The following is a 71,598-nucleotide window of genomic DNA, read 5'->3' as shown; positions in this document are numbered from 1 at the left end:
GCAGCCGCTCCTCCCTGGACCACCTGTCGGTGGCTAGAGCATCTCTTGGCTGCACCCTGACCCACTGGTACATTTCTTCCTCTCCCGGCTCTTTCTCGCCCTGCAGCCCTCCATCCATGAATCACTGCGGACCCCACCGCCTCACTGTCTTTGTCAATGGGCTTCCCCACGTCACACACCAGCTCTCCACTCATCCACTGGGCGTGATTAACGGCCTCCCCTCTGACATCAACTCTTTCTAAATTGCCTAAAGGATACGTTCTTCTCGGGAAATCATGTATAGTGGACCACTGGTTACAGTTCCATCTCCGGATCCCTTTTAGGGGCCCAATCCAGCTACCCTTGACCCCCTCTCTTCTCATTATCTTTTTCTAAATGTGAGAAGTCCCTGAGGTAAGATTTTAAGAAGGTGTAAATCACATCTTTATGTCATGCAGTGTCACATTCAGACAGATGTTAAGTATTTTTATCTTAATGACAAATAAAAAGTCAAGTTCATTGGGGCTCTCCTACCACATGGCCCACTGTAGCCAAGACTCTCTTGCCGCAATCTGCCATTGGTCATTGAAGCCCAGAGGTGTGCGTTTTGGGAGTTCCCGTTGTGACTCAGTGGGTTGGGGACCCCATGCTATCTCCGTGAGATGGCAGTTTCCATCCCCAGCCTTGCTCCGTGGGTTAGGGATCCGGTGTTGCCTAAGCTGCAGCGTAGGTCGCAGAGGCAGCTCAGATTTGGTGTTGCCATGGCAGCGGTGTGGACCTCAGCTGCAGCTCCAATTCAACTTCTGGCTCAGGAATTTCCAGATGCCACAGGTGTGGCTGTAAAATGAAAAAAAAATATATAGTCGAGCATTTTCCAAGGAGCGGATCCAAATTGCGCATTTTGCAGATGGCTCTTGCACCTATCCACATTGAAACGATAGATGAGTTTAAAGCCTGTTACATTCATTAATTGTTAAGTCTAGTAACTCCCACAGGCCTTTGAGAAAACACATCACATGGGTGACAAGGGACGCATACTCGTCAATACCCCCGACGTCTTCTTTAATTTGTTTCCTTGTAATTATCATAATCAAAGAGCAGCTGCAAGCTCTGCACAATTTCTCCAAGGTTTGCCAATAAAGCCGAAAGAGTTAGTGTTCAGCCCTGGGTATCAGAGTTGTAGTCATCAAAGCTGAGATTTTTTTTCAGTCCTCCTCTTTGCTTTTTGAGCATGGCTTGTTTGATTGTACAGTCAATGGATGGACAGGAAAAGGTAAAGGAAGATGAGGCTCCTTGAAGCAGATGCCTTGCAGTGCCTGGACCCACTGTGCATGAGTGTGAGGGTTCAGGGGGCCCCTTAGACTCATCTTGCACTTTGCACCCCCATCCCCAGCACAGGCAGCCACCTTGAGTCTCTTCCTGTTTCTGCTCCAGGGTCTTCTCAGTAGCTGCAAGGAAAGGAGGAGGAAATTGATGTCCTCATCATGGGGCTGGAGCAGGTAAAGGAGAGATGCAGCCTCCCATGCTTAGGGGACCCTTTCTGGACGCTCCATGGTCCACAAAGTAGCTCCCAGGCTGGAGCCCTGCCTGGAGCAGCCAGCATCCTAGCTGATTTTATAAATGAGATTGGTGACATCCGTGCCCACATGTTGGCTTTTCCCCTTCCCTGCCTCCCTGATCCCTGATCCCTGATTCCTGGCCACTGGAATCACCTTCCTGTGGCAGGGGGTAGGGGTGGGGGGTGGCAGAGAGACTCAGACTTAAACTTGCCTCCCCCCATCGATTTTACTATGTGTGCAGTCGGGAAATTGGGTGAGGAGGTAACCGAATTTATGAGCCCTTTTTCCCCATCTGTTAATACTGACCTTTAATGAAATTGTACATCTTTCATATTAAAGACTTCTTTTCATATAGATATTGCAAATGCTTGTATCGAGCCACACATATAATTTTAAGTGAGCATATTCATGTCTTTGAAGACATTTATAGAACTATAATAGATACTTCTCTTGATATTTATGAGCCTATTTTGTTCAGTGACAAAATTTTGGGTCATCTGAAAATTTCCCTAATGCCTCAAAAAGCCCTGGCTATGATAGAGCCAGTCTTTGAAGAAATACATAGTAGACAGACCCAAGAAGCAAAGATGTTTTTCCCTCTCAGGCAGTGTTAGCTCACACTAGAACACAAAGACAAGCCACAGGGAGACTATCGCACGTGGCCATCAACCTTAAAACAAGACTTTGACAAACCAATGACTTGAAAATTCGATATGGACTGTATCTTATTCTCCGCGTCCTAAGGAACCTTGGAAAATCAATAAGCGTTTATTGACTGACTCCTCGGCTTTGATCGAAGATAACAACATAAAGGTTTGGAAGCAAATGTGGCCCTCTGTCCATAAAGGTTTGGAAGCAAATGTGGCCCTCCATCCGCAGGATTCTTCTGTGGTCCCAGAGAAGCTGTGTCCCCATGCAACTCAAGGGCTTAACTTAGAGGTCAGATCATCCATCTGATGATGGTAAATCTCTCCTCAGCTATTCATTTATAATCTTTAAATCTCGCTCACGTTTGCTGACTCACATGACAGAAAAAGTTTTATTGAAGTTGTCCTCCATTTTTTTTAATTAACACAAATCATGTCATAACAACAAGTATTTAAAAAACAGTTCTTGGAATTCCCATTGTGGCTCAGCAGAAAAGTCTCTTCAGAAGGGCTGGCACAGGGATGTTTATGTAAACAGCCAGAAAATAAACCAGTTAACTCTTAATACAGGCTAGGACATTTATAGATAAGTAATGCGTGTGCATAGAGGGTTGTAACGTCAGCTCGGGTGCCACTCCATTGACCACAGAAGGGCGGCTCTAACCACAGAAATGTGCTTGCTCACAGTTCCAGAGGCCGGAAGTTCCAGATCAAAGAGCCAGGAAATTTGATTCCTGGTGAGCTCTCCCCGTGGCTTTCAGAAGGCTTCTCTTTCTGTGCTGAGGGCCTTTCCTCCGTGGGCATGTGCTCAAAGAGAAATTTTTTTTTTTTTTTTTTTGCTTTTTAGGGCCACACCCATGGCATGTGGAGGTTCCCAGGCTAGGGGTCAAATCAGAGCTGCAGCTGCCAGCCTACACCACAGCCACAGCAACATGCAACCTGAGCTGTATCTTCGACCTACACCACAGCTCATGGCAATGCTGGATCCTTAACCCACTGAGTAAGGCCAGGGATGGAATCCATATCCTCTTGGTTAGTAGTTGGGTTCTTTACCACTGGGCCACAATGGGGAATCTGAGAGAGAACTCTTTGTGTCTCCTCTTCTTATAGGGATGCCACCCCCACTGGTTCAGGGCCCCACCCTTAGGACCTCATGTAACCCTAATTACCTCCCAAAGGCTCCACCTCCAAATACCATCATATCGGGGCCAGGGCTTCAACACATGAATTTAGGGGGAGATACAATTCAGCCCACGGCAATGGCCCTGCCCTTTGATGCAGTAATGTCTCTTTTTAGAATCTATCCTAAGGGATGATTCCAATCTATGGAAAAACGTGTACATAAAGATTTTTCCTTGCAGAAAAAAAATACAGAACTCACCTAAAATGTGCAACAGAGGTAAGGGGCCTGAGGATGACAAAGGCACCCAAAGAAATAGTGCGTAGGCAGTAACCATGGCAGTTACAACAATTGGGCAGCAAGAGGAAGAACATTGATAACTCAACGATGGGCGATTTTTTTTTTTCTAAGTGAGAGGGGTTGAGTAAATCTGGTTAGGATTGAACTGAGCTTGGGTTGTTTTAGTTATTGTTACCATTAGGGACTAAACTCCCCCTCTCCAAACCCATATGTGGAAGCCTAACCTCCAGTAACTCAGAACATCACTGCATTTGGAGATGGGACCTTTAAAGAGGTAATAAAAGTTAAATGAACTTCTAAGAGAGGACACTAATCCAATCTGACTGGTGTCCTTGTAAGAACGGGAGAGACACCAGGAATGCGATGTACAGAGGAAAGGCCATGTAAGGACACGGTCAGAAGCCAAGGGGAGACCAACCCTGCCAACACCTTGATCTTGGACTTCCAGCCTCCCAGAATGGTGAGAACATAAATGTCTGCTGCTTTAAGCCACCCAGTGGGTATTGCTTTGTTAACAGAAGCTCAAGCTGAAGAATCCAGTTATCTTCAGGGAACCAGCCTTCCCTAAAATGCCCTTGGCGCAGGTGGGGCTGGGGTGCAGAAGGGTTTTCCTCCGTGTTCCTTCCCCACCCGCAGCTTCCACTGAGCTTTCCCGGGCTTCTGGGAGCTGGCGGGAGGAAGTGGCAGGCATCGCGGTCCACCAGCAGGGTGTCAGATTGGGATGGTCCTGTGTGCGGATGACTGGAGCACCTGTCTCTGAGCCCCCTTCCCAGGAAGGCCAAGCTGCTCTGTGTCTGCAGGGAGTCTTACACGAGAGCGCTCCCTCCCCGACCCCAGCCGCAGAGATGCTAAGAGGGCAGGTGTCCTGTAGGATTAGTCTTACACGAGAGCGCTCCCTCCCCGACCCCAGCCGCAGAGATGCTAAGAGGGCAGGTGTCCTGTAGGATTCCAGGCCCACTGCTGTCCCCGCCCCACCCCGCCCCTTCCCCCACAGAGAGGCCTCTCTTCTTGCCTTCCCTAGGCAGCAGCAGGTGCTACCTGCCCCTGGGAGGCTACAAAGCCTGCTGCCTCCTCTCCCTGCAGCTGAAGGCGGCTGTTTGGAGTGAAGGACTAGGCACGGGGGTGGAGCTTCCTGCCCACCCCCGCTCCACCTCCTACGAACCCTGCCTCCCCCCCCCCCACCCAACATTGTCATCTGCAGACGGGCCCCAACCTTCCCTAACAGGGTCCACAGAAGTGAGTCTGGGGGAAGTGTGAAGCCTCTCCCATCCCAACTCTCTATGCAGCCATGCTGGTCCATGCTGGGGCTGTGGCAATTATTGAAAAGTTCTGCTGATTTCAGAGTTCCCATTGTGGCTCAGAGGGTTAAGAAGCCAACTAGTTATCCATAATAATGTGGGTTCCATCCCTGGCCTCACTCAGTGGGTTAGAGATCCCGCGGTTGCCATGAGCTGTGGTGTAGGTTGCAGACGGCTCAGATCCTGTGTTGCTGTGGCTGTGACACAGGCTGGCAGCGGCAGCTCGGATTCCACTCCTAGCCTGGGAACTTCCATATGCTGCGGGTGCAGCCCTAAAAAGCAAAGTTTTGCTGATGTCTTTGAAACACGTTTGTGGCAGAGGTGGCTTCCTCTTTGTTCTGACGCAGTCCTTGTGTCCTGACTTTTCCATGGGGACAGACTCTGCCCCTTTGGATTTCAGGTTACTTAACTGCCCCTCTGATGGGTTCGAGAAAAGCTGTGATTTTGTACTTATCTGGCTTTTTCTCAAGAAAGTCTGCGGGATTTCTTTCTAGCTCTCTATATCCTAGGCAGAAGGGAACCCCTACCCAATTTTAACTGGTGCGTTTGCCCCAAGGAAAGGCTGAATTCAATACCGACAGAAGTGTGTTTTGCAGACAAGACAATGTTCAGCCCAGCACTCTAATTACCAAGAGGCTCCAACGTCAGTGATAATTCTCCAGCGCTCAAAAAAATTCCAAGGAATATGCAACATCTGGTTAAGAAAGCCCACGGATGGGAAAAGATGAAATGGATACTTAAACACTGCTAAATAATGTGTGTGTGGGGGGGTCCCTCTCTTTTCCCTCTGCCAAACCACCTTCAGAAGCCACATGTGATGCCATGGAATGGGGGGAACACAGAGATACCTTAAAGCTAAAAGGACATTCACAGGCGGAGAGTCAAAGGCGCTCACACTTTCAGATGCAACGCAATATGTGTAACCATTACTTTGCAATGGCCATTTTACTTTTCTGGAATGAAAGTCATAGATAGCATAACTACTTGCCTACATTTCGAGATTAGAGTTCTCCTTGTGGCTTAGCGGAAATGAATCTGACTAGTATCCATGAGGATACAGGTTCAATCCCTGGGGTCACTCAGTGGGTTAAGGATCCAGTGTTACTGTGAGCTGTGCTATAGGTCACAGACGCAGCTCGGATCCTGAGTTGCTGTGGCTGTGGCATAGGTTGGCAGCTGTAGCTCCAATTTGACTCCTCGCCTGGGAGCCTCCATATGCTGCAGGTGTGGCCCTAAAAACAGACAAAAAAAAAAAAAGATTAGAAAACTCCCAAATGTCCTATGATATAAAGGAGATAGAAAAGAGAAGTTATTTATAAAACAGCAAAAATAACACCCAGTAGGACTACACTAGCAGACACGGGAAGCAGTCACATCCCAGAATCCATGCTAAGAATTACTAGGGAGGTGGCAACTTTAATCCAGATAAATCCCTGTGCATCGTATGAGCAACTCAAACCCCCTGACAGGCAGCACGATTGGTGACTCGGTTTCCCAAAATGGCTAATAACCCTTGAGGAAGCTCCTCCCCAGACCAAGTTTAACTTTCCCTTGATTTTCGAGGCAGCTGCGTTTGTGGAAAATTCAGTGTACTTTCATGCATGGCACATATACTTCAGGATTTTATTGAGGGTGAAATAGGTCTTGTGAAAAATAGGCTCAGATTTATCAGTCATGGAGATAGATGTCCGATGGGACATTTGCAAGTTATGCAGGCTTCTCCCAGGTGCTGTAGGACATCTGACCCCCGCCCTCAACTGAAAGTCACCGGCACCTGTCAACCAGTAAGAAGTTCAAGCACCGCCCATGCAGACCGAGGCGCCACCCCTTGGACCAAGAGGCCCTGACTCAAACGAACCAGGCAACGCGGCCAAGGTCACAGGGCACATTGGCTGCAAGCCCGGTTTGCTCCTTTACAGGCTGTTTCCTCTACATCATGCATCTGGGAGCCTCTGGACTCTGCAAAGGGAAGCCCCAACTCTGCAGTGACCTCACCTCCCAAACCATCACGGTCACAACCTTAAAAGTGCACCTTTCAGGCTCAGGTGAGTGCTTGTGTCCCCTGGCTGGAGGTACAGGGGGCTCAGGTGAGCCACCGAGGAGAGAAGAGAGGGGCCACTGACATGCGTTAGTCAACAGACCTCAACAGCCTAAAGGTTCTGACTCTGCCCTTGACCTGAAAGTGGCCACAGAAAACGCAGAAATTCTGGCTGGATATGATAAGACCTCACTTGTGGACACTAAAATTTAAATTTCACAGAATTTTCACATGTCATGAAATAGTCTTCATTCAATTTACTGTTTAGTCACTTAAAAATGTAAAAACCATTCTTAGTTCATGGGCCCTGTAAACATAAGCAGTGGCTGACTTTGGCTCATGAGCTATAGGGGGCTGGCCCCCATGGTAGACACAAAACCCATGTCAGCCCCCTTCCCATGGTCTTCACACACACACACACACACACAACAGAACACACGCATCATACACACATACACAAACACAGAACACACATGCGCACTCACACACACACATAACACACACACATACACATCATACACAAACACAGAAAACACGCATGAGTGCATCACACAGACATGCATACACACACCACGCAACTGTGAAGAGGCTACTGCTGTAATATGAGCCTTCTTGCTGACTACATTTCACTTAATTCTGTCCAATTTGTACTTTCTGAGAAAAAACAAAACAAAACCAGATCAACCGTAACCCTTAAAATTAGTTTTTGATTTAGACAATAATGGGCTGTTATTTGAACCACCCCAGACTTTATTAGCCATGAAATTGAAGCCTGGTATTACCAACAGTTCTCAAATTAAGTTACCCCATGAAATAGCATACATTCTTAAGCCTTCTGAAGAGACGTCTGTACTTCCTTCCCCCCCCGCCCCACCCCCAGACCTGACTGCAATCTTATGAACTTCCTGCGCTGTCAACACAGTATGATTACGAGGCCAGGCACGAATCTCTCAGTCCGAAGCCACTGGCTGAGCAATGATTTCCACAATCTTCCCTCCAGCCCGCGGATTCTGACTCCCATTGCAGTTTTAGAAATAACACGTCTCACCCAACGAACGAGGGAAGACAGTGGTGGGGTCGTTTCAGCTCAGAACCCAGCTTGCTGCCTCCCTCCAGCTCTGTGTCTTCCAGGCTGGAGCACCCGCTTCGTAAATGTTGGAGAGCGAGTCTCCCCCGAGGCCCTGGCCTGTGGCATGATTTACAGGTAGCTGGGGTGAGAATTAAATATTTACCATCTGCAGGGGACGCAGCTCCCTCCAAATGCTGCAGGGAGTGGGTTGGGGGTGGGGAGCTGCTCACACTCAGAGGGGGCAGCCTTGTTCCAACAGCTGGAACAACTGGGCCGTGTCAGATGAGGACAGGGCTGGGGCATGTGTGTGTGTGTGTAGGTGTGAACATCTACAGGAAGGTAAACACAAGAGGGAGGGACCCCAGGGGCCACCGTTCAAGCCCTTCATTCTCCTGATGTGTCACCAAAGACTTGACCCAAGACCGCTCAAGTTCAATGCAGCCAAACTCCTTTCCTCTCGTGTGTATCCTCTTCTGGTAAATGGATCCATCTTAAAGGAAGGAAAAAGCAGAACCCTGCTAGGCAGACGCCTTTCCCTGTTCTATTACAAGCACGTTCGCCAAGGCTGATTTCTTTTCTTTTATTTCTTTTTACAGCTGCGCCTGTGGCACAGGGAAGTTCCCAGGCTAAGTGCTGAATCAGAGCCGCAGCTGAGACTCCACCACAGCCACAGCAACACCAGATCTGAGATGCATCCGAAACCCGCTCTGCAGATTGCAGCAATGCTGGGTCCTTAACACACTGAGCCACAGTGGGAACTCCCCCATGCCTTGATTTCTGTTTCCTAAATGTCGTCAGACCTTCCTGGCTGGGTATGTTCCGCCCGCCTCACCCACACAGTCACCCCTTCTCCCTCCTGTCTGAGGCCATCAATGGCTCTGGTTGGGCTTGGCGAATAGGACAGTAAAGAGGTGGCATGTTTGTCACCTGACTTCTTCCCTGCCAGGTTTCCATGGCTTGGCCATGTCACTCTACCTACAGCAACAGTCAGGAGCCCTCTCCAGCAGCCTGGGATGCTCCTCTCCCCCCCCCACTGCCAGGGATGATGACAGCTCCTCAGACCTATGGGTTCTGCTGCAGTCCTACTGGACCACCATCTAACCCATCCCACCTGCCCCTAGAATCTTCCTCCTGTCTTGTGCCCACCTGCTTCTCCTATCTCCAAACACCATCTTCTCACCTGCTCACCTCTGCACAGGACAGGTATTCTTACCCAAGGGCATCATATGCGCATAAATGGTAGGTTCGGAGGCTGACACCGCATCTCCTACACACTCGGCAAAATCTATTCACTTTACGCCATCACCGTCTAGGAATTGGCCACCCAACTTTAATGCACCTGATGGTTTTTCAAGATCAAGACCACTCAGAACAAAGGAAGTGCTTCTGTTGGAGCTTTTTAATATCCTTGATGTTGACATTATGAGGTGAGTCCTACTCTTAAGTACACCATGGAAGATTCTTGATTTTATGGGCATGCTTGGAATCTGACAGCATAACCAAGGTCAAAGACCCCTGGAAGGATGGGGTATGGTCTCCCTTCTGGGATCTTATGACTCAAGACTTGGAGGAATATTCGTTGAAATATCTGTAGCCTCACCAGCCACTCATTAGCAGAGAGCCATACTGATCTTTCTGAGAAACACCTTCAGCCTGGAGTTTTGACTCCTCTGGCTCCATCCCCTCCAGGCTGCTTCAGCTCTCTGCATTGCAGGAGTGAGAGATGAAGTTACCACATCAGCAAAATCCCATTATCAGTTGAGAGCTGCCCTGGGGTTTGCAGGATCCCTAAATAGAAACTGGCAAGTACACAAACCTAACACCGAGAGGTTGCGTGTTTGTGTAAAAGGGCTCAGCCTTGACCCCTCAAGGTCATTTCTAAGTAGCTGGCTCTTGGTCAGCACTGTCCAAAAAAACTTCCTGCAGCAATGAACCCTGTAGTCTTCGTCTCCAGGAACAGGAGCCACCAGCCACATGTGGTATGGAGCACTTGCCACGTGGCTCGTGGGATTGAAGAAATAAATATTTTATTTGAATTCAAAACTGTTTAAATGCAAATAGTCCGTGTGCCTATGGTGTTGAACAGGGCAGCTCTAGAGAGTTCTGTTCATCAAATGTGTATACCTCTTGCGAAATAAGAACTAGCCAGGGATCCCTTGGAGAAAATGTACTCCTGGAATAAGTTACTGGAAAACCAATTCACTGGTGACCCAGGAAACTACCCAGAGTCTGATAAGTGCAAAAATATTATAGACTGATTCATCAGGCATCTAGCAAGTTGGAGAAATTTCTAGCAAGATCATTTGGCATGGCTCTCCAGACTTTAAACCTGAAAGTTCAGTTATATTCTATAGGCAACACTCCCCTCTCCCCCTGCCTCCTAAAATAACCACAGGAGTATGATTCTTATAGCAGGCAGATGGCAAATATTCATTATACTTCAGTATGCTGTCTTCCTCAGTATTGACCTACTTGATATCAGTATTGACTCAACACCTAGAGAATGCTAGGCTCTGTAAAGGTTACAAAAGGCATAAATGACATGACGTTTGTCTTGTCTTGGGATCTGGGTTCTGCTGCAATTTAGGGAGAGAAAACTATGAAGCAAAAAACATGGAGCTCACTCATGGAACAGCTCAGCTTCAAGGGTCCCCTGAACCTGGTGTTTCTGCTTGACTGGTACCCATTCAAGGATGGTGGCAGGAGACAGATCACATTGACAGGAAGTAAGGAAGTCCTTGTAGTAAGTCTGAGCTTCGTTTTTAAGCAACTGAACTGTTAAGTTCTCCAATAAAAAGGACTAAGGCTCTTAGGAAAGTGATATAGCATTATTCATGGGGTTTTGATATTTTGCATTTTTAGTTCCACTCTAAAGAAAGGAGGCTGTCCATTCTCTCACATTAGGGACAGTCTCCGAAGAGATGATCCATTTTTCAGGATCCTGTAGGTGGCGGTGATATCTAAAATATATGCCAACCTGTAAGGCAGGAACATTACCCAATCAGATATATCGGTACCACCCAATCAGAATGGATACCCTATGGGCACCGCCCAGTCAGAACAGATACAGAACAGAACTCAGCCCCATGTTGTGCTGGCCAACACTCCTTGAGCTTGTTGATTCATAGGAGAGGTCCAGGGTAAAGCGTTGAATGTGACTGAAGATCAAAAAATATCTCATCAATCACAATAGTGCACAGGTGCACCTCACTTTATTACCCTTTGCTTTATGGTGCTTCATAAATATGGCATTATTCATAAAGAAGGTTTCTGACAACCCAGCACGAGTCTATTCGCACCATTTTCTCAACAGCATTTATTCACGTCACGTCTCTAGGTCACATTTTGGTATCTCACAATATTGCAAGCTTCTCCATGATTGCTACACTTGTTACCATTGTGGATGAAAAATGTGGCCTGCCAAACCAGTGGACAAAGGAGGCTGTGGCCGTCCAGCCATGAGCTACCCCCTCCCTCCACCAAGGTGATCCCTGAAGGAACTCGGGATGGGAAAGAACAGGACACCAGCTCTAGACAGCTGAGGTGCACACCAAAGGAATGCCTTCACTGAGCCCAGACTCTTGCATCTTCCATGCGTAGAAAAGTGCTTCGAGACACATCCATCCAGTTTTCTTTAATTAACAGTAATCGTAGGATGTTCCAACTGCCTGGTCTTTATTGCAAAACTCCTTTATATTTTGTCTTCTCCCTTACCTGTTTGGAGCCACTCCTTAGCGCTATCTTAGAGGCTGACTCTCAGGCTTGAAGTCCTCAGAAAGTCTGCCAGAAAAACCATCCTTCTCAATGTTTAGGTTGTATTTTTTTTTCCAGTGGACGTGGTGATCTGTGATCTTTGCTGCGACTATGGCAAAAACTGTCCCAACTCACGGAAGGCTCAGATGATGGGGAGCTTTTGCAATAAAATATTTTTTTAATCAAGGCCCGTGCACAGTTTTTGTAAACATAATGCTGTTGCACACCTAATCGTCTACCGTACAGGGCATCCCTAACTTTCACATGCTCTGGGCAACAGCAGATTTCATGTGACTGGCTTTATTGCTATGGCCTGACTGAACCTGCAATATCGCTGAGGTCTGCCTGTATAGACTTCGCTATCATTGGATGAGCGTGCAGGGGTGCTGAGTGATAAAGGAGCATCTCTGTCAGAAGGGAACCTCGAAGAGACAACAGGTCGGAGCGCTGAGACTTCAAGTGGGTTTTATTGACCAGCAGACTGGCCAGGAGCACCGAGCGAGAACTCAGGCTCCCTGCCCCTTAGGGAGCAGTTGGTTATAAAGGAAAAGGGGTAGTTTCTATATTCAACACAGGCTTCTTCTTTTTTTTTTTTTATTTGTTTGTTTGTTTGCTGAGTCAGTATTCAAGGGTTGGGGAAGGCACTCCCCTTGGAATGTGGTAAGGGGTTGGGGTAGGGGGGTAGAGGGAAGTTGTAAAGCAACAGTCCGTGACAATGACTGTTTAACTGGTCTCCAAGGCAACCCATTGTTGGGGGAGGGATCAGTCTTCTAGATTGTAAGTCTGATTAGAGTTTTGGTGGCGCCTCCTAGCAAGTCCTGTCCGATTCCCCACCTAAGCATCATCACGATGAATTTGTATCTTTTACCAGGTAACTTTAAAGAATTCACTAGAATCTTAATCCTTTTTAAAAGTCCAACACGGAGTCCCCATCGTGGCTCAGTGGTTACACGAACCCAACTAGGATCCATGAGGATGCAGGTTTGATCCCTGGTCTTGCTCAGTGGGTTAAGGATCCTCTGGCGTTGCCGTGAGCTGTGATGCAGGTCGCAGGTGCAGCTCGGATCTGGCATTGCTGGGGCTCTGGCGTAAGCCGGCAGCTGTCGCTCCGATATGACCTCTAGCCTGGGAACTTCCATGTGCCGTGGGTGCGGCCCTAAAAAGCAAAAAATAAAAAATTTTTGAAAAGTCAAATGTTACTTTGGCAATAGCGTGGTTGGGCCTGAGGGCTTCAGAGACGTTGCCAATCACCTACCATCATAGGAATCTGTACCAACCAGGGCAGAGCTCAGCCAAGTAATCAAACAATAGTCTGGCCTCAAGGCTAAATGTGAACCAATAGGATAAACAGTGAAATACACTGAGAATCTCTACACAGAAACAGAAAAAAAAAAAAAAAGTTGTTTTTCTTTTTTTCCCTTTTTAGGGCCGCTCCTGTGGTATATGGAGGTTCCCAGGCTAAGGGTCCAATCAGAACCACAGCTTCCAGCCTACACCACAGCCACAGCAACGCAGGATCCGAGCCGCTTCTGTGACCTACACCACAGCTCACGGCAATGCCGGATCCTTTAACCCAATGCATGAGGCCAGGGGTTGAACTCACATCCTTATGGATACTAATCAGGTTCTTAACAGCTGAGCCACAACAGGAACTCCAGAAAAAAAGACGTTTTATGGAAGTCTCCCGCTTTGCTTCTTGGAAAATGCTTGATTCCTAAACTCTTTGATTCTTTAAACTACCACCTGAATTGTAAGGAGTTAAGAAAAAAACACATAAGGGTTCCCAGGTGGTTCAGGGGGTTAAGGACCTGACTAGAGTCCAGAAGGATGTGGGTTCAACCCCTCATCTCACTCAGTGGGTTAAGGATCCTATGGTGCTGTGTGGCTGTGGTGGAGGCCGGCAGCTGTGGCTCCGGTGCCACCCCTAGACTGGGAACCTCCATGTGCCGCAGGTGTGGCCGTTACAAAGGAGGGAAAAGAAAGAGAGGCCATACAAGTGTTTTGGTGTTTTTGCTTTTATTTATGAAAGACTATATTGCCCATCTCCAGTTTTTTCATGGCTGGGGGTAGGACGCCTACGAAATGTAGTCCACATCTAACGCATCTGACGACATGAGAGCAAAACTGACAAGGCAGCAGATGACAACAAGGTCTTCACGGAAATACCCCCAAATCATAAGATATTTCGCTTTAGTGCACATCAGCCTTAGCACTTAATATCATTTATAACCTATGAGTTCTGATTTTCTGGGCAATTTTAAATGTCTGATTGATCCTAAGTTTTAATCCCCCCTTTTTTTTTCACAAATAATATGCAATATTACCCACATATATAAAACATACATAAATATCACCTTCATGGGATTTAAGATAATAAAAACTTCTTCTTCTTCTTTGTCTTTTTAGGGCCGCACCCACGGCATTTGGAGAGTCCCAGGCTAGGGGTTGAATCAGAGCTGCAGCTGCCAGCCTACACCACAGCCACAGTAACACCAGATCTGAGCCTCATCTGCGACCTACACCAGATGCCGGATCCTTAACCCACTGAGCGAGGCCAGGGATCAAACCCTCAACCTCATGGTTCCTAGTTGGATTTGCTTCCGCTGCACCACAACAGGAACTCCTAAGATAATAAAATCTTCTTACATGTCCTGTGGGACACAGACTCATCTACCAGTCGTCGGGTTGCAAGCAGGAGTGTTGCGTGATGGGAAACACGATTGCAATGAATTTGCAGCTTGTACTCAGTAAATACGAAATGCACTGAAATCTTGAAACGTTCTAAAGGTCAAAATCCACTTTAAAAGCTGGGAAAGTGGATGCCCTTTCTCCCTCTGAGGTATCTGTTGAGACAATGCCAACGTCGCTTCTTCTGGGTCATGGTGGCACAGCTGGAGCCCAGCCTTAGGGTGGCAGACAGCGATGATGGAACACGGGTCACCAGCCAAGAGCCACGTGCAGCCAAAGCGACGCCTGTACTATACCAAAGTCGCATTCCTGACCTTCTTGGGACTGGCCACGTTAAAGGACACCTGTGGACGACTTGCTGGGCCCGGCCCGCGGTGATCCAGTCCCTGGAGACAGAAAGAAAAGGGTCAATTTAGTCGGCCAGGATCCCCGTAAAAGGCACATTTGAGAAAGAAGCTCCCCTCATCAACCAAGATAAAACGAGGCTGCAGAGAAGAACGCAAGTGTCCACAGGTCTTTCTTTATGATTTTCAATAACACACACTCCAGACATTTCCCGAGATCGGGGCCTAAAGAGTGATCCTGTTCAAAGAATCCAGGATTTGTATGAAGGCAAATTATGGCCAAGAGTCACTGTTTTGTTTTATTTTCCAATATTCCTATGGAAATGTTCACCATTGAATGAATACATAAAATGTCTCTAGCCTTCTTTTGTGTGTGTGTGTGTGTGTGTGTGTGTGTGTTCTCGCCCACCACGTGAGGAAATTCCTGGGCCAGAGATGCAACCCAAGCCACAGCAGTGACAATGCCAGATCCTTAACCCGCTGCACCACCAGGGAACTCCAAAGCCTTCCTTAAATAATGCACAATCTCTAAAGGAAGGGGCGAAACTTGAAGAACACTCCTTGTCAATCCCCCATCTATCTCCTTGGACAGCGTTCCTGGGGCTTCCATCCTCAGTCTGGAAGGTCCTCGCAAGCGTACCACTTGCTCCGCTGAGGGGCCGATGCCCATGGAAGAATGGTGATGGATTGAAAGGCACGCAGCTTATTTTCCTGCCCGTCCTGAGCACGCCGGCTCGGATCCCAGGGCACCATGGCTGCACTTAACATCATAAATAATGTAACGGAGCACCATCAATAATTGACAACACAGTGGAATGTCAGCGAGGCTCAGGAAGGGAATCACTCTGGTCTGAATTCATTGACCCCCAGTCACAGCAGGAAAGCTTGGGGCTGATGGCGCTGCCTCAGCATCGCACATTAAGGACGATGCTCCAGATGTGACCACGCCTGGGATTTTTGCTGTGGTTCGCCCTTCGTTCCCATGGTTGCACAAGCAATCGTTATTTTCTAAATGCAGCAGGAGTTGATTTCTGGGTTTCTCAACAGAGGCGAGATTTGTTAGGAAGACAGGATCTAGGTTTCATGTTGTTCACAAGCTTCCCCCCAAAACTGATGGACTTGGGAGGAAAGACACAGAATTGCTTCAAAATAGCCAGGAAAAAAAAAAAAAGATGGACTGACAGTGAGTCAAGGAGAGGAAAAGGAGGACTCTTTGTTTTAAATATTCATCAAGATGGGAAATATTTGCAAACCCCATGGCTTCATATAAAAATAAAAGTCCTGGAGTTTCCACGGTGGCTCAGCAGGTTAAGAACCCGACTAGTATCTGTGAGGACGCAGGTTCCATCCCTGGCCTTGCTCAGTGGGTTAAGGATCCGGGGTTTTTTATATCTCTTCTTTTTCAGATTCTTTTCCCTAATAGGTTATTACAAAATATTGAGTATAGCTTCCTGTGCTGTCATGTCGGACCTTGTTGGTTGTCTGTTTTATGTATTGTGTGTATCTGATCATCCCAAACTCCTAATTTATCTGTCACCTCGCTTCCCCTTTGGTAATCATAAGTTTGTTGTCTAGGTCTGGGGGACTATTTCTGTTTTGTAAATAAGTTCATTTGCATCATTTTCTGCATTCCACATATAAGAATATCATATGATTCTCGTCTGTTCCCTCCCTCCTTTAAGTGCCTCGCAGGCGGCAACGTCCAGGGTGCCTCTCACATCCACGTTCTCCAAACGGGCAGCCTGGAGACAGGGCCTGAGCCCAGGCCTGCAGGGCGCCCTTTGCTTGATGATCAAAGATGGGCCTCTTCAGAAATTTGCTCGTCCTGGAGTTCCCACTGTGGCTCAGCAGGAACCCAACCAGCATCCATGAGGATGCAGGTTTGATCCCTAGCCTCGTTCACTGGGTTAAGGATCTGATGTTGCCGAAAGCTGTGGTGTAGGTTGCAGATGAGGCTCATATCTGGCATTTTGCTGTGGCTTTGGCATCGGCCAGCAGCTGTAGCTCCGATTTGACCCCCTGGCCCAGAAACTTCCATATGCCGAAAGGGGGGCCCTTATAAGCAAAAACAAAAACGAAAAGAAAGACAAGAAAAGAAATGTGCTTGTCCTAAGTTCTTTTGCCTATAAACACCCAGCTATTTAAAAGCGCTTTGTCAGAGTCCAGCTCAGGCAAAAATAGTTCCTCTTCCTCGCATCCTGTTTGTTTCTCAAGGACCTTGCTGCTCTGGCCAAGAGGCTCTGCTCCCTGAGAAGCCCTGCAAACACTTCGAGAAACACAGGAGTGTGTTATCAACTCCAGGGGCCCACACCTCAGTGGCCACTGCTCTATTTCCACCAATAGATTATTCAACTGGTTACATGTTTAAGTAGCAGAAACTTCTTCAATTTCTCACCCTGCCTATTTTCAAAACAACACTTGAAGCTTAAGATGCATCCGTTCAGGGCTCCCAACATCATTCTACCTTCCTGTAGCCAAATGGATCCCGTGTCCCCTTTGCCCTCATTGAATCATCTGACGGGACCCCCTTCTGCATCTCCTCCCACCCCCGCCCCCTCTTCCACCCCAGACCTGTATCCTTGGTGGAAGGACACAGAGCAGAAAAAGGTAACCACAGAAAAGCCAGAGAAACAGCAATTGGCTTATATGTGTTCTGGGGGTGCCCACGCTTGGCGCTGGGGAGTGGGGGCATGAGAACGTCCCTTCTCAGCCCGCAGCCCCCACTCAGTCCGGGGGTGGGGTCTTGACAGGAAATACCCTTCACAGTCTGGCACTTACTCCCTTCCACCCAATCACCCCTTGGAGGGGAAAGTGTTGCAATCTCGCCCACCAAAGATATCTGTGCCAAAGAGAGCATCCTTAATGGGAAGGATTTTATCTCTCTTTTCCTGCCTCCCAGCCCGAGGAAGCAGCTTGAACATCCTCGGAGCTCACGATCTGTCACCCAGACCTGTCTGCTTTTGTGCCACAGACCCCCTCCTCCCCTGACTTCCCGCCCGGCTACCTTAGTTGCAAATAGCATCATTTAGTTCCTCCCGATTCATGGCTGAGCATCAGACCGAGCCCCCTCCCACCCCTCCACCCCCCGCCAAAAGGCCTGGGAGGCACACATCACTGGCAAGATGGATGGAGGAAGCTGAACCCCAACTGCAGTGAGGATATTACAGCCTGGAGCAGCCTGGAAACGCCAGTGAACATCTATGCCAGGAAAGAAGAACGGCTTCGAAGGCTCCCGAGCAGCAGCAGCGCCTCAGGCCCACAGCGACTCAGAGGCAGAACAAAGCCAAGACCACGAGATCCAGCGAGCTGCCCAAACCCCTGTCTGTGGCTCTGGCTTTCCCGAAAGCTAAACGGGGGGAACAGACGTCCTTATTGGGGACACCACCGCCCAAGCACGTCCTAGTACTTCTCCTTTGAGGCTGCATCGGCACAGGCCAGAAAATGGTCCTGTTTAGGTACATACTCGCCTAATGCATTTTGGATATAAAGAATCATATTTTCTGCATATGAACCTAATTCATGAGTGACAACCAGTGCGGACTCCATGTCTGAAAATGAACGTCCTGTGTCCTCAAGCTTCCTAATTAACTTTTATTTTCATTATTTTATTTTACGTTATTTTATTTTTTGGCTCCCCCACAGTCCATGGAATTCCCAGGCCAGGGATCAGATCCAAGCTGCAGTTGCATCCTATGCACAGCCGGCCAGAGATCGAACCTGCATCTCAGCGCTACAGACATTGCCGATCCCCTTGCGCCACAGCGGGAACTCCTGTTTTCTTTAAGTCAATGTCCCTTGGAAAGAAGGGCGCCCATCAAACATTTCTTAACAACCAGCAGTACCTGCACTTGGGACTCTGCCTGGAGCCCCACACACAACACATACACATCCTCTGGGTGGATGTCTGACGGACACCGCAAAGTTACCAGCCCCCAACTAAAGTTCCCATCTTTCCCTCCAAAACCTGTTACCAAGGGACAGTCACTGCATGGCCCCATTCCCTCCACCTGGTCCGGGTAACTTGGAGGTGAGCGAAGGCCACGTGTTTCCACCATGAACAGAAAAAGAGCATTGTTTTATAATCATCTACCACAAAGCAAGGGTTTTTAAATGGAAAAAAAAAAAAATCCCGAAGAAGGAAGAAGATCTGAATTGCCTGGTGAGGTGGCCTGCTGCCGCGCTGCTCGGGAACACTGGATTCGGAGCGCTTCGGAGGCAGAGAAGCTGCAACAGAAAAACGATGTTTAGAGTTGTAAGTGACAAACCCACATCACCCGTGCATTCCAACCATTCTGATTCGGGAAGAAATACACCTGCTTTTACGTAATCCCCCTGGCCTCAATAATCCTCAACCACAAAGCTGGGGTTTTTTTGTTTTGTTTTTGAAGTTTACTTGAGGTTACACACTTTCAGGACTTTATTTTTCTAATGAAATAAAACTAGAGCAAGCTGGCTCCAAATCGATTCCTTTCTCGGCACGTTGGTCTCATCGAGAGACAAGATGAACTCGTAGTTTTAACAGCTGACCGAGGACGAGGAACACAAGGGAAATGGGTGAACAGGAGCCGGAGAGCTTCAGTCTGGGCTATGATTCTGGTCAAGGTACTTGATTGATCGCTCAAAATGCTAATGAAGAAATATTTTATCATAGGAAGTTTCACAAGAGGCCATGGTGGAATTATCAAAGGAAACTGTGCAGGCTTTGTGGAATTCTCTTGACTCTGAAGCACACAGCTTGGAAGGTACATGGTGGCAGCCTCGGGAAAATGGAAAGAATGGGGCTGCTGAGAATGAGTCTCCTCAGAGTTCCCTGGTGGCTCCGTGGGTTAAGGATCTAGCATTGTCATCGATGTGGTGCAGTTACTGCCATGGTGTGGGTTTGATCCCTGGCCCGGGAACTTCCACGTGCCATGGTTACAACCAAACAAACCAACAAAAATATAGCCCGAATCTTAGTGGAAAAATGGTTTGGGAGCCTCTTCACAAGAACTGATTAGGAGTTCCCATTGTGGCACAGGTTTGATCCCTGGCCTTGCTCAGTGGGTTAAGGACCCAGCGTTGCCATTGAGTTGTGGTATAGGTCACAACTCAGATCCCCTGTTGTAGGCCGGCAGCTGCAGCTCCAATTTGACCCTTAGCCTGGGAACCCCCATTTGCCATGGGTGCAGCCCTAAAGAGCGAGGGAAAAAAAAAAAAGAAAGAATTTATTAACCAAAAATTTTCCCATGGAATTTGTCTTGCCAGAAAATTTTTAGGACAGGGTCTTCCTTCCCAACTGCTAAGGGGTAATTTGTAGGGCCTCTCTCTCTCCCTCTCTCTCTCTTTCTCTCTCTCTCTTTCTATATATATATATATATACACACACACACCCCGCTTTCAGAAAATCTCAGTTCAAATCCCATCCCTGCTGCTCACTAGTGACAGTGGCTTCAGAGACACCCCCTGTTATTACTTTAAAATGAGAATAAAAAGATTTCTTGCTCGGTTTCAGATTTAATTGACATTTTGGGGAAGTTACCCTAAATATATTAAAATGCCTCCTCACAGACTTTAAGGTAGAAGAATTTCCCTTTAAAGAGAAAGCATAGGGTGTTCCCTTTGTGGCTCAGGGGTAATGAACTTGACTATTATCCATGAGGATGCAGGTTCGATCCCTGGCCTCGCTCAGTGGGTTAAGGATCTGGCGTTGCCCTGAGCTGTGGTGGAGGTCACAGACGCAGCTCAAATCCCATGTTACTGTGGCTGTGGCGTAGGCTGACAGCTGCAGCTCAGATTCATCCCCTAGCAGGAACTTTCATATGCCGAGAGGAGAGCCCTGAAAAGACAAAAAAAAAAGAGAGAGAGAGAGAGAGCAAAAGCATGAAAAGAAATACATATTATTTTTAAAAACTCTGAGATTTCCATCTCACTTTGTTTTAAACTTTAGACAAATAGGTGGATTTTTACTGCTATCTTCTCCTAGAATATGTCCAGTCCTGCAATGTCTCGTTCTCTAAAAGTTACCCCCAAAATAGGGATCACCAAAAACTAAGGCAGCTGCCTCGAGAAGCCAGTGTTTGGTGAGCCGGTCCCTCCCCCAACACGTCCCCTCCCACGTCTTTCTGGCCCCAGCTGGTCACTCACTTGTGGTCCTTGGCTCGTCTGAGCTGTAGCCATAGTTTTCTTTTCCACTTTTTGTCTGAAAAGTTTCTGTGTTTGTCTTCACACTTGCAGATTTCCTAGAATTAGATCATTTTAAAAAGCCAAACATTAATCAACAATGGATGTTCAGATCACAGACTCTAGTCTCCAGACAGTACTCGACTCTCAGAAACCAGTGACCAAAAAAAGCAGGGTTGGCCAGCGAGACCCGCAGGGCAAATCCCGCCCACCCTCTGTTTTATAAATAAAGTTTTATTGGAACCCCTCTGCCTCCATATCGTCCATGGCTGCTTCCCTATTACAGCAGCGGAGTCGAAGAGTTGTGACAGAGCATGGGTGGCCCACACAACCAGAAACACTCGCTATCTGGCCCTTTTTAGAAAAAGTATGCCAACCTCTGAAATAAAGCAAAAATTGGTGCAGTCTCCCTGAGGAAGGAAGTTTGGCAATGGCTATCCAAAATTGTTAAATATTTGTGCTTGACCCCTAAGAAATGATTATAGGGGGAAATAAAATAAGCAAGGATACGGACAAAGATTTACTTGAAAGAACTTCATTCCTGAGCCATTTTTACCAGCAAAACTGCAAACGGCCCATATGCCCCGCCGTAGGGGACAGCTACGGCAAATGACGACACACCTCTAAACACAAGTCTGTGCCCCCTGCAAAACGTGTCATTTGAGAGGTCTCATAAACTGCTGGTAGAAGGGTGACCTGTGACACCTGCTTTGGAAATGGAGAGACAGAATCGTCCCGGGATGACCACTTGCCTCCCGGATGACCGACCAGCGGACGATCCCCGATGGACCACAACACAGGAATGAGTACTGGTCTACACCTCGCCAAAGTCGCTTAGTGGATCCTTTAGCAACATTCGTCATGGCCCCAAATGCCCTTTTAAAAGAATCTTAGTGGAGTAGAGTTGAATGACAATGTTGTGTTAGTCTGAGGTGTACAGCAAAGTGAATCAATTATATATATACATACATATATAGGTATCTGTATATATACACACACACATATGTGTGTATACATGTATATATGTGTGTGTGTATACATAGATACATATATATATATTCATTCCTTTTCATTCTTTTCCCATAGAGGTTACTACAGTCTATTGAATAATGAGGACCTTCTGTATAAACAAATGCCTTTTTTTTTTTTTTTGGGTATTTTTCTAGGGCCGCATGTGTGGCATATGGAAGTTCCCAGACTAGGGGTTGAATTGGAGCTGTAGCCACCAGCCTACCCCACAGCCACAGCAATGTGGGATCCGAGCTGCATCTGCAACCTACACCATAGCTCACGGCAATGCCGGATCCTTAATCCACTGAGCAGGGCCAGGGATCGAACCCACAACCTCATGGTTCCTAGTCAGATTTGTTTCCGCTGAGCCACAACAGGAACTCCTCTTCTACCTATCTTTATTTAAATCTTTTTTCTAAGATAAACATGCACAGATTCTCTAGGAATAAAGTACATATGTTCTTTTCGTGTAGAAGTCCCTGAGCAGCTGGTGTTAGTGCTGTTGACACAGTGGGAGGGGAAGTGGATAAAATCTGGGGGCCTGGGGCAGGTGGGTCTCAGGGTGAGAGCTGCACTCAGGCCCTAAGCAAGATCAGCTGGTTCACATTCGGACCCTCCCACTCTCTGGACAAGAGCCCCGGGCACATGACTTTACCTCTCTGTATCCCCTAGTCTCCTCATCTACAAGATGGAAATGTAGCCTCCTAAAAATCCTCGTGAGAATGAGGGAAGAAAACCTCCACGAAGGCAGACCAGGGCCTGGCACACGTGTTAGGCTCTCGGCACATGCCAGCTCCTACTGTCACCACCTTTGTCATGGCTATTGCTATTGTTATTATTGTCCTCTGCCCGTTGCCCTGAATAGCTGTTGGTCCCTGTACTGTGTTTCAAAATCACCTAAGATCCCAGAGAATGGAAATGACATTACACAGTCAATAATGGTGGACTGAAGAATGCAGACTGCCACCCCGCTGGTGACAGCAGTCAAGAGAAATTCCTGCGTAACCACCAAGGTCAGTTTCCTGTCATCTCCTCTTGCCCTAAATCAGGTCCCAAAGGTGTATTTTCAGATTTCTGCTTTGCACATGAAAAAATGCTCAGCATCAGCAATTATTAGAGAAATGCCAATCAAAACTACACTGAGGTACCACGTCACCGGGCTGAATGGCCATCATCAAAAAGTCTACAAACAATAAGTGCTGTTGGTGGGAATGGAAATGGGTGTAACTACTATGGAGAACAGTGTGGAGTTCCTTAAAGAGCTAATTATAGAACTACTATATGATCCCACAATCCCACTCCTGGGCATCTACCCAGAGAAAACCGTAATTTGAAAGGATACATGCACCCCCAATGTTCATTGTAGGACTATTTACAACAGCCAAGACATGGAAGCAACCTAAATGTCCATTGACAGAGGAATGGATAAAGAAGACGTGGTACACATATGCCATGGAATATTACTCAGCCGTCAAAAAGAATGAAATAATGCCATTCACGGCAACATGGACCAGAGAGTCTCATGCTAAGTGAAGTAAGTCAGACAAGACTAATAAAAAATGATACAGGTTGCTGCTTTGTGGGGTCCTCAGAGAAAGGGAACGACACTATCCCCAGAGAGGGACTGGAGTTGAGGGAGAATTGATAACATATTCCTTCTTTCTCCACATGTAGCCCGAAGATATTTTAAATCCCAGCACTTCAAAAACTAAAATTATCTAATAAAACACTGAAAACTAGCTGCGGTTATTTTTGTTTTAGCACCCTCAACAAAACCACCACGGTCTAAAAATCCCTCCCCTGTGTGCATTTATAATTATGTAAATAGTGCAGACATTCAAACCAGTGATCATACATCCTTGACATAGTTCCCTTTAAAGTCCTTGCAGCTGCTTCTGGACAGCTGTGAGAATGGCAGGAATTTTTCCATCCCTCCCCACTAGGCAGTAGAAGCAGTGAACACTCCTAGTCTGTCCACCTGGTCAGGTTCACTGCCTTAAGCCACCCAGCTGGTCTCATTGTCTCTACCCCCACCCCCCAAATTCCAGCAGGACTGCTGCCCTGTTGTTTAATGTCCTTGAAATAAACGGCCCTCGCATCCCTAGCCTTGACTCAAGCAGGAGGGCCAGCAGTGGTGCTGCAGAGTGTCCTCTTGTGGAAAAAGCTGCAAATGCCAGACACCAGGGAACAATCAGCTCCACTTCCCTAAGTGAGCAAGTCAAATTTCCACAGTAGGAACCCACCTATCTTATTCTACAGTTAATGTTGCCCTTTGAGTTTGTGATTGGCATACATGTTTTTCAGGGTTGTCTGTTTTCAATAACTAATTTCAATCCTAAAATCCTACAACTGTGTGTGTATGGGTGGGTTGGTTTTCGTTCATGTTCTTATTTTCAGAAAATTGACATGATGTCAAACTCACCTTATTTGACTTTGATAACTAGACTCTGCAAAAAAAAAAAAAAAAAGGAACAAAATTGCATTAGCAAAATCTTGGAGGTGACTCTGCAAATAAAATCTCATCAATTTTTATAAGCCCCCTGATTTTAAATCCTCATATTACTGAGCACTTGTGACCCAGGAGGTATTAAGTTCCCTCACAGTGAACTATCAAATGACTTCCAAGCATAAGGAAGGCAGAATCCACTATTCACGGCCACAAACATGAGTGTTCATGATACCTGAGGGCCCGAAAAATAGCAGGGGCCTATCAAGTACCGAGTGAACACTGAACTGGATTCCTGGGGTTATGAAGACACCATCCGTCCACCATGAAGAGATGTTCTGCTCCCAGTCCTTGCTGTCAATCATTACTCAGTGCTTGCTCTGTCCAAGCATCATGGAAGCACCGTGCAAGGTACCATCACCTCATTTAATGGTCAACAACAACCCAAGAGGCAGATGTTAGCATGAGAATATTTTTAACAACTGAGACACCATTCAGTGAGGACATATCCTTAACAGGTAAGGAATTACGTGGCTTAAGCAGTACTTCTCTTTCGCTCTAAAATATATTTTCAATCCACATGTACCAGTGCTATCCATTCATACCGTTGTGTCCACCGCCCAAACGCTGTCATTCAATTCTAACACGTTTAATCAGTGGATTCCCGGACTGGAGGGAATTTGGCCTTTGACCATGGGACGTATCAGAGCCCACACTGCAATCCTCCTTGACGGTCTGATGCTAAAGCCGCTGTGCTTGCTTTATATCTCTGCCTTCCTGTCTGGGCCTCCTAGGCATTGTACTTCACTGAGATCCAAAAAAATAGTCATTTTCCTTATTTTTAGATAATACTCTCACTATTTTCACTTCTAATAACACCTCCTGATTCACACGCCACACTGAAACTCAGAAGCAATCTTAACTTGAACTGAAGGAGAAAGACTGCCTGGTCGCCCTCTGGCAATAGAAGCGTTCGTGTTCCCATAGGGGCTGGGCTGCAGGAGAGGGGCCCCTGCTCCCGCTGCTCTGGAAGCTGCCACCCCAAGGCCTCCAGGCCAGGCTGAGTGGGGTCCCCAGCCATCCTCAGTCCCCATTAAACCAGTCAGAGCAAGGAGAATTCTCCAGGCACCAATAAAACAGAGGACCTGGAAAGTCCTTTTGAAAACCCTTGGTGTTTAATATTTGTAAGCATGGAAATAATTGTCATGGGGAAATCCAGGACTTCACTGGATCCGTTACAAGTATGTCAAGGTGAAGGGTCGTGTCCATGGTGAATCAGCTTTTCAAAGTTAAATAAAGGGTAAAATCTAGGACAGATCACACAAATTCTATTCATTTATTTAATTCTCATAACGCATCTATAGCATAGTACTTTTCCCCATTTTGGAATCAGAATCAGAAACACCCACCGCCACCCCCGCCAGCCAGTGCATGTCCTGTGTGGGCCACCAAGCATCGTACACCTTCTCGCTAGGCTGTGTGGACCAAACAAAAGCCTGAGAGGAGCAGAGATGCAGACAACCAGAATGTTCTCCATCATGCTCTCACAGCTAATGTCGAAAATAATGATCTGAAGGCACAATCCTAGTGACTTCTGAGTTAAAATTTAAGTTATCTAGGAGTTTTCGCTACGATCCAGTGTTTTGTTTTGTTTTGTTTTTGAGCGATGCACCTGTGGCATATACAATAAAAATAAATTTCCAGGTAAAAACAAATTTCCATCAAATCTAGGTCAACACGTGCTGACGACTTTCCATTTCTGCTTTTTAGTAAGGGTATATCACAGAATAAATTCCCCAAGGACAGACCAAATCCATGCAGGAGCTGAGTCTAGATCATTAGCCAACTTAAGGCTGGACCATGCACTTCACATGAAATATCTCACTAAGGGAGCTCTTCCGAGAAAAAAGCGTTAGGTAATACAGCCTGGCAGACACGCAAAACGGCTCATCGAATGGCAGTTAGTGTTAGTAAAAGTAAAAGCATACGTATCTGTCCTTGGCCCAGCACAGTGGGTTAAGAACCCAGCAGTGCCACAGCTGTGGTGTGGGTCACAGCTGCGGCTTGGGTTTGATTCCTGGCCAGGGAGTGTCCCTGTGCCACAGGTGCTGCTGAAAATTAAAAATGTTTTTAAAAAAGGGTAATTAACCTGACATGTAGCCAAACATCAAAACTCTGACTTGAAGAAAAATTTAACTATAGAAAATATTCAAATAGGAGTCGGTGAAGCTGTTAGGAGAGCAAGGCAAGGATAGACACACACACTCAACACCTAGAAACACTGTGGTTTCTGATATCACAAGCTAACTGATTCCAGAATAAGCCCACCCTGATGTTGAGCCTACCCCCCACAGAAGGCCACTGCCTTCATGAATCTTGGAATAGTTCAGAAGACCTCATTCAGAAGACGTGTCATTATTTTTGCTAATTTTATTTGCACCGTTTTTGTTAACAAAAGACATATTTTGCTTTCTCCCACTACGACAATATTCCCCTGCAGAAGGAGAGTCAGAAGTCTATGAAATAGAAAATAATCCTTTGGGAATTCCCATTGTGGCTCAGCAGTAACAAACCCAGCTGGTACCCATCAGGTTGCGGGTTCAATCCCTGGCCCCGCTCAGTGGGTTGAGGATCCAGTGTTGCCGTGAGCTGGTAACAGGTGCAGCTCAGCTCCTGAGTTGCTGTGGCTGTGTCGTAGGTAGGCAGCTGCAGCTCCAATTCGACCCTAGCCTGGGAACTTCCACATGCCGCATGTTCAGCCCTTAAAATAATAATAATAATAATCTTTTGATGTGTTCAAGTAGATAAGTATTATTCTAGGAAAAAAAAAAAGCATCTACACAACAGATTGCAATAGCCTTAGAGCCTTGCAAATAAGCACAAAACTCAAACAGTCAGTGTCTTTGGTGAGAAAAGCACCACCTCTTCACAGTGTGAAGATCTGTCTTCCCAGGGGTTGCCCCGGGTCCCAGAGGAATGGTTTCCTTCCTTGAGAAAGTCATTTTCCGGTCTATGAATTTCACGCATTTCCTTTCAAGGACTCTATATGTTACTATATCTTTCGAAAGAGTTGATGAGCCAGTGAACTACAATGCTTGTACCAAAAGTTCAAGTATACATACACATCTATATGAACAACAAAAAAAATTACCTTCTTTCTCTCTCCTGGAGGCACAACAGCAGCAGAATATTATAATCAGAACAATTATCAGGATGGAAAGCAATGACAGTGAGACTGCAAGTAGAGCTATGGCCCAGGTAGGCAAGGACGTACCTGGTTTATCAATACTGCCTATAAGGTCAAAAGGAGAAAAAAATACATTTTAGTGATGCTTGCCACTGCCAAGGGTGTGTAATCACTGATTCTGCCTACAAATTAGATTATGTTTCCCAACTATGTTGTGACTATTTGATCTGCTATGACCAAGTGTCAAAGGTCTGGTCCCTTTTAATGGGCTTAAATACTCAATGGTCTAGAGTACCTTCTATTATGGGGTCTGCTGCTGCCAGTAAATGCACCTCAAATCAAAGAGAGGTAGATAAGGCCAGGCTGGGCCATGACTCCTTGAGGTTGGAGCAGTGATTTCCATGTTCTGACAACCTTGACTTACACAGGAAATGCATATTGACCAAGGATATGCCCAGGAGTAGGACTGCTGGATAAAAACTATAATTTGAAAAGATACATGCACCCCAGTGTTCACTGCAGCGCTATTTACAATAGCTAAGACATGGGAACAACCTAAATGTCCATCAACAGAGGAGTGGATGAAGATGTGGTATGTATATACAATGGAATACTACTCAGCCATAAAAAAGAATGAAATAATGCCATTTGCAGCCACATGGATGGATCTAGAGATTATCATACTAAGTGAAGTAAGTCAAAAAGAGAAAGATAAATACCGCATAATGTCACTTATATGTGGACTCTAAAATATGACCCAGATGAACTTATCAATGAAACAGAGACAGACTCACAGACATAAACAGACTTGTGATTGCTGAGGGGGAGGGAGGAGAGGGGAGGGATGGATTGGGAGTTTGGGATTAGCAGATGCGAACTATTATACAGAGGGTGGATACACAACAAGGTCTTACTGTCCAGCACAGGGAAGTCTAGTCAATATCCTGTACAGATCATAATAGAAAAGAATATGAAAAAGAATTTATACTGAGTCACTTTTCTGTATATGGGAGACTAACACAACACTGTAAATCACTATACTTCAATAAAATAAATTTTTCAAAAAACGAAATGCATACTGAGCAGCTACTTCTGGACAAGGCTGAAAGGATGACCTTGGTTCTAATTTCCATCTCCCCACCCACAGGGAGTCAAAAGCCCAGAGGAAATCAGGATGAAGGGTCACTCCCGGAAGGAATTTAGTGCAAGTCTGCACCACCCCTGCAATTCACTCCTCACCTAGAAATCGCCCTGCCCGGCTCTCCAAGACCCGCCTTCCTTCGTATTTACTTTGCCCTCTTGTTTTATTCTGTAGTCATGGAAATGGGAGAGAGGGTGGATGGGGGTGGGCAGGGCAAGCAGGAAAGAAAAGGGAGGTGAGGTATCTCTTGTTAGCTATTTTGTTCCAATCTGTACAGAGATTAACCCACATATAACTGACACCAGCATCTATTGAGTTTTTCAAGTCATGCCTTGTCATCAACTCATTTTTAGGATGGAAACAAATGAGATATTTTGAAATTACTATAATCTTTTTTTTTTTTTTTTTTTTTTGCTTTTTAGGGCCACACCTGTGGCATATGGAAGTTCCCAGGCCAGGGGTTGAATCAGAGCTATAACTGCTGGCCTACACCACAGCCACAGTAACTAGGGATCTGAACTGCATCTGTGACCTACACCACAGCTCGTGGCAATGTTGGATCCCCAACCCACAGATCGATGCCAGGGATCAAACCTGCATCCTCATGGACACTAGTCAGATTCATTTCTACTGCACCACAACGGGAACTCCTGCTGTAATCTTATTTACATTGATTTATCCAGTAGTACTTTAACAATACAAAGATTTTTTCTGCCCTAGAAAGTAACTACAATGATGGTGTGTTTTCCAGTGTGTTGATGGCAATGACATTTTCCTTAAAGAGAGTTTGAATGTACATTACTTTGAATACAGTTCTGGAAAAGCGATTGTGCAAAAGGCATTTACTAATGAAGCAAACGAGAAGGAGTTAAAATTTGCAGTTATCATGTTAGTGATTATCATGTGAATTTCCGGACCAAATAAAAATGTGCCGTCAAAAAATAGAGGGGGGGGGGAAGCTGGGGAAAGAAGGAAAGAGAAGAAAAGCCATTTTGATTTTTTACAGCCATGTCTTAGCCAGAACTTTCCAATACATGTCACGTGGTGGTCTAAATTCAACTTTAATTTGATGTAAATTATATACAATTAAATACTCAGCGCCAGTCACACTGGCCACAAGTCAAGGGTTCAGGTACCACTGATGTAGAACCTTGCTTCATCTGGGAAAGTCCTGTGGGACAGCGCCGCCTAGCCATGGGCTGAGAGAACTGCACTGATGTTTCAAAGAGCACTTACCTGGCATTTTACTTCCCCAACTGAAGAAGGATGAAGTCAAACCTTGTTTATGCTGGGTAGCATCTCAGTGTAAATTTGTGCTATTCCATTAGATGCTAGTCATTAGGAAAACATTAAAACAACAGACTTCCTGTGAAGGAAGATAGGGTTTGCCTTGACATCCATGGCTTCCAGCACTTTGGAACCAGAGGTTGCAGCTGAAAAAAAATCTGTTGGATGTTCTTACTTCGAGTTTTCCTTGAAATCACAGTTTTCTATTCCTGCGTCAAATGCTCAGAATAGGTTGTAGGAATGGCAAGAGATGATCCCTAATGCACTGGTGTCTGGACATCTGGGTGCAAGGATCCCACGACAGAACAATCCACAGAATTATCTCTAAGCAATTGCTAAAATTCAGAGAACGTTGTGTTTTGAAGAACAATATCATATAAAACGATATTTGCTGGAAGTTCCCTTGTGGCACAGCAGGTTAAGGATCCAGCATTGCCGAAGCGTGGTATGGGTCTCAACGGCGGTACAGCTTCCATCCCTGGCCCAGGAACTTCCACATGCTGCAGGTACAGAAAAAAAAAAAAAAGATATCTGCCCTTTGCCTTTCATGCAAAGCATCCCTGAGTTACCTACAATGGTTTTTTTGTATCTCCCTTTTTATCGTCTCACATTCAACACCATCTTAAACATCTATCAAATTGGCCACTGTCACTTCCTTTCGTCTTACACTTCTGCTCTTAACTAGCTTAGTCCCTAGACTTCTTTTCCTTATACTCCAAGGACATACACAAATTGGCCACTTTGAACAAATGAATAGATACACAGCTGGATGGATGGATGGATGGATGGATGGATGGATGGATGGATGGATGGACGGACGGACAGATAAAAGAGTCTGAGTTTCCTATGACTCTACACAGAAAAGAGAAATCTGTACACCAGGCAGTCAGCTACAGCTGAGCCAGGCCAAGACACGCCTCTGTCCCCATATTAAGATGCTCAGAGAAGAATTACAGGACTTTAGAAAAACTAGAACTAGTGCCATCTATCTCCACATCAACTACCATTTATCTGAGGTGAGCTGGGATAGATAAAGATAAGAAACTACAATAAGGTAGCACCTCACACAGCTCAGCAGGGCCATCAGCAAAAAGTCTACAAATAATAAATGCTGGAGAGGATGTGGAAAAAAGGGAACCCACCTAAACTGTTGGTGGGAATGTAAATGGATGCAGCCACTATGGGAACAGTATGGAGGTTCCTTAAAAACTAATTATAGAACTGTCACATGATCCAGCAATCCCACTCAAGGGCATATATCTTGAAAAAAAACCCTATAATTTGAAAGGTACATGCACTTCTATGTTCATAGCAGCACTCTTCACAATAGCCAAGACAAGGAAGTAGCCTGAGTGTTCATTGACAGATGAACAGATAAAGATGTGGTACATATACACAGTGAAATATTACTCAGCCTTAAAAAATGAAATAATACCATTTGCAGCAACATGGATGGAACTAGACCGTTGAAGTAAGTCAGAAAGAGAAAGACAAATATATGATATCACTTCTACATGTAATCTTAAAAAAATGACACAAATGAATTTATATACAAAGCATAAACAGACTCACAGACATAAAGAACAAATTTATGGTTACCAAACGGGAAAGGTGGGGGGTGGGGGTGGGGAGGGATGAATTAGGAAGTTGGGATTAACAGATACAAACGACTGTATATAAAATAGATAAACAACAACGACCTACTGTACAGCACAGGGAACTATACTCGATATCTTATAATAACCTATAATGGAGAAGAATCTGATAAAGAACACACACACACACACACACACACACACGTGTGTATATGACCAACTCACTTTGCCGTACACCGGAAACTAACACAATGTTGTGAATCAACTATACTTCAATAAAAATTTTAAAAAGAAAAAGGGTTCCAGGAGTTCTCATCATGGCACTGCGGAAACAAATCCAACTAGGAACCATGAAGTTGTGGGTTCGATCCCTGGCCTTGATCAGTGGGTTAAGGATCTGGCGTTGCCGTGAGTTGTGCTGTAGGTCACAGATGCGGCTCAGATCTGATGTTGCTGTGGCTCTGGTGCAGCTGTAGTTCTGATTCGACCCCTAGCCTGGAAACCTCCATAAGCCACGAGCATGGCCCTAAAAAAGCAGAAAAAAAAAGTAAGAAAAGAAAAAGAGTTCCCCTCCCCCCAAAAAATGAAGGAAGAAGGAAAAGGATGATACTGTTCCCATGTCACCCCTCGCCAGCCCCACGAGTGGACCTTTAAAACCAGCCACCCCTTCTCGTCCAGAGAGGAATAGGGCTGCCCCCTGCTCTACCGAGAACAGAACCCCAAGCCTCCCCCCCGAAAGCTTGCTGTGCACAGGGACTCACTCAAAGCCCACCTCCTGTGATGCAGAGTCAGGGTGTGGAATGGCCCCCCAGGGATTCTACTCCAGGTGGCTGGTGACTCACGTTGAGATCCCTGTGTGCAGCCAAACTGTAAACCCTGCCCGAGCGACCTGGCACATTGCAGGGCGCCCCCATAACCTGCCTCCCACAGACATGATGATAAAAGTATTAAGCCGAGAATTACACTCAGGATATTCACACTCTGGGCTTTAAAAGCAGACCACACTATGGAAGCTTCATGACTGACAAAGAGCTTTGGGCTTCGTGTCAGTGGAACTAGTCCAAGGTCATGGTCACCATGGACCTGAGCTCCCTTTGGCCTCTGGCTCAGTCACTGGCAACCATTCTTGCCCCACCAGGCTGCTCAGAGACTCGAGGGGTGTGGGTCAAAATACCCAACCTGGAGAGGTCCAGCATACACGTTCGAGTTGCCGTGGTCGTTTTAAATTTGGTCCGACGAACTCTTTTACAAACTCAAGTTTGCAAATAATAGAAGCTTTCATAATAAGGGAGCCGGCAGGGGCTAAATGTTAAGGTCGGGCTCAAGATTCAAGAGAAAGGCTTGAAATTCTCACTGGAAAAACATCAACACACTGTTGACTGACTCAAACCCTCTCTATCAGGAGTGTTTCCTTCCCCTGCTGGAGAACACTCTCAGCGTGCCAGCGTCTGTCACCTGAGTCCTGGCATGCGAACCTTTCCTCTGATGGCGCACAGGCAGGCCTGTTTAAAGGAAGGGAGGCCACCTCGCTGGGGCTGGAGACAGAATCAAGGAAGACAGCAGGTGATAGCATGTCTTGCCTTCCTCTTGGCCCTTAATTCAACCACCAAGTTCAATAAAGAGATGCCTGCACCCACCTAAAAGCCGCACGTTCTCACCAAGAGGGCAACTGGCATCAGGAACCACGTGGCTCTTTTTTTTTTTTTTCTTTTTAAGGCCACACCCACAGTATATGGAAGTTCCCAGGCTAGGGGTTGAATCAGAGCTGTAATCGCTGGCCTACATCACAGCCACAGCTATGCCATGTTCAAGCCGCATCTGTGGCTCACAGCACACCAGATCCTTAACCCTCTGAGTGAGGCCAGGGATCGAACCCCCATCCTCATGGATATTAGTTGGGTTCTTAACCCACTGAGCCACAACAGGAACTCCCACACGGCTCATTCTTTTGCTTCCTATCTGCTGTGACACGCTCCAGTGGGGGCCGAATCTCCCATGATGTGTCACACATAAGACCCATGCCCTCTCTCTACTCCAGCGGAGCGCCAAGTGAGGTGTGTGCTCCATGAAGAGATGAGATTTGGGACTGGAGCTACACTGGACAATCTTTCTTCTTTTCACAGCAACTTTTGTCATCTTGTACTCGCCTACACACGCGCGCGTGCATATGTATCCTGGGCATTTTTGTTTAGTGTGTGTTAGAAAGAGCGAGAGAAAGATGGGACTGATGAGATCTCAAGCAGGCTTATCAACCCGCGGAGGGTCCGGGAGCCCTGAGCAGAGAGAACGCAGGCTCCCCGCAGCTTAGGGAGCTGTGCTAAAACGAGAAACTCCCCCTTTCCTTGTATAACTAGCTGCTCCCTAAGCTTTGGGGAGCCTGCGTTCCCTCTGCTCAGGGCTCCCAGCCACTCCGTGGGTCGATACATCTGCGTGAGGTCTCATCGCTGCCGCCTCTGCCTCCTTCTTCCCTCGCCGTATCTAACAGTAGGAGGCTAATTTTTATTTTATTTTATTTCATTTCTTTTTCTTCTTGTGGCATGTGGCGTTCCCAGGCCAGGGATCAGATCTGAGCCTCAGGTGCAACCTACACTGCAGCTGCAGCAGCACTGGATCCTTAACCCCCTGTGTCCCTGTGCCAGGTGGGGGATGGAATCTGGGTCCCAGCCCTCCAGAAACACCAAGGATCCTGCTGCACCACAGCAGGAAGTCCAAGGCTAATTTTTTTTTTTTTTCCCTGCTTTTTAGGGCCAAACTGGTGGCGTATGGAAGTTCCCAGGCTAGGGGTCAAATAGAAGCTATAGCTGCCAGCCTACACCACAGCCACAGCAATGCCAGATCTGAGTCATGTCTACGACCTATACCACAGCTCATGGCAACACCGGATCTTTAACCCATTGAGCAAGACCAGGGATCGAACCTGCATCCTCATGGATATTAGTAAGGTTTGTTACCACAGAGCCGCAATGAGAACTCCCCAAGGCTAATTTTTTTTTTTTTTTTTTGTCCTCTTGTCTTTTCTAGTGTTGTCCCCACAGCATATGGAGATTCCGAGGCTAGGGGTCTAATTGGAGCTGTAGCCGCTGGCCTACGCCAGAGCCACAGCAACGCGGGATCCTTAACCCACTAATCAAGGCCAGGGATCGAACCCAAAACCTCATCGTTCCTAGGCGGATTCATGAACCACTGAGCCACAATGGGAACTCCCAGCCCAAGGCTAATTTTTAAATGAGCACCTTTACAGTGGGTGAAAAGAAAAATAAACAAATAGTCAAAAGAAAAATAAACAATAGTCCTATATGGATAAAGCAAACACTGTGACAGCGGAGAGAACACAGACTCTTGGGATGGTCTCATGGGAACCCAGCCTCTAGGTCACACAGATGAGACTCAAGACCAGCAGACTCAGTGCACGGGGACAAGGGTCCTCAGAGCCAGAAGGGTCCTGGGGCCCTGACTCCTGTCTTGGGAATAGACGTTGGGTCTCCCTGCTGGGAGAATCCTTCTGGGGAAGTGACAGCCTGGGTCTCAGAAAGAAGCAGGGGTCCAGGTGGACAGCGGTCCCCGCCTTGCACCTTAGGGAAGGGGGTGGGTGTGATGACTCAAGGCGAAAGGCAGCTTTGCTGGCCAGGATGGGCACACGGTACCCGAGAGCCCACACGGTGACTCAGGAAGGCCCCGAAGTTCAACCCCAAAACTCTAAGTTCAACCCCGTTCGCCTTTCTCCCTACACACAACTGTGTGCCCATTAGGGCCGTGTGACTGAATTTACTGTGCGACTTTAATCTCAGCTCCAAGACTGGCCTTTTCCCATCTGTCAAGAAAAGCAAAATAGAATTTCCCAGGTGCTCCTGCAGGAACGCTCAGAGCTTCAAAAGGGCACATAGAATTTCTCCAAACCATTGGGATGACGACAAAATGTCACACCAGCATGTGCTGAGCACGCTCCTGTGCTGACTGGAAGGGACACGGGAGGTCCTGGAATCCAAGATAAATGGGAATTGTCACCCGCACTCCTGACCCGTAGGCACGGGGGCAGGACTGTTCTAAGGGCTTTCAGTGTTTTAGCTTGCTTACTTCTCAGACCAACAGCAACCCTGTGAGGTAGGTATTATTGTCATCTCAGTTTCAGAGATGAGAAAACGGAGGCACAGAGAGGTTAAGTGACTCGCCTAAAGTCACACAGAGAGTTAGTAGGCAAGCTGGGTTTGAGTCCAGGCTGTCTGGTCTCCAAGGTTGTGTGAAGAGTGGCACCGGATGAGGCTGAGGGTGGGACAGGAGGATTTTTCCATGTCAGTAGCCCCTAATCCTGACTGCTCAGTAGAGTAATTTGTCAATTCCTTTTTTTTTTTTTTCTTTTTAGGGTCACACCTGCAACATACGGAAGTTCCCAGGCTTGGAGTCCAATCGGAGATATCACTGCCAGCCTACACCACAGCCACAGCAATGCCAGATCCAAGCCATGTCTGTGACCTACACCATAGCTCACGGCAACGCCAGATCCTTAACCCATGGAGCGAGGCCAGAGATCAAACCTGCGTCCTCACAGACACTATGTCTGGTTCTCAACCCACTGAGCCACAATGGGAACTCCAGGAGCTTTTTTTAACATGCCAATTTCCAGGCTCTACAGAGACCCAGTAAATCAGAAACTCTGGGGTGGGGCCTGACGGTCAGCATATATGTCCAAGCTCCCTTGACAGGCAGCCAGCAGAGGGAATATCTGCCCTTTCTCCTCTTCCCATTTTACAGGCAAGAAAACTGAGCCCTGAAGGTCAATGACTTGCCCCACATCACAGAGCTAGTGCCAGTTACCACCAGGACTATCACGCCAGCCACTCTTGTCTGCTCTTGAAACTGCCTTCTCACTAAACTCACATCATACCAGGAATCATTACATTCTCCAGGGTGTTCCTGTGTCCTAAAAATATGGCTTCACTGTAACATTTCTGCAACACGGTACCAGCCTACACACTTGTAAGTATGTGGGGAAAACGATGCAGTCGGTCAGACAGCATTTTGAGGGAGCTTAGCTCAAGGCAGGCACCAGGGGCTTTCACCTTCTGGTGGCACATATGTCTGCAGTGCCTGAAGTTTTTATTACCTCTGTAAAGAAGAAAATCGAATTTTTTAAAAGCATTCGCATCAGCCCTTTCACAACATTTTTCTTTAAAGAATCAAAAAGTACTTCCTAGAACCTTTTGGGTTGAATTCTTTAGGCTTCCTAAGCAGCCAGTGTCATTCTTCTTTCAAGGACTCAGAAGGATTAATCCAGAAATGAGCACAAATTCCTCCCACTTTTAGGAACCCGGGGACAGGACTGATGTTTTTGTCTGGTTCCTGAAGAAGCTGGAAGAGGAACAGCCTCATGCACCCTCAGCATTTCATAAACATGGCTTTGCTTCTAGAAGCTGGCTCCCCGCCAGCTCCATCAGCCAAGACAGTAATGAGGTCTTCAGCTACTAAAACGTGCATAAAACATACTACACGCTGCCAGCCGCCAGCTGCTCTAGCTCCTGATAAATAATGTAGAGACGAATTACCCTTCTCCAAATGAGTCCAGCGACGTCAGACTCATCCCAACGCACCCACCACACTCTCCCGGGAGACTGGCAGGACTCCAGCCAAGAAGAATTCAGTGGAATTAAATCTGATTAAGAAACAGAATGCCCCCTGCCCTTCCCCTACAAAGAAAAACCTTGCAGGCAAGCTAATCTCTAAATCCATTTCTATGCGGCATCACCATGAGACCAGAGCTCTTGGCCGCACAATTACCTTGTTAAGATGTGTGGTTTAAACAATTTTGTTCCATTTGGAGCTAATGGACTCTTTTTTTTTTTTTTTTAATCTTTCCTTGCAAAGCCTGGACCATCGTTTGTCATATTTAAATTGCTTAAAAGCAAGCAGGGTTGGCTCCTTGGAGAAATGGCTGATTCCAGGTTGGACCGGGGGAAAAACAAAGAAAGTTTGGGATATCTTGGTGAGCTAAGTATTCAAAACCCAAGAGGGACACGTCAGGAGGACAACAGAGCCAGCTGGAAGAGATGCCCACTGGCCAAACCTGGAGCAATCTGAGCATCAAAAAGAAAAGTGACAGGAAAAAAAGTATAACATATTGGGTAAGAATGAATCCATACTAAAGCTGTAGAAAAGAAGAAGGAAAAGGAGAAGGAGAAGAAGAAGGAAGGAAGGAAGAAAAGGAAGAACAGGAAAGAGCTGTCCCTTTTTCACAGAAGAATGTCAACTAATAAAAATAGGAAAATGATGGGACAGAAAATCACTCTTTACAACCATCACAGAAATAAGTGATTCAGACAATGACCCCCAGAAGCTAGGAGAGGGGCCTGGAACAGATGCTCCCTCATGTCCTCAGAAGGCACCAGCCCTGCCCACACCTTGACCTTGGACTCCCAGGCTCCAGAGCTGTGAGAGAGACCCCCTCTTTTGGTTCCGCCCCCAGGGGGAGGTACTTCGGCAGCCCCAGCACAGGCATACACCTTGCAGTGACCACTCGCACAGAGGGCAGAGTGGACGGGTGAGCAGATGCCAGGGACAGCCAAGGCCACCTCCGCCATCTGCTGTGGATGTGGGCAAGTTCCAAACAACACGTCCCTGTCACCTGTCTTTACAACAGGACTAACAACAGCATCCACTCCTGGGAACGTCGTGCAGGTTAATTTGGTTAATATCTGAGAACCGCTTAAAACAGCACCTTTACACATTAAGACCTATGTAGTGCTTTTTTAAAAATAATTGCTGTTATTATTGCTGTTATGCTTGCTATGGCTGTAGCTTTGTCCCCAACTTCAGAAGATCTTAAGTAAAGGTGTTGGTGTAGTGGTAAGAGTTTTGGACCAAGAGAACAGCTCCTCCTGGCTTCGGGACCCCTCTGCGCCATCAGCGTAAGACCTGGAACAGAGCATCGTACTTCTCCAGGCCCCCCTTCCTTCCCTCTTTTGTAAAATGAAGGCATTAAAGTCAACCTCCAGCCCCCACCCCTGTGCTGTGGCCTAAGTGACCTCCGAGCAGGCTCAGAAAGCCCAGTGAAGGTATGTGGTCAGGGCTCGAGTTTGCCAAGGATCCTATAGCAGATTCTCTTTGGGATCTCGGTATTAAACTTATGTCATTTGTGTAGTTAAAAAAAAAAAAAGCAAAATATATATATAGACCTGATACTTTCAAATATATTGTGAACTGCTGGGTAAAAACAATGAACCCTCCTAATTTCACTAGGACTGGAAGGAATCCTTGAGAAGATGCACCTACCCGCCTCAGATTAGAAGTGCTCACTTCCCACGGGCCCTGGGGGAGGGGATCAGACAGGAGTTATGTGTGAAAGCTTGAGAAAACACTGAATTGAAGTACCTCTATCTGAACTTGATGCTATTTTATAAGTAATGGTCAAGATTCTTAGTGGTTTCCACAGGTAAGTAGAAAAGAGGGAAATAGAGTTCCCTGGTGGCCTAGCAGGTTAAGGATCTGGCATTGTCACGGCTGCGGCTCAGGTCACTGCTATGGCATGGGTTCAATCCCTGTCCCAGGAACTTCCACATGCCCCAGTCTTGGCAAAAGAAAGAAAGGAGGGAAAGAAGTAAAGAGGGAAAGAGAAAAAGAGAGAAAGAGAGAAAGAAAGAAAGAAAGAAAGAAAGAAAGAAAGAAAGAAAGAAAGAAAGAAACAAAGAAACAAAGAAACAAAGAAACAAAGAAACAAAGAAACAAAGAAACAAAGAAAGTTTGAAAGATTGAGAAAGAGAAAGTGAGAAAGAAAGAAAAAGAAAAAAGTAAGAGAGAAAGTGAAAGAAAGAGAGAAAAAGAAAAAGAAATAAAGGGAAAGAGCAAAAGAGAGAAAAAAAGAAAAGAGCAAGAAGGAAACCCGCAAAGATGCAATTTCAGAACTGAAATTACAAGGTCATTAAGCTGACACAGTCACTGGTCCCGCCACCATCCCCACCTGAAAGCAAGGTCCACACGCGATCTTCCCGGGCATCGCTGATTAAGCAGCACGACATACAAACTACAAAGCGCACAATAATAATTCACTTTGTATAAAGCAAAGAGGCTTCACTTACCCAAGGGAGGCTGAACCACCGTAAGATTTACAGTTACGGACTCGTGCAGGGGCAGCCCCTTCATGTCCGCGACACAAGTCACAGAGCCACTGCCCAGGGGTGTGAGAGCCAGGACACTCACTGCACTTTGAAGGTCATCGGGCTCCGGGGCAGAGTCATAGCTCGAATGGCTCACGGGAGCCCCGATCTCCCAGGAAATATCCGGGAGTGGGGTCCAGCCCAAAGCGCGGCAGGTCACATTACAAGGCTCTTCCGCAAGGACTAAGAGGCTGCCTCCGGGAATGAGCAGCACCCCCACGACTAGAGAGGAAAAGAGAGATGTTCGGGGGGAATGATCGCACACCAGAGTCGTTCAAATTCTCCCTTCAAATCACATCGCATGAGTGCAGTCTTCCCCAGCCCAAACCAGCTGTGTCTGTATCCAGAAACCCTAACTCAGGTTTTATCTGTGTTTTCTTCGTACCTGTCAGTTCACAGAAAACGGTGAGACGCCTCACCATGAAACAGATGGATTTCAGAGACAATGAATAAATAAAATCAGGGAGTTTCCACTATGATTCAACAGCTTAAGAACCCAACATAGCATCTGAGAGGATGCAGGCTTAATCCCTGGCCTCGATTTGTGGGTTAAGGACCTGGCATTGCCACCAGCTGTGACATAGGCCACAGGTTCGGCTCAGATGCAGTGTTGCTGTGGCTGAGGGGTAGGCTGGCAGCTGCAGCTTCCCAGCCTGGGAACTTCTATATGCTGCAGATGTGGCCATAAGAAGCAAAAAAAAAAAAAAGGAAAAAGAAAAAGAAAAAATCTGTATCCAGGAGTTTCCTGGTGGCCCAGCAGGTTAGGGATGTGGCATTGTCACCACCGTAGCTTGGGTCATTGCTTCGACGCAGGTTTGATCCCTGGCCTGGGAACTTTTGCATGCTGTGGACATGGCCAAACCAAAAAAAAAAAAAAAAAATCAAGATCCAGGGGGATATAAATACATGGGAAAGAGAGAGCAGATGTGCCCAAATGCAGCGCTATGCGATTATGCCAGGGGAACTGTGAGGCTGTCCTGTGTTCTCCCGGGAGCCAAAGCAAAAGAGAAAACAAGCTGTACATCCCTTTTTTTTTTTTTAGGGCTGCACCTGCCCTTAGTTTCCAGGTTGAATCGGAGCTGCAGCTGCAGGCCTATGCCACAGCCATGGCAACATCAGATCCGAGCCACATCTGAGCCCTCACCACAGCTCATGGCAACATTGGATCCTTAGCCTACTGAGCAAGGCCCAGGGATCAAACCTATGTCCTCATGGATACTAGTCAGATTCATTTTCCGCTGTGTTACAACAGGAGCTCCAAGTTTTATGTTCTTTTCATTGTAGGGAACGTAGGTCTCAGAGTTCAAATAAAGCTCTCTTAGCCTTTGGTCAGTCAGATTCATTTTATTTTTTTAATCTTTTTATTCCTTTTGTATTTATTTATTTTATGATCAGCATATATTACTCTTTGGCCACAACCATGGCATGCACAAGTGCCTGGCCCAGGGATCAAACTGTCACCATAGCAGTGACCTAAGCCACTGCAGTGACACACCAAATACTGTGTGACCTGTATTGTCACACTGAAACTCCTCATTTTATTTCTGAGTCACACATTTTTAAATATAATTTCCTATCATAGTACCTTAGAATACTTTTCTAGGCAGAAATTAAATAAAAATCTAATCCAATGTAATTAAAGAAATAACTACCTGAAATCATGTTATCAGAATATATCAAAGTTTTTATTAAGAACCCACTCGCATATGCCAGTGCTTATCCGGTAAATACCCCACCTGAAAAGAGCACCTGTAGGTGGTCATGCTACTCAGCTAACCTGAGGATGGACCCTGGTAGACACAGCCTTAGTGAAATACACAGTCATTGAAAGATTCAAACAGCAATATCCTAAAACCCCTGCTACGTAATCTAGTGGAAAGAACACTGGACTAAGAATCGAAAAATCTGTTCTAGACCCTGGCTTTCCCACAAAATTGCCATTACCTGGGGCAAGTCACTGAAATTTTCAGGCTCTCTGTTTTCTACCTGGTGAGCAAGGTGGTGGTTTCAAACTCGATCGCTGGTTTTCCAACCCTTTGGTCTCAGTACCTTTTATAAACCCCTGAGGATGCCAAAGACCTTTGGTTTATGTGGGTTCTATCAAGTCTCACACTTGAAATTGAATTACATATTCGCTTATTTTTAAATATTTATTTTAAAACAACATTAAGAACCCTTACCTGTTAATATGGATTAACATAGTTTTATGGAAAAAAAATCTATATCTTTAAGCTAAAATACATGAAGAGAAAGACATTGTTTTCTATTTACGCAAATCTCTTTAACATCAGGCTAGATTCTCATATCTGCTTCTGTGGCAGTCTGTTGCTTTCTCTGGGATATTTAAAGAAAATCCGACTTCTTTATATGGAGGTACAGTTGGAAAGGTGAGGAGGCTTTTCAGATAATCATGGATATTCTTTGATACGAGACCAGCACTCAACAGGGAGTGGTTTCTTAATGGTGAGTAAACCGTATAAAGGAACTTTCATTCTGTAACATGAGAATCCATGGCTCCATCTGGTACTTTGAATGAATGGATCTTTAACACTTGCATGGTTTTGTATCTGTTTTACATCAGTCACTTGGAAAACACTGTCACACTGAGTTATATAGTGGGAAACTCCCTGTACGCTGGTGATAAGGAGTGAACTATGGTAACTGATGTAATGAAACTAACATCTTGGTATCACTATGGAAACAGTCAGACCTCAGGGCACCAGGAAGAATCTAGGGACCCCTGGGAGTTTCCAGACTAGACTGGGCTGGATCAACTCTGAAAGCTCTTCTTCCTCTGAAATTTCAGATTTCCAATTACTCCTTTTGTGAATAGAGTCTTGGAATAAGTAAAGCACCTTAGCTAATTCAAGGATTACTGCAAATGCAACAATGAGAGGGGAACAGATTCGCAGACTCATCCCTTAAGGCTAAAGGTTTGTACTTTTTTTTTTTTTTTTTTTTAGGGCCATACGGAGGTTTCCAAGCTAGGGATCAAAACAGAGCTATAGCTGCCAGCCTACACCACAGCCACAGCAACATGGGATCTGAGGCTTGTCTGTGGCCTACACCACAGCTCATGGCAACACTGGATCCTTAACTCACTGAGCAAGGCCAGGGATCAAACCTGCATCCTTATGGATACTAGTCAAATTCGTTTCTGCTGAGCCACTACGGGAACTCCGAGAACGCCTCCTGAACATATTCTTTTTTACTCATTAATTGTTTCATTGATGCAGAGGTTTGAGAAGACAGAAACTGGGAGAGATGGATTGCTTCAGTTAGTAACAAATAAATTGAACTCAAGTCTCACTGGCCCTCAAAACACAAGAGGTCTAGAGTTTGGTGAGTGATTAATTGGTGGATTGGGCAATAAATGGACAAATGCAGCAACCTGAAGCATTTCCTTTTCAGTATCTGTGATTCACCCTTTTCCATGGGCTGTCACAAAGGTCATCCAGTGGCATGACAGATACTTTACACAGGGTGATGGCTAGAACATTCACATAGACTTCGGATGACTCAACCCGGAGTTATGTAAGTTCTCTTTATATTTTCTTACTGATACAGGGGAGGGGGAAAAAAAACAATCTTTGGAAAATTCACTTTCTAAAACTAGATATTTCCTCCTTTTTCATGATTCTTTTCCCATGAAGAGACCCTGTTGCCCAGAGAACTTTGGTTCCTCTAAGAGCAAAGTGCCATCCGACCAGAACAACCAGGGTAAATGGACGGAGTTCGGTCCCAATCTACGGGTTCCTTCCACGTGACCTTGGGGAAGGCTCTAACTTCCCCAGATGTGTGTTTGTCCATCCATTTTTTTTTCTTTTTTTTTTATTACTCAAATGAATTTTTCACATCTGTAGTTGTCGTCCATCCATATTAAAACCAAAAGCTACAGTAATTATTAATATGTGAAAATGCATGTTAGGGATATTCAGACAACTTTACAGGTGCATGGCTTTGGGAGAGTTGCTATAAAACCACATGGAGTTATGACTCTGATATGCCATAAGTGTAACAATAATGCCATGCCTCTGACCCTGTTTCCTTGATCATGGGATGCCCTTCTCTGGCTTCCTCACTCTGCCTGTCATCTCCAGACCTCCAAGGCACATATCATGTGGCACCTGCTCCGTGGACTCATCCTTCAAAGCCTTTCCAAGTGTCTCATCTCTCTTCCCAATTTGAACCTGAGTTGTCTCCTTCTCATTGCCCTTGCATTATCCACTCTTCTTATGAGGTTCTTCAGGGAATAAGAACCTTATTCTGTGCCTTATTCCATTCATCCTTATGTCCCCCTCAAACACCTAACTCAATGGCATGCTCCTATTGGGAACATAATAAAAAAAATAGCAAATGACTGTATTAAGATTGCTTTGGACCAGTTGCTGTTCTAAAGGCTTAATACAGACCTACTCATTTGGTCCCATAACTGCTCTATGATGAGGAAACTATTGCCCCAGGTCATTAGTTACATGCCCAAGGTCACACAGTTAACCAGTGATAAAGCTGGAACTTGAACCTATCAGGCTTCCATGACTCTATGGTTAACCACTAGTCCACCCTGGACCCCTAGCTTCAGGTGCAATAAATTGAAAATAACAAGGCTTTGGAGTCCTCAAACCACCCTCAGTCATTTTTTTTTTTAATCCAATCTTCCCAAAAAACTGTGATGTGGGCAGAGGAGCCTTATATCCACTTTAAAGATGAAGAAATTGAGCCATTTCAGGAGTGACCAAGGTAGGGAATTGATGACAACAGAGCCAGAACTCATATCTTTTCTTCCTTGTCCTGTGTTCTTTCCTTTATATCACCAAGTGATTATAACAATTTGATTGTGCAAATTGGGCTAATCATCCAGGTAACCTCACAAAATCACTTATTTAGAGACTATACTTGTGCCCCTCATTAGACCACACAAAATTAGACACATCAAAGTAAAGATACAACAATTTGGCTAATTAAAAAAAAAAAAAAAAGCAAGTGGAAATAGGTAGATATGTATCTCCTCCAAACGTTATTAAATTCGATTTGACAGCAGTATGAATAGAGACCAAATCATTGGAAATTTCTCCCAGGCAAGAAAATAAATAGACATAAGAAAAACTTTCAAAGAGACAAAGTGATCTGTTATAAGCAACTCTGCCATAGAAATCAGGAACTCCAAAAGCTCTAATCCATCTATAAACATCAAAGAATTACATTATTAAGGACTGCAAAGTGATTAACTTTAATAAAAATATTCTGAATCCTCACACTCTTTCATTTTTTCACTATATAGCATAATCTTCAGCACCTCAAAATTACCTTTCATCCCACAACTGCCCTATGATGAAAATGAACAAATGATACAAGGAAAAATAAATTATCCATTATTACACACTTTGTTTATTTTCTCTAAAAGACTTGGGTTTAGCAAACACACACCTTTGGTTATAAGCATCACTGGGGACAGAAAGGGGTTAAAGATGAGGGAAATCCAGCTGGAAAGAGGAGAAAGTTAGGGCATGATTCAAAGCTGATAAATGGTGGCAGGCAAAGAAATAGAGTCAAGTCCATGAAAAACTCGAGAAAGGACAATGATTGTCAACTCTTTCTCCAAATAAAAGACAAGGGACCACAACTGGCCCCAGAACTCCAGGATGTACTTCCAGAAAATCTATTACTGCAAAAATGGGTCAGATGGAAAAGTGATTAAAAACTGTCTTTCATAGTCCTAATAAGAGAAAAAGAAAAGGAGGCGTTCTAGTCGTGGCACAGTGGAAAAGAATCCTACTAGGAACCATGAGGTTGTGGGTTCCATCCCAACCTTGCTCAGTGGATTAAGGATCTGGCGTTGCCATGAGCTGTGGTGTGGGTTGCAGATGCAGCATGGATCCCACGTTGCTGTGGCTGTGGTGTAGGCCAGCAGCTATAGCTCTGATTGGACCCATGGCTTGAGAGCCTCCACATGCCAAGAGTGGGGCCTGAAAAAAGAAAAAAAAAGGGAAGATGGAAGGGTAGAGCGAGAGAAGCAGGAAGAAAAGAAGTAAAGGAGTCAGTGAGGTAGGGCGGACAGAAATAAACACACAACAAAATAGTAAACAGTAGTCAGTTCAGAATAATTCTGAGCATCTTACCAACGGAAGGCGGGCCCACATGTAAAAGAAGGGCAGAAAGGAGGGAGGAGGAAGGGAGGGAGACAGTAAATAAACAAAATGTCCCTCAGTTCAGAGTAACTCCTAGCACTGCACCAGCTGAAGGTCAGCCTGTGTGTCCCCACATATGACACGAACCTCAGAAGGTCCCCTCCAGCCCCCTGACGTTTAACCCAGCAGACGCCAAACGCCATCCATCAAAGCCACCTGCGTACACACCTTGGACGGAAAGGAAAGCGGATCCATCCCGGTCACTGTTCTGGAGGCTGCATTTGACCTGCCCGGCATCACTGAGCTGCACGTCATGGATGATCATTTCAGAGATGAAGTTACCGCCCTCTTCATAACTTGCAGACGTGAATCGGTCGTTGGTGATGATGGGCTCGGTGGGCGTGACGCTCAGAACCACCGTGCCTTTCAGAGCCCACATGATAAGCTTCCAGCCCTGGGAGATGGTGCAGTTGAAGCGAGCCTCCGAGCCCTCCACCACCGTGACGTTCCTGGGACCCTCTAAGATTTCATTGCCGGATCCACAAGCTAAAAGACAACCAATTTTTCAAGGTGCTGAGGACATGACTCTCCAGAGGTCAACTGTGCAATGTAACCCTTCTGGGTACCAGTTGGGACCCTGGGTGCCATCCAAAGGCTCAGCCTCGGGGTCCTACTGATCACAACCCCAGGTCTCGGGGAGATCAGGAGCTTCCGATGGACAGGAAGCCACGCCCACCCCTCCTTCCCAAGCCCCTCCCCTCACTTCACTGTCCTCGGAACTGCCCGCGGGATTGGGAGTGGAGGAAGTGGCGGCCCTCTTTCACCTCTGGAGGAATGTTCCTGAAGTACCTGACCCCAGCCTGTCCCAAGAAGCCACCACGATAGCCCAGCTCGGTTACTCCAGGCCAGGTTTTCAGCCTCGCTATGCAATGAGACTTTTCCTCCCAGTGAAGTGGGAAGGACCCTTGACTTCCACCACTGAGATCCCACAGTTCAGAGGGGAAATTGGAAAGTAGCTTCTCTTCACATGGACGGTGGGGACCTCAGCTTGCCCCGACCGAGGTCCACTGCAGGTTCTGGTACCCTTAGGATGGAATGCCATGCCCCTCTTACCAAGGACTGGAAGGAAGAGACAGTGGGGAGATAGAGGGAAGACACTACACAGGAGGATGCAGGAGAGGGTCCCTTAGTGAGAACACTGGAGGATCCACGTGGAGCCGCGCGGAGCATCTCACCACATCCAGGGTTGGGTTTAAAGCACCAGCAGGTGGGCAGGTGGCTCGAAAGCAAAAGACTGGACTGGGGAGTGAGTCCTGCCTCACGGGGCCAGTTATCACCCTCCTGGGTGCCCACTGCCCTCAGCTGCAGAACAGGGGCACTAGCACTGATGCCAAGCAGGACGCTGTGGAGCCTTCCTGGGGACAGACCCTCCCCTGCCCCACATCCCCTGCCTCTTGTTTCTAGAAAAGCTCTCACCTCCTAGGCCTGCCCTGCGTTCCAAAGAGCAAATTTAATCAGAGGAGTGAAAAAACGCAGAACCCAAGGAAGACAGTCAAACAAGACAAAATAATAATAGTTTAGCCACAAAACAAAGTCAAGGAAACTTAGGTCCTCCCTGGAGGCTATAAATAACATCCTGAGCCATGTGCTTGGCTTTTTTTGCAAATACCAAACCCCCACCAAGTGGAAGGCGTTAACCGCATGCTGACCTCAAGCCCAGAGACCCCAGATGGGCTGGAACCAGAAGGCTGACGGTGTCGACTCCCAATGACCTCACCACCCACCAATCAGAAGACAGTGAACCCCATGCCTCTCCCTCACACTGCCTTTTAAATCCCTTCCCTGGAAGGCACCGGGGAATCTGGGTCTTCTGAGTATTAGCTATGTGTGCTCCCTGTTTGGCCCCCTGAATAAGTACTGCACTTTCCTTCACCCCACCTGGTGTCAGTAGACTGGCCGGGCTACACACTGGGTGAAGGGACCCAAGTTGAGTTGGGTGAAAGTACAGAGCAACTTGTTTTAAGAACCACAGACTTCGGAGTTCCTGTTGTGGCTCAGTGGGTGACGAACCTGACTAGTGTCCACGGGGATATAGGTTCGATCCCTGGCCTCATTCAGTAGGTTAAGAATCCGGCATTGCCATGAGCTGTGGTATAGGTTGAAGATTCAGCTCAGATCCCACATTGCTGTGGCTGTGGTGCAGGCCAGGAGCTGCAGCTCTGATGTGACCCCTAGCCTGGGAGCTTCCATATGCTGCTGGTACAGCCCTAAAAATCAGGGGCAAAAAACAAAAACAAACAAACAAACAAACAAAAAACCAACCACAGACTTTGAAAACAAACATATGGTTACCAAAGGTGACAGGTGTGGGTGGAGGGACTGGTACAGGCACAGGGGTTTGGACAGGGGGGTTGGGACGGGTACGTGCACCCTGAGGTCTATGGAATGATTGGCCAACAGGGATCTACCGCACAGCACAGGGAATTCTATCCAGGCTTCTGTGATCATCTGTGGGAAAAGAATCTGAAAGAGAATGGATGTGTGGACATGTATAGTTGAATCACGCTGTGGTGCAGCAGAAATATCGCAATATTGTAAATCAATCAGACTTCAATAAAACTTTAAAAATCAAAAAGTAAAATAAAGAACCAAATGAGACCATCCCTGTAAAGCTCTTAACATGGCCCCAAGCACTCAGGAAATAGTCACGGTTCTGTGACTTGCAGGACAAGCCAAGAAAATCATAAATGAAAATAAAATGCTGTTCACCGCGTTCCACCTGTTGCTCACCAGACACACTCTGACACCGGTTTTAACTGGAAAGGCAACTTCCGGCTGGCCTTCCACCCTGAAGGCACCAAAACCTCTCCAGCTCCTGGGAACTCAGTCGGAACCACTCAAGACGGAGCGTGTTCTGCTCCTGAAGAACTCAGGGAAGCGTTGGGCCATTTAGGCCTGGTTTCCTTATCTCCCCGGAAGAGCCATTGGGTGGCCAGTGTCTTCCTAGACTTTCCCGTGTTTGTGATGATAAGTCAAAGTAGAATTTGCAGGGCACTAGGTAGCCTTCAAGATCTCTGATTCTCATCTTTCACCACTTATGGGTAATGCTGAGGAACAGAAGACCCCCCCACCCCACCAACATCAGGACCTGTGATCACAGGGGTGGCGCTGAGACAGAGCATGGGACATGGCCCCTCTGAACTGTCTCTCTTTCCTGCTCTTTCTTCTCTGAGCTCACTCAGAGTTTGTAGCAAAAAGACCCCACCCCCTTGGTTTCTTCTCAACCACACCTGCCACCATCGGTAAGACTGCAACACGTTGCTATTACCTTCGGGAGCTGCGAGATCTCTGGGGACCCACCCGACAGCCCCCATCCACATGGGCTGCCCCCCACATAAACGCAGCCTCGCTTTCGCTCCAATCAAGGTCAAGTGCCAGGCAGGTTCTAAAAGAATCTCAGTACGGCCCTAAGGGGAGGCAGGCAAGGGAGGAACCTCCCTGTCAGATGCTCATTGTCCCATCAGTACTCACCTGAGTACCCAGGATGCACTGCGGGGATGCGCACCCCTGCCAGGCCAGGCCAGTGGGACAGAAGGGGCTGCACAGACGGCCCCCTGCAGCCAGTGGGACAGTCAAGAAGAGCCCTGAAGTTTCCAAAGAGGCAGAACTGAGGGAGGGCAGAACAAACTGGGGCTCATCCTAAATATGATCACTGCTCTTTGCTGTGCCTCTGGGCACGAGAGAAAGAGAGGAAGCGTGACCCTAAATAAGGACTCACAGTGGGCAACCTCCCTGACCCCTGGGCAAGGCTCTCTGATCCAAGGATCCCTTTGATCCAGGATTTTTTAAAAAAGGGGAAAAGCCTGAGGAAGGGAAGTCAGAAATGTCTCCCCAGGGAGGCCACAGCCGCTGTGCCAGCTTGGCTCTCCTTCAAACCCTGGGCAGCATCTTCAGAAGAAAGACAGGAGCTCCTGTTGTGGCTCAGCCGGTTAAGAACCCGACTAGTATCTACAAGGATGCTGGTTCAATCCCTGGCCCCTCTTAGTGGGTTAAGGATCCGGTGTTGCCACAAGCAGTGATGTGGGTTGCAGATGCGGCTCAGGGCTGGCATTGCTGTGGCTGTGGTGTAGGCCAACAGTTGGAGTTCCAATTGGACCCCTAGCCTGGGAACCTCCATATGCCATGGGTGCAGCCCTCCCCCGCACACACACACAAAAAGGACACAGAACACCCTACACCCCAAGGATGTGTTCTCCTATCCGCTGTGATAGCAACATCCTGCCCCACTCCTGACTGGGGTGCATGGGAGCAGACTGAGGAGAGCCCGAGGGGCAGGGGCTAGGACTGCTGGGGCCATGAGACGGGGCACACCCCACCAGCAACTCAGCCCAGGCCCCTCCAACGGGGAGAGCAAAGCACCAGAAACCCTGGTTCTGCCACTGCCCGGTGCCGGATGGGTCTTTCACTGCAGAACACTGCTCACTCCTGGCCAGCCCTTAAGGACTCTGTGGGCTACACGTGGAACCAAAAATGCACACAGGTACCCACAGACCTTACCGTGCAGTTGGGGAGGTGGGAGGGAGGGAGGAAGGGGCCTGGGCCACATGGAAATTCTTCCAGTTTGAACTTGGCCTTTCTTTCTTTCTTTTTTTTCTTTTTAGGGCTGCACCTGCAGCATATGGAGGTTCCCAGGTTAGGGGTCCAACTGGAGCTGCAGCTGCCGCCTATGCCACCGCCACAGCAATGCCAGATCCAAGCTACATCTGTGACCTATGCTGAAGCTAGCGGCAATGCTGGATCTTTAACCCACTAATCGAGGCCGGGGATTGAACCCACAACCTCTTGGATACTAGTAGGGTTTGTTACGGTTGAGCCACAGTAGGAACTCCTGAACTTGGCCCTTCTTCTTTTTTTTTTTTTTCCTTTTTAGGGCCACATCTGCAGCATATGGAAGCTCCCAGGCTAAGGGTCTGATCAGAGCTGCAACTGCAGGCCCACACCACAACCAAGGCAATGCCAGATCCTTGACCCACTGAGCAGGGCCAGGGATCGAACCCACAACCTCTTGGATACTAGTTGGATTTGTTACCATTGAGCCAAAACCGGAACTCCTGACCTTGGCCTTCTGATGAAACAGGAGGCACTGAATCCTAAAACTAACCTCCCCTGGCATCGCTGCCTGCGATCTTTGCCAGAACGACAACTGGGAACTGGCCTCCAATTCTGCCTCATGACTCAGCGGCTGTATTTCTGGTAACGTGAGGCCCTGGAATCTCGCGGCTCCCTCCCTGTATCCTATCAGCTGTGGGTATGTAACCTGCCCTACACAGAATAAATATGTGAAAACTGTAAACAAGACCTTTCATGACACAGTCCCCACCTCAACACAAAAGACTCCTTTCTTCTTTGTTCTCCATTCACATGGTGGAGCAAAGGCCCACGTCAAGGGCAGAGTCCTGGGAACGTTCAGTGTCCCCCCAGCCACCCCCAGCCGCCAGCTACAGTGACCACCCAACACTGGGTCCTCCCTTGGAGGAGCTGGTCCACTGGCAAGATTCTTACTCCAGCATCTTCAACTCCAAGTCCAAGGCTTCAGCCCCGCCCCCTCGCCCTCCTCCCGCCCCAAAGACCCTCCTCCATCAGCATCTCTGTGTAAAGATCTGGCCGCCACCCAGGGTTGAGAAGCTTCTCTTCTACCCACTGTGTCCTAACATCTGCAAAACTAAAATCGCTCACAGTCACAGGTGGACCAGCTGCCTGGCTCCTCCACAGACTCATCCTAAGCATGAGTACCATTTTTCTGCAATGGCTTTTCCTCCGCTCCCTAAAGTAGCAGCTGGGTGTCTCCCTGGCGTCGGGGGCCCAGAGGGTCTGTCCCAACCCACCTCCTTTTACCTCCTGTCCGGCTTCCCTCCTGCACCTGTGGGCCCTTCGCTGGCTCCCATCCCCTCGTTCATGTGGGAAATGAAGAGAAAAGCAGGCAATTAAAAGAAGAGGGAGTGCCCCCGGGGTCTTGTGGTTAGGATTCCGTGTTTTCACCACTGTGGCCCCAGTTCAATTCCGGGTCTGAGAATACTGCATACAGCCGAAAAAAAAAGAAAGAAAAAAAGAAAAAGAAAATAAAAAAGAGGAAGGGAAATAAAGCAGAGGGCGGGAGTTCCTGTCGTGGCCCAGTGGTAATGAACCTGACTAGCATCCATGAGGACACAGGTTCGGCCCCCGGGCCCACTCAATGCGTTCAGGATCTGGCGTGGCTGTGGCTGTGGTGTAGGCCAGCACCTGCAGCTCCAATTCAACCCCTAGCCTGGGAACTTCCATATGCCTCGGGCGGGGCCCTGAAAAAGTGGGGTCAGTAGGAGGGGTAGAAGGGAAGTGCCCAGCTGGGGCACCTCCAAAGGAGAAAATGAGGGTCAAAAAGACATCAGGGGTTGGGGCCGTCAGAAGGAATCTGAGAAGTGAAGGAGGGCAGTTCCCCGGTAGAGCCACAGTGGGAACTCCTGGTGGTGGCAATATTGATTTTTATTGATTAGACTGACTTTTCTATCAACCAAGACCTGTTTCCCCCACGAGGCTCTAATTCCTTTGTTAGCAGAGACTATGCCTGGTTTGGCACATCCAGTGCCTGCAACTCAGTGGCACCTAAGAAGCCCTTAGTGAATATGCTGACAAGAAACACATATATGTATAATAAAAGCAAAGAAATATGGTCTGGGTAGAGGCCCAACTGCCTCTGAAGAAGGCAGTGGGTCAGGCTGGGGGTGGGAGTGAGAAGGAAAAAGATCAGGCCTGGGAAGGGTAAAGTAAGAACTTTTTTGTCTGTGATGTTTTCTTTAGAAAAAAATCTTAAAACGCTTAAGTTTCAAAATGAACACCTGTTAATTCTAGAAGGGGAGTACATACGTTTAATTTTTATCATTCTCCGTAAGTTACTCTTATTTACGTTTTCCCCCAATTATTAAAAAAAATAATAATAAGCAAAGAAAAAGGCTGGCTTTGGAGTCAAAAATCTGGGTGTGGACCAAGCACCATCATCCCTTTTGGAGAGACTGCTGGCTACTATTTTTTAAAATTCTAAGTCTTGATTTGCTGTACTTAAAAAATGCTGCCAATCACGGTTTCCCACAAAGGGTTAGCGTGCGATGTGAGGTCTATATGTGTAGCCCTGAAACACGAGAAACACTCACTAGCTGGTAGTTACCTGGATTGGGGCACAGCCACGCAAACCCCCTATGTGCAGAGTGTGAGCTCCTAGGTCTCCGAGAAACATTTCCAACCAATGAGAAACAATTTCAACGAACAGAAAGTGAGTTCAATGACATTTACAAAGAAAAGCCCTCTTCCCTTGAAAGGACAATTTGAGTCACAAATCATTCATCAGTACGTGTCCTACAATGACCCTGCTACATTTCTATAATGCAAAGGAAAAAAAAGGGTTGCACCCATGTGCGTTTTCTGATACCTTCTAAAAACTTCGTTTTAGAGAAAGCATCTAAAGTGGATAATGCAATGTTGAACACCAGAATTGCAAACTGTAATATCTGCAATTACTGTGAATAAATTTGGCCTCAACTTTTAGAAAAAAAAGAAAAGAAGCCCTCAGTGAAGTCACTGAGGAAACAAATAGTTTGGTAGGGTCCTGTATGACCCGTCATGCTGAGGACGAGGTGCAGAGGAAGGGGTGGCAGGTGTGTGTGGGGGGGTTGCCCTCAGCTGTTCAAAGCCAAGTCTACAAATGGAGGGGCTTCCATCCAGCGCTTTCCAAGAGGAAGCATCCTGGGGGTTCAGACTTTTGCGCTGGACCACACCCCTGCAGGTGCTTGCAGGGGGCTCCAGAATGAGCCCATAATTCTCCCCCGTCCTGGAAGAGCCATCTCCAAGCATCAACCCAAGCCATCCCTGCCTTCAAAACGGTAAAGGGAAGGAGCTCCTGTTGTGGCTCAGTGGGTTAAGAACCCGGCTAGTATCCATAAGGACACGGGTTCGATCTCTGGCCTCGCTCAGTGGGTTAAGGGTCTGGCGTTGCTGTGGCTGTGGCTTAGGTTGCAGAGGCAGCTCCAATTTGACGCGCAGCCTGGGAACTTCCATATGATGCAGGCGCTGCCCTAAAAAATTTTAAAAAATAAAAGGATAGGACAAAAGACTCAGAAAACCTGTAGACCATTCGTTGTCCACTAAGCTGCCGGAAGAGACTTTGCCACCGAGATGGCCACGTTGGAGCCGGATCCCTACCATACGTGCTAGGCCTGGCTTGCTGACCCCAAGAGCCCCTGTGACCCACCCAAGCAGGGACAGTGTTCTCCCCTCCACCCCTCAAGCAAATGTGTGTCAAGCACCTACTTAATGCTCACGCCACATGCTAAGAGGCAGGGGCTTCCACACACCTCTGCCCCCAAGCACACAGGAGCATCCCAGCCTGGTCCCCTCGGCTTAAGGTGTAAACACACCCAAAGCTAAAATGTATAAAACAGTCCTGACTGCACATAACACACTCTGGTAGTTGCTACACTATTTTATTCACTGATATCATGAATAGAGGTTTTTTTCTTTGGGGTTTTTTTGGGGGGGAGGGTTGGCTGAACCCGAGCCTCAGCAGCAATGGGAGCTAATGCAGCAACAACACCAGATCCTTAACCCCCTGGGCCATAGGAAGAACTTGGGGGTCGCGGGGTGTCATTTAGTTTTGTTTTTGTCCATGGCATGCAGCCACTAGATGGGGGATCTCAGTTCCCAGACCAGGGGTTGTATCCGGGCCACAGTGATGAAAGTGCCAAATCCTAACCACTAGACCACCAGGGAACTCCTTGACAGACAGAGTTTTTTTCTTTTTTTCCTTTCCTTTTTTTTTTTTTTTTTTTTTTAGAGCTGCATCCATGACAGGTGGAGGTTCCCAGGCTAGAGGTCAAATCAGAGCTGTAGCTGCCAGCCTACATCACAGCCACAGCAGCACAGGTCTGTGACCTACACCACAGCTCACGGTAATGCCAGATCCTTAACGAGGCCAGGGATCGAACCTGTGTCTTCATGGATGCTGGTCAGATTCATTTTTGCCAAGCCACGATGGGAACTCCTTCCAAACAGAGTTTTGTTTTTTTTTTTTAATTATCTTTCCGTCAGAAGTAGAGTTCATAGCTGTATAAAGTGCAAAGCAAGCAGCACCTAGCAAAGCAGCAAGAAGTCAGAATGATGGTCACTTTGGGCAGGGGCGGGGGGGAGCTGAATGAAGCACCTGTGAAGTGCCCTTGGGCTCCCTGGTGACACACAAAGGTGCTCCGTGTAAAACCTCATCAACTTGTCCTTTTATGACGTGTGCATTTTCTGCAAGGGTGTTATGCGTCAATACAGTGCATTAAAACCCCTGGGGTAAGGCCACCTTCAGGCATTTAAAACCTCCTAGGAAAACACACCCATGAAGCAATGAAATCAAGACAAGATATAGTCGAAAGAAAGCTGGGGTATAAGCTCTCGTTACCCGATGACCCCCCGGAGTTGGCATGCTCCATCTCCCCATCTCCTGCAACTCTGATCCGAGACCCTGGCCTGGGACACCTGGAGTCCATTCCCACCGAGACTCTGGGAACCGTCCGGGACGAAGAGGAGCTGTGGGGACACCTGGGAAGTCTCACAGGCAACAGGTCCCTCGCTCTGTCAATAATGGGAACTGGGATCGTCACCCGGAAAAATGCAAGCTCAGGAAGGCTTCAGGGAGGAGGTGACGCCAGCGTCACGTCTTCCCTGCAGACCAGACAGAAACGGAAGAGAAAGGTGCCAAAGCAAGCCCCCGGGATCAAGGACCGGGATGGAGGAGGACAGGTGGGGTCAGGAGCTCCTGCAGGACCCTTCCGGAGTGGAGCCCACAAGGAGGCAGGGTCGGGGGTGGGAAGAGGGCTCAGCATCTTCTGTCAGCCACACACCCCGGTGGCCTCCTCCGAGTCCCTTCAACCCACTGCAGCTGGGATGCCCAGGAACTTTCCACCAAGCCCCGAGGTCCCTACCTGCCAGCCCAGCCAGAACGACCAGCGCAGCCAGCACGCCTCGGCAGCTGCCCTCCATCTCGCATAGTCTTCCTCACCTGGGAAAGCAAAGCAGGCAGGTCAGTCTGTCTCTACGCAAAGGGGACCCTCCCAGCTTGTGTCCCTGGACAGATGGGTCGGTGCCTCTCAGCCTGGCCACCGCACCCGCCCCATCTGGGGACTTGACAGGAAAACAGATTCTTGTTCCCACCCCAGACCTGCTGGGTCAGGAAAGCTAAACAGTGTAGCGATCCAGGCTCCTGCTCATATTCGAGACTCGCTCTGAAATCATCCCCCTCCCAAGCCCGTGTACAAATCATGAGAAGCCCATGCTGTACCATGACCGTGGATCTGCTGACCAAGATAGGCTTCCTGAGACCTATTTTTATCACGACGCTTTAATTAGGGAGAAAAAAATCCTTCTCACAAATTTATATTATCACAAGGGAAAAACAGATGACCAGATGACAACATTAGGAGGTGGAGAGAGGCATGGAGACAAAGAAGAGGAGTGATTGTGTGTGGGTGTGGGTGTGGGTGTGGATGTGGGGGAGTGGGCCGACAAATGCTTCCAACAGGAGAGAAAGGCTCCTGAGAAGGTGCAAAGGAACAGGCAAAGACATGAGGTGACAGCCAGCTGGGTGTGTGCGGAAGAGCTTCCGAGGCAGCACAGCACATGCAAAGGCCCTGGGGTGGGACGGTGTCTGGGACTGCAGAGAGGGCTCTGGGGCTGGGGCAGAATGAAGGGGGAGAGGAAGGAGAGACGTCAGGGTGGACCAAGTAGGGCCTTCCTGGCCCCTTGGCAGGACATGGGGATGCTCTCAGATAAAGCTCTCAGCCCTTCCCTCCAGGCCCTTCATTCTTTGATAGCCTTCTTGCCCACTCTCCATTCTTACTTCTTTTTTTTTTTTTTTTTTTTTTTGGTCAAGCCTGCATCATATGGAGGTTTCCCAGGCCCAAACCTTCACCCAAGCTGCTGCAGGGACAATGCTGGATCCTTAACCTGCTACGACACAAGAGAACTCCCCCGCATTTGTTTGTTTATTTGTTTCTTAGGGCTGCACGTGCAGCATATGGAAGTTCCTAGGCCAAGGGTCTAATTGGAGCTGCAGCTGCTGGCCTACGCCACAGCCACAGCAACTCAGGATCCTAGCCGCATCTGTGACCCACACCACAGCTCACAGCAACACCAGATTCCTTAACCCACTAAACAAGGCCAGGGATCAAACCCACATCCTCATGGATGCTAGTTGGCTTTGTAACCCATCGAGCCACAACAGGGACTCCTCCCTGGAGTTTTTATTTTTATATTTTCCTTCTTGGAGCAGGCCTATCCAAGGCAATCACTAGCCCTGGAGCACTTAAGTGAAGTCATCTGCTGAACGTATCTGGAACGGACTCCAGCAGCACTGGCTCCTCGGCCTCAGAGGAGGGTCTTTTTACTTCAAGCATCCTTGGCTCTCGACCTGACCTGCGGACAGTCTTCCCTTGGGCTTTGGCATCCACGTGGATTTCACAGCCCTGCTGGCCGGATCCACCCCACGCCTCCAAAGCGGAAGGCAGCAGGTCCCATCCCCCTCGGGATCTGCTGGTGAGCTGACACACCCACCCTGAGCTCTGTCTCCTGCAGACCCCACTGCAACGCACAAGCAGAAATACAAGAACCGAAATAGACACAGGTACCAACCGCAACATCTCTAGCGGCAGGAGGCACTGAACGAAACAGAGTCTGATGTCTTTTCTAATGTCTTCGGAAAGCAAAATTCAGCCTGTGTAATAAACCACAACAGCTCACGTGTATAATCTAAGGGTCGCAGGATCCGGGCTGCCAGACCCTCCCACCGCTCAGCCCAGCCCCGTGCAAAGCCTCGAAAACAGACCCAGCAAATCCCTCCAATTCTGCCTCAATACCAAGCTGTACAGCAGCTCTGCGCAAACTGAATTGAAATCACAGCCTTCCCAGACCGACTCGAGACCCCAAACGACCAAGCGCCAAATAAATCATTTACTCATTTTCAAGGTTCGACGGACACAAGCAGACAAGCCAGTGATGCTACGAGTCATCTAGAATGCCCGGCCCTAGCAGAGGAGGGAGGAGGAATCGAGCAGCTGAGCTATAAAAGCCCCACGTTCTACCAAAAGCAATAAACGTGAAGGCTGGACCCCGCTTTATTGAAACTGCAGCAAGAACTTTAGATCCACTCAGAAATACTTCTTGTCACCAATAACCAAGGTCAGACAGGCTGCAGACACAGAATGGGTCACTCAGCTCACTTATTCTCTGTCTGATGGGGGAGTCCACTTCTAAGAGCCCATCGGAACCCCAAGAGCTACGGGAACCCAGACACGGATCTGTGAGGGTTTGGAATTTGAAGGGCATGGACAGGAAGGAAAGGCCATCAAGTTGATTGCACGCTGTCACTGAACTCAGGTAAGTCCCTTTCTTCAGAGCAGAGCCTCTGCCAGCTAATTCCAAGTTCCTACCTCTGTGGAGCGGCTTGAGACTTAACTGCTCATTCACCTCCTTACAGAAGACCTGAATCACCGACTTTTCACTGAAAAACTGCAAAGTTTTTTTTTAAATCTCTAATCTTATTCAACTGCATCAAAGAGACAGGATTTAAATGCCAATCCCAGAGTTCCCGTCGTGGCTCAGCGGTATTATGAACCCGACTAGTATCCATGAGGACGCGGGTTTGATCCCTGGCCTCACGCGGTGGGCTAAGGATCCGGCGTTGCCGTGAGCTGTGGTGTAGGTCACAGACTCGGCTCAGATCCCGCATTGCTGTGGCTGTGGTGTAGGCCGGTGGCTGCAGTGCTGATTCAACCTCTAGCCTGGAAACCTCCAGATGCCACACGTGCGGCCCTAAAAAGCAAAAAAAGAAAATAAGAAAAGAAACCCTCAGGAGACCTGTCGGGCCCACCAAGCTCGTGATTTCAGGAAGAAAACTGCTGAACATGACCTGCTTATCTAACCCTAAACACACACACACACACACACACACACACACACACACACACACACACAGACCCTATCAGAAATAGCCTGATATCATGAAATCCGAAGGAGGCAGACATCCTGTTTTGGGCATCCGTGTGAAGCCTAAATCCAAAAAGAACAAGGACAGGTGGGAACAAGCTGCAGTAAAATCCACACAAGGGCCTCTCCAAAAACCTCTGTGTGGACGTGAAAAGCCCTCCAGGACCCCAGTTCTGGGCACCCCCACATTCAGAAGTGCCTCGGCTCCCCAGGCAGCCTCAGGGAGTTTTAGACCTTCCAGGATGTGGAGCAGGCTCCTTTCCCCCGGGGCCTCTCATTAGGGAAGGCCAAGTGACATTTAAAGTCTGTCCAATGAGCAGCCAGAGTGCTGGGAATTTTCCAGTCTTTGAATCTGAACCCCCCCAGCTCCGGCCTGGTCTCTCAAGGCATCCTGAAAACAGCCCCCTGTGAAGGCACGCTCTCGCCTGCTGAGAAATCAGCTCAAATTCCCAAACATTGAAAGAGTAGCCAGATCTTTTAATGTTTAACTCCATGGGGTTTGGGTAACAGAGCTGTGTTGGGTCTTCCAGCACTTTCCCCAAGACCAGTGAGCTGCCCACACCGGCTCCCAGGAGGAGATCGGGCACCTGCGGAGGGTCAGCTGGCCACACACCAGGGCCCACAGAGCTGTCTCACCTCGGCGGGGGCTGGGGGTCCACCCCTCGGGGCCTCAGCGAAGGGTCTCCGTTCCCCCAAGGCCTCTCTCTTGCCTCTGTGCTCTCCCCACAGAAAGGCAGGAACCAATCTGTCAGCCACTGGGAATCCAGACCGTGCTCACCTGTTACCAGGAAGTTGCTCACGTCACAGGGCCGGCTGTGCACAGCGAGGTGGCCGCCCTGCCTGGCACACTTTCCGTTAATCATCAGCCAGCTCTGGAGCCCAGCCCTGCTGACAGCGCCCCCCACCACCACCTCAGGACCCAGGCTGCCCCTCCACCCCATGTCCTGCCCCGAGCCTTCTCAGGTCCCACAGAGCCAGGCTCTTACCCTCCTGCTCCAGCCGGGGGCCTGCAACCCCTTCCTGATCAGGGACGTGGCCATGGACGTGGCCGGCCACCGGCTGACCTTGCTCGCCGGGCTCCAGCACAGGCGCCGGGGCTGGCAGAGCCGGTTCCTTCCTCCAGCCAGGCTCCCACGCAGCCTCCAGAACAGGTTTTTTGTAAAAGAAAAAAAAAGTCCTTAGGGTGAAGTCCTCTGGAATGCAGCTTGAGAAGTCAAGTACATTTGCAGGGGAACGGCTAAGAGTTTTTCTGCAGGCTTCCCAGACCCCACGCCCAGCTCCTCGGAAGTCAAAAAGGAACTTGGCTTTATGGAGCTTTGACAATCCCTGGAAAATTCCCCAAATCCTAAAGCAGCATGGATGGAGCTGTCTGCTCTCTCACTGTCTGTTCTTTGTGGCTCTCTGGCTTGTCTCCCTCGTCACATTCTAATCCCATCCCGGGACTCAAGGTCAAGGGCATCTGCACAGAACAGGTGCCCACGGAAGGTGTGGATTCCTGTACTTGGGGTAAGACCCTGAGGCAAATAAACGGGGCTGGGGGGATGGGGGCAGAATGCTGTCTGCCGGTGGACGGGGATCAGAATATGCCACCCCAAATCAGGCCACTTGGGCAGAAAGATTATTTTTACACTGAAGGCACAGGAGATTCAACAGATAAAGTTAAAAAAAAAAAAAAACAGCCTTTAGAGCTTCCCTTTTCTGACTAAAAGCAGCAACTCCTGGGACATAAGGCTGCCAGCAGTCTCCCTCCCCAGCCCCCGTACACAAATAAGTCCCTTCTCCAGGGGGGTTGTTTGTTTATTTATTTATTATTGTCTTTTTAGGGCCCCACTGTGGCATATGCATCTTCCCAGACTAGAGGTCAAATCCGAGCTGCATCTGCGACCTATACCACAGCTCACGGCAACGCCGGATCCTAACCCACTGAGCGAAGCCAGGGATTGAACCCACATCCTCATGGTTCCTAGTCAGGTTCGTTACCACTGCGCCACCTTGGGAACTCCTCCTGGGGAGTTTATGAAGAAGACAGACCGTTCATAGCTGTATGGACAAATATTACAACTTTCTTAACTCCCATCTGCCCGAAAAGAAAACGGTTCTTCCCGTAAGATGCCCTTCCCCCACCCCTCCTTTTTCCCTCCTAAATTATCTATTTACATGGCTAATTTATCTCAAACCATTTAATGAGTCAGTTTCTTCCTTTCTTGGCTGCAGTGTGGACACAAAATAAACCTTTTTCTTTTTTTTGTCTTTTTGCCATTTCTTGGGCCGCTGCCGCGGTATATGGAGGTTCCCAGGCTAGGGGTCTAATCCAAGCTGTAGCCACTGGCCTACGCCAGAGCCACAGCAACGCGGGATCCAAGCCGCATCTGCGACCTACACCACAGCTCATGGCCACACCCGATCCTTAACCCACTGAGCAAGGGCAGGAATCGAACCCGCAACCTCCTGGTTCCTAGTCGGATTTGTTAACCACTGCGCCACGACGGGAGCTCCAAAATAAACCTTTTTCTCCTGTTGATCTGTCTTTTTTCAGCTTAATGCACAGGCCCCCGTCAATGAACAGGAAAGAGGGCCCAGGAAAATGTATTTTCCTTCCCTACCAGGCTCTGTGCTGGCAGCTGGTTCAGAAAAATGATGAGCAAGAAGAAACATGTGGGGGAGTTCCTGTCGTTACTCAGCCGAAACAAATCTGACTAGCAGCCATGAGGATGCAGGTACCATCCCTGGCCTCGCTCAGTGGGTTAAGGATCTGGCATTGCTGTGAGCTATGGTGTAGGTCGCAGACAAGGCTTGGATCCTGAGTCGCTGTGGCTGTGGTGTAGGCTGGCAGATGCAGCTCTGATTCGACCTGTAGCCTGTGAATCTCCACAGGCCACAAATGTGGCCCTAAAAAGCCAAAAAAAAAAAAAAAAAGATTCCATATGCTTCGGATGTGGTCCTAAGAAAAAAAGATGTGGGGAGTCGATATACTGGTCAAATAACCTCACACATATACACAGGGTTGTGACACCTTATTTAGGACATGTGGCCCTGATGCCACAGTGAAACCAGAAAGATGACTCCACAGTCCGGGTTCTTGTTCACAGCAGTTGGAGAATGAACTCCGAGAACACACAGGCAAGCAAGCAAGCAAAGTCTTTATTAGAGGAAAGCAGAGAGCTCCCAGGGCTGCTGGGGGGGGGAGGGGAGAACCCCCCTTTTCTATTGTCCCATAGGGGGGTTTTCCTCCTAAAGTTGGGGGGGTACCAACGTGAGGTCCAGAGAGATGTGGTTTTCTGCCATTGGCCTTGTGCAATTACCTGTATCAGTCCTTGTCCAATAGGGTCCTAGGGGTGGAAATGTCCCATAAGTCTCATAGTTTCTTTGTCCTTTTCATCCCTTAAGCTGAGCCACAGGGGGATAGGGATTAATGTCCATCTGGGCGTAGGTCCACTCCCTACAGTAAACAAGGCCTGTGGGGATGTTACTCCCTGGAGCCCTTAAGCCACAAATGTTCATCCATGGCCACATCGAAGAACGCATCCAAGCCCAGGCTCCACACTGACGACCTGAGTTACTATTCTGTCTCAATAGCATAATTCAAAATTCTAATAATTTCAGGTCAGGAGTTCCCATTGTGGCTCAGTGGGTTAAGAACCCAGCTAGTATCCATGAGGATGTGGGTTTGATCCCTTTTGCCTGGCTTGGTGGGTGGAGGACCTGGTGTTGCCAGGGGCTGTGGTGTAGGTCACAGACATGGCTAGGATCCCGCATCACTGTGGCTGTGGTGTAGGCCAGGAGCTACAGCTCTGATTCAACCCCTAGCCTGGGAACCTCCATATGCCACAGGTGCAGCCCTAAAAGGGAAAAAAAAAAAAAAAAAAAGATCTTGAAAATAATTACACAGCATCCAGCTCCAGGAATAAAAATCAAAGGTCAGTATTGCTCGTTTTTGCCTTCATTTGCTTTTTTTAAATTTTCTCAGCTTCAGTCCTTCCTAACATTTAGAATATCGGTCACCAGGAGCCATGAGGACTGGCCTTCAGAGCACAGTACTAACCCAGATTTCCAGCCCTACCCTCAGCCCCAGCTCCTGGGGAATACTGTTAGAGCCACTAGACATTTTATTCTTTTTCTCTGTTAAGGGCCACACCCACGGCATATGGAGGTTCCCAGGCTAGGGGTCGAATCAGAACTACAGCTGCCGGCCTACACCACAGACCCAGCAACGCCAGATCCGAGCCATGTCTGTGACCTACGCCCCAGCTCACAGCAATACTGGATCCTTAAGCCCTTGAGGGAGGCCGGGGATCAAACCTGCATCCTTGTGGATACCACTCAGATGCGTTTCTGCTGAGCCACAATGGGAACTCCTAGACGTTTTTAAGATATAATAACAAAGAGTGTGCAGGGAAAGGGAAAAAACTTTACCCTCCTCAGTCTGTGGCTGGGGCCCTGGAAATGAAACTGACGAAGACAGACTAGCAAGAGACTAATGAGAGTTTATTAACATGTGCAGCAAACAGACATGCGAAAGAAATTCAGCGCTGGGCATCTCAAAGGGGCAGTTAGGACTCAGGCTTCTCTAACATCTAAGAAGACAGTCAATTTGTAGAGAAAGGACAAGGAAAGAAGTTTAGGCTTTGGGGCGGCCGCTGCTGTGGGTAAAGCCTAAGGGAGGACAAGGGTTGTCCTGATAAGATTCGTTGTGTGGCTTCTGATAAGAGTCTCCAGTGATTCAGATCCCTTTGCCCTTCCTGGTACAGAGGAGGAGAGGGCAGAGAATTTGTTTGGTGTCTGCTGTTTCTCAATAATCTTCAGCTTCAAATGATCCTGATGCCAAAGTGGCATCTTTCAGGCTGGCGTGTTCTGATCCCCTACAGATGCCATAACAACTATTGCCAAAACTTGGCCTCTGTCCACTGGTGCTAAATAGAAATGCAGAGACAGAGTTTGGGGCGAAAGAGAAAAAAAAGAAAAAATCTTTACTGCTTTGCCAGGCAAAGGAGACCACAGCAAGCTAATGCCCTAAAGACTGTGCCCTCCACTGGGAGACTAGGACATGGTGTTATCGTTTCGGAGTGGAAAATAGGGCCACAGATCAGGGTCAATGGTAGAGGCAAGCTTGCATTCTTCTTCAAAGGAGAATGGTGTTTAGTGGCCCCCGGACTGGTTCTGGTGTCCTCCTCTCTGGCTGTCATTTGTTGGGGGTTTCAGTTCTGCAGAAGCACTCAGAGGTATCATTATGTGTATCGCTTGAGGGGGAACCAGGACCCTGCCCCAAGGCTGCACTCTTGTCTCTTGGTGGCTCCTCCCTGGTCTCTGCATCCCCTCCCGTCCTTGATGAGCAACCGTTGGAGCCTGCCCTTTGGGACTCAGAGAAGCTCGTGGACACCGAAGCTTATTCCCTAAAAGCAAGAAATGGGGGACCCAGAAAGGCTTGGGTCCAGGAGCCCTGCCACGCCCTGCTAGGGCTCAGTAAAGAGCATAATCGCCCTGAGAAGGTCCAGAGCAAGTGCTGGGCCCTCCTTGGCCAAGTGGGCCCCAGGGTTTGGCCCCAGGGTGTTCCTGTTCACCTGTTACTAAGAAGTCACCGCAGGGCAAGAGCAGAAACCCTGCGGACAAGTCACTGGCAACACAGCGCAGACCATGCAATCCTGAGATGCTTTTTTTTTTTTTTTTTTTAATTTGGGAGATAGGCCTTCTTTCAAAGTTTGAGCATCAAGAGAGATTTGACTCATATTTTTAGCCCGTGCTATTTTAAAACTCACAAAGTTCGGATCTACATAAAACATTCACACTGTACTTCAAATTACAGTAAAATCGCTGCAGGGAAACTGGATGCCATTGGGGGTGGGGAGGGAGCCTCCCTGGGGAAATTGGGTTGGAGCTCAGATGGGGGCTGGCAGGTTAGGAGTTAATTGGAAAATGTGAAATAAAAGTCATACTTTTATGCCAAGACATGAGACATTTAAACAAAAATACAATTTTCTCTGCCCTTCAGTCTCCTCTCAGCCACACCGTGCATTGTGTATCTACATTATGCTTCAACCAAGCCTCCCCCATTGGCAGAAATACCTGCTCAACCGTAGAGAACGACATTCTCCCAGCATCAACAAGACAACTGCTTCCCGTCATGGCTCAGTGGTTAACGAATCTGACTAGGAACCATGAGGTTGAGGGTTCGATCCCTGGCCTTGCTCAGTAGGTTAAGGATCTGGCGTTGCTGTGAGCTGTGGTGTAGACTGGCAGCTACAGCTCTGATTGGACCCCCCTAGCCTGGGAAGCTCCATGTGCCACCGGAGCGGCCCTAGAAAAAAGGCAAAAAGACAAATAAATAAATAAATAAAAATAAATAAAATAAAATCACTCCTAGTTCTATTGCCCAGAAGTAATTCTCCTTAAAGATAACGTTCTCTTGGAGTTCCCTTGTGGTACGGTGGGTTAAAGGTCTGGCATTGTCACTGCAGCAGCTTGGGGGGGGCTGCTGTGACTCGGGTTCAATCCCTGGCCCAGGAACTTCCACATGTTGCAGCACGATCAAAATGCTAAAAAAAAAAAAAAAAAAAAAAGAGTTCTCATTGTGGCTCATCGGGTAAGAACCTGACTAGCATCCGTGAGGGTGCAGGTTCAATCCCTAACCTCGCTCAGAGGGTTAAGGACCCAGCATTGCTGTGAGCTGTGGTATAGGTCGCAGATGCAGCTCCAATCTGGCGTTGCTGTGGCTGTGGTGTAGGCCAGCAGCTGCAGCTGCATTTGACCCCTAGTCTGGGAAATTTCATATGCCGCAGGTGCGGCCCTGAAAAAGAGAAGGAAAAAAAGTATGCCATTTGATGTACAGCCCTCTGTCTCAAAAAACTTATGTAAGTGTGCCTTGATTCCTAACAAGCAGAACAGTTTTCAGAGCTTTCTGAAATGTTATTCCTGGGTTATAATCCTTAAATTTAGTTCAAATGAAAGTTTCCGTTTCTCTTAGATGGACAGATACATTTTTGTTGACAGCAGGAAGGCGGGGGCGGCGGACGTCTCCCCAGGCAGGAGAACAGTGTGCATCTAGGCTCAGCCTCCATGCTCGCTTGGCAGGAGGCCTGGTCCCCTGAGGACATTAAAGAAGCTCCTGGGGGTGAAGGGGGGGCGGTTAGGGGACCTCAGATGAGCCCCAAGAGGAGGCAGGGTCCAGACTAAAGGTTCAGACAAGACGTTGATCTTCATCTTCAGATACAAAAAGAAATGTCAGTTTAAGTGGCGAAAAATGCGAGCTGGGCAAAGAAGATCACAGGGTTGCCTGACTTAGGACCTGAGCTGCCTTGGAGCTATTGAAAACTCCGAGTCTGCAATGGCTCATGGGATGCATCAACCCGGCAGATCACGGGGCACCCAGGTATCTGGTTATACATTATTCTGGGTGTGTCTGTGAAGGCGTCACTGGAAGATGCTGACATTGGAGTCAGGAGATGGCTCCTCAGTGTGGGTGGGCGTCCTCTCATCTCCCGAGGGCCCGAATGGAACAGAAAGTGGAGGACCTGTGAGCCCCCAACCCCTGCAGATGGTTTAGCTGGGACAGCGCTCTTTTCCTGACCTCGGACCCTGGAGCCCCTGGTTCTCAGGTCTTTGGACTCAAATCGGGATGTATACCATTAACCCTTCCGTTTCCAGGGCTTCGTACTTGGACTGGAACCACGCCCCCACCTCTCCTGGGCCTCCTTCCCAGAGTCAGCAGATTGCAGGGCTCCTCGGCCTCCATAATCATGTGAGCCAATGTCTCCTAATCAATAACCAAGTAGCTAAATCCTATTTGTTCTGTTTCCGGAGAACCCGGACTAATACAAAGTTGAAAGAAGTTGATAGCCGTGCAAATGATTCTGGTATAGAAATGCCAAGGAACTTTGGTAAAGATGCAATTAATTTTGGGAGTTCCTGTCGTGGTTCAGGGGTTAGCGAATCCGACTAGGAACCATGAGGTTGCAGGTTTGATCCCTGGCCTTGCTCAGTGGGTTAAGGATCCAGCATGGCCGTGAGTTGTGGTGTAGGTCGCAGATGCGGCTCGGATCCCTCGTTGCTGTGGCTGTGGGGTAGGCCGGTGGCTACAGCTCCAATTCGACCCCTAGCCTGGGAACCTCTATATGTCGACGGAGCAGCCCAAGAAATGGCAAAAAGACAAAAAAAAAAAACAAGATGCAATTAATTTTTGCCCTGAAGCTATTGACAAGTTTTGCATCTATTTGTAAATTTTTACACATTCATGATGGTACGCACATGTGTGTTACTCGATTTGTTGTCGTTGTTTTTGCACCCACAGCATGCATGAGTTCCTGGGCCAGGGATCAAACCCACACCACAGCAGTGACAACACTGGATCCTTAACCCACTGAGCCGCTAGGAAACGCCTGTGTGTGTTATTTGAATCCTCCATTGAATCTGTTGTAATATCTTGCTCGTTCCCTAATTACTGAGTTGAATAAAATCTGGAGTACACATTCCTTTTAGAGTTGTGTGAGAGCCATGATGGAAAATCCTTTAAAAGGAGCGCTTGAGGAATTTAAGTGAACTAGTGGTATGATTTCTATAGAATTGTTTGTTTTTTGGGGTGGTTGGTTTTTTGTGTTTTGTTTTTGTTTTTTTCTTTTTTGGAACATATCTGTGACATATGGAAGTTCCCAGGCTAGGAGTTGAATCAAAGCTACAGCTGCCAGCTGACACCACAGCCACAGCAATACCAGATCCTTAACCCACATGTGAAGCCAGGGATCAAACCTGAATCCTCATGGATACTAGTCAGGTTCATTGCCGCTGAGCTACGACAGGAACTTCCTAGAATATTTTTAAAATATTAAAAGCAGTAGGTTGAATTATAAAATTGTTACAGAGTCCAAGTTCATATTGCTTATCACTCAACAGGCCAGTAATTCAAGAGACGAGGCACTGAAGCAAGGAATAGTGGCTTTATTTGCAAAGCCAGCAGATGAGAAGATGGTGGGCTAGTGTCCCAAAGATCCACCTCCCCTGAGTTAGAATTCAGGCTTCTTTTATACTAAGGGGGCCGGGGGAGGGGTTGCGGCAAACTGCTTGGTGCCAGAATCTTTTGTTCTTGCAGCTGTCCCCATAGGTCTGGTCAGAATGTACCTAGAAACCTCCCACAAGACAAATGTTTGTCTTTCTTCTGCAACTTTTTATCTCTATATGAATGAAAACGTCTTATTCCTTTAAAAGGTCATAGTCTTGAGATGGGCTATCCTGCACACTCCAGGCTATAGGCAACATTCTTTCATTGATTAACTTGTAGCCAAAGCAATAGAAAATACAAAAGTGAAAGTAAAAAAAACAGATCCAACATGGAATCAAATTTGTTCCTCCCAATTATGAAAGTGCCTGCGTTTAACTGTTATTCACTTACAGAAACAGCAATTTCATATTAGGCTCAACCTCATAGAAAAAAGAAAAGAAAACCTATCTATTACCCCTAGATAAGCATGATACATTTTTAACATATAGCTTCTTATTTTAATCATTATAAGTGATATTATTAACTACTAGAAAAATTAGGTAAATCATTATAAGTGATATTATTAACTATAGAAAAATTAGACAATTCAGAAAAGGAGGGCGTTTTTAAAATGCATTGCCCAACATGCAAAGACAAGCAGCTGATAGCATGACCTGTACTTGATTTTAAAAAATGTTCCTATTGTAGCTACTGTTTAGAAACCAGAATTTATGTGTGTACTGTAGTCCAAACCCCTGCCCTCCGTCAGCAAACACATTCTTTTTCATGACTACGCATAATTTCGTCAAATGAAGGTCTCACTTCTCTAAGCAGATTCCCACTGCTGGGCTTCACATGACTTGCAGTTTATATCCACCAATTTCCTGGGTGATGAATATACCATCGTAGTGAGATCAGATCATATACACACCTAACGATTTTCTTAGGATTGGGTCTGAAAAATGCAATCGCTGCTACGGAGACAGTAAAAAAGATCAGGAATTTTGGGGGGCGGGGGGGGGGTGTAAATAGGCAGAGAGGAGAGGATTGGGGGCCAGGGAAAATGTTCGGCATGACACCGTAATGGGAGAGGCGCATCATTATATATTTGCCAAAACCCATAGAATACGGACACTAAGAGTGAACTCTAGGGTCAACTGCAGATTCTGGATGGTCACGAGGTTTCACTGTAGACCCATCAATTGCAACAAATGGACCCCCTGGGGAGGGAAGTTGCTAGTATAGAGGCTTTCCTGGTGTGAAGGCAGGGAGGCTATGGGAACTGTCTCTAGACTGCTCAATTTTTCTGTGAACCCAAAATTGCTCTAAGAAATAGTCTTTTTTTTTTTCAATCTTTTGTCTTTTTAGGGCCACACCTGTGGTGTATGGAGGTTCCCAGGCTAGGGGTCTAATAGGAGCTACAGCTGCCCGCCTACACCACAGCCACACCACGCAGGATCTGAGCCATGTCTGCAACCCACACCACAGCTCACAGCAACACCAGATCCTTAACCTGCCAAGCATGGCAAGGGATTGAACCCGCATCCTCATGAATACTAGTCAGGTTCATTAACCACTGAGCCATGATGGGAACTCCTTTTTTTTTTTTTTTTAATGCAATCACTGAGTCAGAAGACATGCGCACTGAAGGAAGTCTGAAACATCCTGGCTTAGCAAGAGTAATTACGTTGCCCCTCGCAGCTAACATTCAACGCAATCAACACCATCAGCTATTTCGATTTTTGATTATCTGTTTGTTTGGGGGTTTGAGGGGCTGCACTCACAACATGTGGAAGTTCCCTGGCCAGGGACTGAACCCCGAGCCACAACCGTGACAATGCTGGATCCTTAACTACTAGGCTGCCTGGGAACTCCTTGGTTTTTGACAATGTGAACAACAACTTTTTAAAAGCCATTGTTGTTTTCATTACAAAAGGAGTGTGTTGTCAACGCAGAAAATGTGGAAAATTCAGAAAAATATGCAGAGGTCACTAAGCAGAACCCAAAACCTTGCTGCCTGGGGAGGGAGGCCTAGCATAAAGTGTGAGAAAACCTTCTAATCCTTTATGTGTGTGTGTATCTGCACCTATGTGTCTAGGAGTGGGTATGTGTGTGTGTCATCCATAATTTTTAACTTTATTGAATTATCATACATATATATATATATATATTTTTTTTTTTTTGCTTTTTGCTTTTTAGGGCTGAACTCGTGGCATATGGAAGTTCCCAGGCTAGGGATCGCATCAGAGCTGTAGCCTCCAGCCTACCCCACAGCCACAGCCACGCCAGACCCGAGCCGTGTCTGCAACCTACACCACAGCTCACGGCAACACCAGATCCTTAACCCTCGTTGAGCGAGGCCAGGGATTGAACCCACAACCTCATGGTTCCTCGTTTCCGCTGCCCCCCCCCGCCATGGGACCTCCTGTGGTCACCCCATTGCATCCTACTGGCTGAGAAGTCAGATTCAGGAAGACCCTCCACAAAGAACATGGAAGACTCTAGAATCGTGTTTACACCCACACTTCCTCATGGCATTTGGGCTTGAGGGGAGGACCCGAAGGAACAGAAGAGGGTGACCTGTGTCCACGGGGACATCCTCGTCAAGCAGTCTGGATCTCGGGGGATGTCAGGTGTCCTTCCGGTGACCAGAGGCCTCGTGAGGTCAATCTGGTTTTGCCACTGAGCAAAGAGTGGTGCTTGCCGATGGGTGAGAGGGCTTTCAAATGGGCAACATTTTTTAAAAGCAGTCCTTAGGCGTTCCCATCATGGCTCAGTGGTTAATGAATCTGACTAGCATCCCTGAGGACACAGGTTTGATCCCTGGCCTCGCTCAGTGGGTTAAGGATCCAGCATTACCGTGAGCTGTGGTGTAGGTCGCAGACATGGCTCGGATCCTGCGTGGCTGTGGCTGTGGTGTAGGCCGGCAGCTACAGCTCTGATTCAACCCGTAGCCTGGGAACCTCCATGTGCTGCACATGTGGCCCTGGAAAAAGACAAAAAAGAAAAAAGAAAAAGCAGTCATTAAATTGGAGGGCCTTCTATTGCACCCTGGCCCTAAGCCAGGAAACGTCCCCTTAGGTACCAGCCTGCTCTCACACCGAGACAGCGCACACTAATAATTACATGGAAAAAAGCAAAATAAAAGTGGCCCTTGAAAGTGAACTTCAATTTTCAAGGACAAAGAAAATTTTTTGTGTTTGAAAATGAATGCCGAAGCACAGGAAAGTATAAATTGCCTTTAGAACATCATCATCTAATTGCTTCTATTCTATTTTTGCGGCAGAATTCTCATTTTAGGCCTGTCAGGATGGCTTGACACATCACAGGTGCATGAGGCTGGGAAGCAATCGTGTCCCCGCTTTTTGGCAAATTTGTATTTGCACAAGGCCTGGGAGCGACCGAAACTCCCCGGGTGGCGCTGTGGGCTCTGCTAGCAGAATCTATCCTGCTTCTGAGGAGGAACGTTAAACTTGACTTTGACTTCAGCCATGAACCTCTATCAAGCCAGCCCTATGGTTGAATGAATTGTGTCTCCCCAAACAAGACAGGGTGAAGGCCGCACCTGCAGGACCTCAAGTGACCTTATTTTGAGATGCGGTCTTTACAGAAAAGTCAAGATAAAATGGGATCATTAGGGCCCTAATCCAACTTGGCTGATGTCCTGACAAAGAGGAGAGACTCGGACAC

General features: G+C 47.5%; 1 protein-coding gene across 10 annotated transcripts; it reads right to left on the bottom strand.

The window, feature by feature from the left end:
• Positions 1 to 14,320: 14,320 nt before the first annotated feature.
• On the bottom strand, positions 14,321 to 60,336 carry IGSF5 (immunoglobulin superfamily member 5). Of its 10 annotated transcripts, none has more exons than XM_047796817.1 (9): positions 59,930 to 60,336; positions 55,886 to 55,962; positions 46,122 to 46,439; positions 39,688 to 39,987; positions 27,563 to 27,703; positions 24,388 to 24,412; positions 20,919 to 21,013; positions 18,952 to 19,019; positions 14,321 to 14,837 (listed from the first exon to the last, which is right to left on the bottom strand). In XM_047796817.1, the coding sequence occupies exons 2-9, from the start codon at positions 55,941 to 55,943 to the stop codon at positions 14,742 to 14,744; spliced, it is 1,101 nt and encodes a 366-aa protein (XP_047652773.1). In that variant the 5' UTR covers positions 55,944 to 55,962; positions 59,930 to 60,336; the 3' UTR covers positions 14,321 to 14,741. The 10 variants fall into 10 exon arrangements, 7 of the variants coding, with proteins under 7 accessions (XP_047652773.1, XP_047652782.1, XP_047652766.1 ...); XM_047796826.1 differs by lacking the exon at positions 59,930 to 60,336 and adding an exon at positions 59,580 to 59,737 and having other exon boundaries at positions 27,686 to 27,703; XM_047796810.1 differs by lacking the exon at positions 59,930 to 60,336 and adding an exon at positions 59,580 to 59,736.
• Positions 60,337 to 71,598: the final 11,262 nt, after the last annotated feature.

Source organism: Phacochoerus africanus, chromosome 1 (assembly GCF_016906955.1).
Source record: "Phacochoerus africanus isolate WHEZ1 chromosome 1, ROS_Pafr_v1, whole genome shotgun sequence".
NCBI lineage: Eukaryota > Metazoa > Chordata > Mammalia > Artiodactyla > Suidae > Phacochoerus > Phacochoerus africanus.
Note: the sequence above shows the minus strand (reverse complement) of the source record. Positions and strands in the feature narration are given on the sequence as shown.

What these genes read in the sequence shown, in the direction of transcription:
- IGSF5 (XM_047796817.1), bottom strand. Translation starts at nt 55,943, where the DNA reads ATGGAGGGCAGCTGCCGAGGCGTGCTGGCTGCGCTGGTCGTTCTGGCT. An exon ending in CGCTTTCCTTTCCGTCCAAG is followed by an intron (nt 39,988 to 46,121) that starts GTGTGTACGCAG and finishes TTTCCTCTCTAG; the next exon opens with TCGTGGGGGTGCTGCTCATT. An exon ending in AGTTATCAAAGTCAAATAAG is followed by an intron (nt 21,014 to 24,387) that starts GTGAGTTTGACA and finishes ATCTAATTCTAG; the next exon opens with GAAATCTGCAAGTGTGAAGA.